Source organism: Poecilia mexicana, unplaced genomic scaffold, assembly GCF_051168715.1.
Source record: "Poecilia mexicana isolate PSO_F unplaced genomic scaffold, ASM5116871v1 scaffold_14, whole genome shotgun sequence".
NCBI lineage: Eukaryota > Metazoa > Chordata > Actinopteri > Cyprinodontiformes > Poeciliidae > Poecilia > Poecilia mexicana.
This window is the reverse complement of record NW_028263383.1, coordinates 4,664,800-4,736,888: the sequence shown is the minus strand read 5'-3', so window position 1 is coordinate 4,736,888 and position 72,089 is coordinate 4,664,800. Positions and strand designations below refer to the sequence as shown.

At 37.8% G+C, this 72,089-nt stretch overlaps 1 protein-coding gene across 1 annotated transcript; it reads right to left on the bottom strand.

Annotated features, from left to right (window-relative positions):
- Window positions 1–30,287: 30,287 nt before the first annotated feature.
- LOC106921480 (neurexin-2-like) lies at window positions 30,288–69,470 on the bottom strand. The gene is made up of 8 exons (XM_088012596.1): window positions 68,191–69,470; window positions 66,313–66,333; window positions 58,357–58,386; window positions 51,393–51,694; window positions 45,962–46,123; window positions 33,515–33,944; window positions 31,654–32,037; window positions 30,288–30,780 (listed from the first exon to the last, which is right to left on the bottom strand). The coding sequence occupies exons 1-8, from the start codon at window positions 68,897–68,899 to the stop codon at window positions 30,527–30,529; spliced, it is 2,292 nt and encodes a 763-aa protein (XP_087868722.1). The 5' UTR covers window positions 68,900–69,470; the 3' UTR covers window positions 30,288–30,526.
- Window positions 69,471–72,089: the final 2,619 nt, after the last annotated feature.

Genomic DNA, 72,089 nt, shown 5'->3' with positions numbered 1-72,089 from the left:
AGATGGCAATTATTTTTAAATGTCCTCTCTAATAAAGTGTCTGTTATTATAAAAAAGAAAACCTCCTCCCTAGCAGAGACGAATCCTTTGTGTGGAACTGAGTTCTTGCTACAGCTGCAATCTTTTACTCGGCTCTTATCATATTACAATAGGCTTCTAAACTGCCTGTGGCCGCTGGAATAAGTCATCACACAGAGGTTCTTTCTGGCTGATATACAGCCTTCCCGATAGCTATTTTCAGGGAATCTTTCAGTTTTATTGTCTGTTTACAATACTGCAATAGAGGCTTTCCACCCTGTAGGTCTACCTCTGGCAAATAAAGTCAGAGGAGGCTGTGTGTTTTCTTTTTTTCCCAAAACAGATTTTGAGAAGGGAAAAAATAGTTCTCCTGTTTGCATCAAATATGTGTGCATTGTTTCAGTTTTTTTTTTTTCTCCTTTCCGTAATATTATTATAGGTATATAAAATGGGTAGACAAAGTTGGAAGACATAGTTGGAGGTGCATGGTGCAATTGCTCTAAGAATGTAATAAGTACACTGAAGGCCGCAAATAGTAAATAAAGCATGCCTTCTGTACAGCTCCATGCAAAGGGATTCACACTTCAGCATTTCTGTATTGTCACTTTGCAACAACAGACTTCAGTGTTTTTATTGGGATTTTATGTGACATTTGAATACAACATAATGCATAAATAAATGCAAGATTGTAAAAATACATCGCTTTTTTTTTGTTTTATGAAAATCTATGAAATCTAGTAAACTTTTGGAGACTGAATTGAAATAGGATTTGGGTCTCAATCATATGAATAGGCTTTGATACAAAATGCTCAACTGCAAAACGATTTACAAGCATAAACAGGCCTCCAAAAGTAACAGCATGGAAGGGAGAGATATTTAAAATTAAAGCAATCACACAACCAACAAGATGATCGCTTCACTTAGTTTTTTCACCATTATAGCACAGTGTAGGGATACTAAAGACAGATATAATGTGCAGTGGTGACAAGGCAACTCCTGAGCACTACAGTATATGTTTTACAAACGCATAGGTGTGGATTAACGACGTATTTACTTTAGAAAAATAAAAAGCCCAAGGGAGCTAGGAAACTGCTTGTCTGGTTTGTGACAGAAATGCTCTGCTTTTTTTTTTGGCAGTTTTGCAGCTGCACTATGCATTTTCCGCTTTCAGAGGATGAAATCCGAAGACTTTTTTTTTAAAAGGTGTTCAAACCTTAAAACTCCTCCACAACAAATATGTTCTTTAAGTAATCATTTACGGAATAGACGACCTATATTTTACTAAAACAGTTTGGAAAACCATGTAAAATTATTTATAACTTTAATCCACTTTAAAAAATTACTAACTATTTTGTCTGGATCAAGGGTTATGAATACTTATGTAAGCCACCACAATGGTAAAATAAACTGATAATTTTCAATACTAAATGTTATTCTGACAAATCTAAGAAATTAATATTCTATAAATCTTAAAATTGACTTTTAAATTTGGCTGTCCTTTGTGTTGTACTTAAATTGCAATAACTGCATTTGAAGTTTAAGACATAATTAAGTGCAGAGTTTCATAAATGGCATTGTAGCTTCCAGCAAAAAGAAGGCAGCCATCACAAAGTCAGTTTATAACTGTGAAATAACTCACTGTTTTGCTGTTTTCACTTTTGCAGCCAGAATGCAGCACTTCCTATGACCTATTCAAAGCTATTGTGTGCTTCTGGTTGGTGTTTGTACATGTTTTAATCCATTTAGAGCAAGGAGGGGATGCTTCCAGGCAATTTATAGCGCTCTCTATTACAGTAATTCCTCTCTGCTTGAAGGAACAGACGAGGATGTTGACAATGAGGTTCAACAACATAATAGACTCTGTTATGTTCAACAAAAACAGTTATTCAATAATAATGATACTTCAATTGGTAACACAAAATAAGCCGTGTGCGAATGCAAGTGACTAAATAGCTGCTGGTTTCTTGGCAGTGAAACATCAACCGGGTAGAACTATTCATTCAGTGCAGAACCTATTATATTGGGACAACGTTTGAAAACCTCCCTTGGAGTAAAGGTGACAATGCTGACACACTTAGTATTCACCAGACAGAATAACCACTGATTACGCCTGCTGCCTCGAGATGCTTTCTACCACACTGGCTGTCATGTTCGCACAACCACAGTGCAATGAGGGTTGCTTACTTTCAATTTGATGCTGCAGAGAAGAGGGTTGCTAGTCTGAGGTCACAGAAAGGTTCCCAACCACACCAGAGGTCTTCCTGCTGCCCGTTTGGCTCATTAGGGGATCCACAGTGGCTCCTAATACGTTTAGTCAACTCGTTATGGAGATCAGAATTGTTTTGAGCTAACAAAATCAAATTTTGTTTATTTTATAATGCTGCAAACTGTTTTTTTTTTTTGTCTTTGCATAACTACAGAACATTCCATTCAAAGTAGGTTTTAATTGATGCTCTTCTTTGTTCTAAAACTCAAACATATAAATAAAACATTAGAGTCTTACTCTGACACAAAATTTACAAAGTAGATTTTCATAAATGATCTGAAAAAGTTACTGGAAGTCTTTCAGATCTAAACACATTTTATATATTTTTTTTGAATGGAGGGCAAAACCAGCTTTTTGAATCATAGGACACGAATTTGCCCGGGAATTTATCATTAAATAAAAACATCTTTTATTCTCCCCTGGCGGGGAAATTCAGATGTAACAACAGCAAAATGATACGACTTTGAGGATTTTATGTTCCCACAAAGATAAAAGTATTAAAATAGATAGAAAAACTAATTAAGAGTAATATGCTGTATAATAAGAACACAAGAAACCTCTTGTGGTTTATTAGTGAATTTCTGTGCAGAACCTAGGCCACAGCCATAATTTTTTCTGGATCCTGTATTACAGGACCTTTTTGTCTTGTAAAATATTTTTGAGATCACGTTTGTTGTGAATTGGTGCTACATCAATAAAATGAACCAAACTACAACCACGGATAAAAATAAGATCTAAGTTTCAAGATTGAACATTTGTACGTTACACAGACATTTCCTAAAGGATTTCACACATAAATGCATTTTATCTGATAAAAGGGAAGAAATGAGAACTCACTTGGTAAACCAGAGTGACCTCCCTGTTATGGATTTCAAACAAAAGCTGCGGAGGGAAGCTCAATTTCCTCCTGTAAGTTTTGAACCCCTCTGCGGACACAGAGAGTAAAATATGTATTATAGCGGTCTGGATATTTCTCCTAACTCCGTTAGTCAGTGTGACATTGGCAAAAGACTGAACTCCCTCTCTCCTGCATTCGGTGTTTGGAGGGTGAGTCATAAGAGACCATGACTAATCATGAAATAACCTGTCACATATCTGAGTGAGCTGCCAGTGTGGCTCGCATTTTCAAATCTGTTGAACATAGCTCAGCACAGCCTGCGTCTGCTTGCATTCTAATGAGCCATCAGCTCGCATTAAATTATCCCAATCCGTGACACTTCACCCAAAAGCACACAAGAGGTCAGGGGAAGCAATGTCTAGTCACTGTAAATAATGAACAGGTTTATTTGTGGAAAAGAAATGTAGATTGCTGATGATATAAGTTCTTGAGGCTAATGAGGACATGAAGACACAGAGGGCCAGCACTGCAGTCGGCAGTCACACAGGCAAGGTTGGTACTTTAGACCTTAAATCAGGACGGTGTAAACAACATCGGACCAAAGTAAACATTGACTTTACTGGAAAACAATCTTGCTAAGCTATATTATACTGAAGCATCACGGCTAAAAGTATAGATTAAATCAGATGTTTACATACAATTTAAGGCAAACTTTTTGCCTGCACTGTCTGACATTCTGTTCGACTAAACATTTTGTTTTAGGTCACTTCATTTTCCCACGAATAATTACATTTAATAAATGTCACATTATACAGAGATCTACGTTTAAGGAATCTTTCTTCAAATGCAAAACTTTACAAACATTTCACCTGTAACAATGTGACTTGGGCCGAACATTTTGAGGTATCATTCCTCAAGTTTCTCACAATAGTTTGCTGTAATTCTGGCACCCTCCTCCAGACAGAACGAGTGAAACTGAGTCAGATTTGTAGGCTGATTTTGCTGAAACACTTCTTTTGTCCTCTGCCCACAAATTTGCTATGGGACTCAGATCAAAAGTTTTGTAACAAACACTCCAAAACATTGACTCTGCTGTCTTTAAGTCACATTTTGATAAAAAAAAAAAAAAAAATGTGTACAGTTTTTAGCACTCCGGCTGATATCTGGCAGTTTTGCTTCAATATTGAAGTACATCACTTACATAACATTTTCAGTTTTACTTCACCAGTAAGTGACATTGACTGGGGACTTTGTTGTAACAGCAGATATCAACATATACAGTTGATTGTTTCATTGTAATAAAGATAAACACAAAAAAACACAACCTTGGCCAGTCCCCCTGTAGAAGTGGTTCTGGTCTCTGTTATGGCCTGTTATTACTTAAGAGATAACAGTAAATCAAAGTTGTGGGTTGCAGTGGTCAGCAAAAAAAAACAACAAAAAAACAAAAAAACATTGGCCCTAACCTGAGCCAATGCACCTATGGCCAATCACTCTTAGTCCTGTCGCTCGTGCAACAAAACCTTTTGACTGTTCCAGAAAGTTTGTGGTAGCCTGTTTTAGCTGGAGATTTTCCAAAAATAGATGCAGAGAATCAGCAGTCAATCCTTTATGCATCATTTATTTGTGTATCTTACTAAGCAATTGAAATCCAAAGCAGATACAAAATGGTGTTACATAGACTTCAGAAAAATAACCAGCTGTTATGTGCCACTGTTACTTGTGCTCCAAGTTAAACAGTGCATCAGTCCATGTTGGATATCATAAAAAATGTATAAAGGGAGAAGCACAATCTAAAAAAAAAAAAGGACAAACTGTGCACTAGATTTTTCCATGTAAACGTTAAAGCAGTTTTAGTTTTTTTTTTACTATTGATCTCAAACTTGTGTTTAGAAGGTTTTTTTGTATTCAACGTCCATTTATTTAATCACTTCAATCAACAAATCCTTCAAGCATATTGCAGAAACTCAGTGCATTTAGGCCTTTACGCATGTGAAATTAGCATGCTGAAGTTCAAACTGAGTATCAGAGCAGAGAAGACAGTGACTTTGTGAGATGTAGCATGGTTGTTGGTGCCAGACAGGCTGGAATGGGTATTTCAGAAACGGACAATTTACTTGGATTTTAACACAAAACCATGTCTCGGGTTTGCAGAGAATGGGAAGGGAGAAGGGAAACTGTCCAAAGAGCAGCAGTGTGGAAGAAAATGTTTTGTTTGCCTCTGCCGAAGGTCAGAGGAAAATGGGCAGACTGGCTCGAGATGAAAGAAAGGCAACAGTATCCAAAATAACCACAACCAAGATATGAGGAATATAATCTCTGAATGTACAGCACATCAAAACTTGAAGCAGATGAGCCACAGATGCTGAAGATCACAGTGGATGTCATTCCTATCAGGTAAGAAATGTAAACTGAGGCTAAAATGTATGTGGGCAATCCAAAATAACTGACAATAAGAGGTAGGAAAAAATGCCCGGCCCAGTAAGTCTCGATTTCAGCCGCCGCATTCGGACGGTGGGTTAGAATTTGATGTAAACACAAGAGCATAGGTCCAATCTTCCTCCCATCAATAATTCATGCTGCTGGTAGTGTAATGAAACAGGGGACATTTTCTTAGTACGTTTAGAGTCTGTTTACCACCAATTTAGCCGTGTTTACTCGCCGCCTTGATATTGCTCCTGACCACATCCATCTCTTTCTGGCTGCTTTCAGCAGCATAAAAATAAAACTATGTCACAAAGCTCAAATCTCATAAAACTGACCGTTAAGGCAGTTCTGAAGACAAAATCAGGACTGACCCGGTACTAACAAGGTGTGTTCAATAAAATGGCAGGTCAGTCTAAAGTTAAGGTAAATATATAGACTCTGGGTCTTAAAGATTGATTTTAAGATCCAGACTTTGCTTTCAGTATTATGTTTTTTACCTGATGTTGGATGTTTCTTGTACTCACTCACCAAAATGAAAGCTAATACATTTAAGACAAATTAACAATCTCTTAACAGATGCTTTGTGAAAAAGAAAATACATTTTGCACCTCTTCACTGTTTTTGATTTCATCATTGTGAAGTTGCTTCACATTTCTCATAATGTCACACGTTGACATTTGAATTGAACCGACAGGGAAAATTCTCGATTGGCCTTTGAGCAGCAAACTATCAATAGAGAACAGCATTAAGTCTGAGTCAGTTTATCCAATAAAAAGCAACATTGATGTTTTCTATTTGTTTATCTTTCAAACACTTTTATCTAAAATTATTCTGTTAAACAGCACTTTTCTTTTATTATCTTCCCAGCTCAAAATCCATAAATGCAGTTTATGGACGAGCATCATCAGTATCTCTTTAGACAAACTGCTTTATGTCTTTGCCAGTTTATTAAGCTGCATGACTCATTTTGTCAGTGTCACTACATGAAACCCAGCATAGTTTCACTTCAAATATTGCCGAACAGGATAAGATATTAATCTGGTCTGATTACTGATGGCACTTCTAATGCACAATTAACATAAAAAACAGATTAGTATTTAATTATGTTTACTAGAGTTTTTAGTGCCTGAGCAGTGATGCTGCTCTTCTGAGAAAAAAGAAAAACATTAAAGTGTGCCACACAAGACATGATGTGAGAGACTACAAGGACAGAAACAAAAATAAAGGACATTTTTCCCTGAGGTGCTCGACTTCTTCTCACATCTATGTAATTGTCCTAAGTGTTTCTTGCACAAGGCTGAAGGGCTGAATGCTGCAAACGTGTAGTGTTGATTCAATCTGACGTGATGAATTTTATTAAATAATCAATTTGAATGTTTTCCTCATAAAAATAGAATTAGATTAGAGGCTAACCTTTAAGGACCTTAAATACGCTCAGCTACTCTGTTCAGCTTTTATCCAGTCTCTGTTAAAAAATATTGAGAGAAAGTTGGATGGTTGGATATCGAAGGAGAAGCAGTCTGTCCATAGAACAGTGGACCACATCTGCACCATTGTGAAAACTGTTAGGAGGGTCACCGGCGTGCACTTGTCAAGTCAACCTTTGCTTTTGTGGATCTGGAAAAGGCTAAACATAAAAGCTTTGTCTGCAGTCCCAGCTGAACATTAAACTTTTTCAAATGCAGGCTGGACTCCGTCAGGGTTGTCCCTTGTCCCTGACCCTGTTTGTGTTTTATTTAAACAGAATCTGAAGAAGGGAACCTCAAGATTTCATCTTTGTTTTTTGCAGATGACGTGGCTTTTGGTGTGCAGTGTAGTTGTCTGCAGTCGACCTTGAAGAAGCAGGGACAAAAATACGCTTTTCTTAGACAATGGTTCTCAACCAGGAGGAGGTACACCTCTCCATACAAGTCAAGACTCATCCTCTGCCTTTTTCTCAATTGATCGTATGATGGAGCGGGAGCAGCACAGGCTGACTGGGGTGTTGTCTGCAGTAATATGGGTGCTATTTCTGTCCACTGTGGAGAAGAATGAGCCGAGTCAAAAAGCCTCCATTTATCTGTCTGTCTACGTTTCAACCCTCACCTGTGGTCATTAGACATGGATTGTGACAGAAAGGTTGATAACCCACATATAAGAGGCTGAAAAGAGCTTCTTTTGGGTGGCTGTTCTTGGCTGTATAGATAGGCAGAGGAGAACCATCATTCGAAGGGAGCTCTGAATAAAGGTAGTCTGCCTTGAAAAGAGTCTCTTGAGGTGGTTCAGGAATCCTGTTGGGATGCCTGCTGGGCGCTCCTCTTTCAGTGTTTTCAGGGCACATCCAACTGGGAGGAGACTCGGGTGAAAACCCAAAATTTGATGGCCATTTTGTCACAGTTGACCTGGGAAAACGATGAGATCCCAAATAATAAACTAGGGAATGGGATGTCTGCAAGTTTCCACAAAGGGAAATATTTAATTAGCAGATGGACATCTTCAAGTCTTTTATGCCATTATAATCCTTTAATCTCTGGATATATATATTTTTTTTGTTTTGTGAATCCTTAATTGGGTTGTAATAGCAACATCGTTATGCAATTAGCCCACAATTTCCTGACTATTCTCTGTCTTTTCCATCATTATGATGTTCTGACCATTTTCTGCAACATTCAGCACCTCATTCAGAGAACTATGGCAACAAAATTAAAAGTCTGGCCAAAAATGCTCCTGGAAAACTTGAATACATGCCACATTGCCAAATAATCCACTGCAGTTCTCCTTTGCATACATTCATGGAGCAATGGAAATGTGCAATATTCTTATATTTTGCATCTTTAGTTCATATTCTAGAAGAAAGGTTAGTTCATGTAGGAAAAACAAAAACTAAAATTGCAACAATGGTTGGATTTTATTCCGCATTTATCTTCCAAAACAACTATTATTCTTAACTTTGGTTTTAATTCCATTTGAGCACATTTAAATAGTGTTTTGTGGCAGGTAGGATCTCATTATTTTTATTATATGCAGAAATCAGAGCCTAAGCGTGTCCTCTGAAACTAATTACGGCAAACCAACAGAAGACATTTCATCAATTGTGCATCAAAGCAGAACTTTTTAATCTCCACAGACCTAACTTTCTGAAACATGTACTAAAACCTTACAGTGATCTGCTTATATCATTTTCCGCAGACCGCCATGCTCATTTTCAAAAACTTAATTAAGACAATTTTGACAAGCTGCACTGAATTTGATGTGAGATTAGTTGAAACTGTTAAATGAACGCTGCCGTGAGTCACTCATTTATATCTCCAATTCAACATGCGCTTTCTGCATTAGCCTGTTTAATTGTAATTACTGCTAATCAGAAATACTTAAATAGACCTGGAATATAAACATCCATTGCAAGCTCGTAAAATTTCTGTCATATGAAAAGTCTTTTTAAGCAGATAAGCTTCATGTATGGAAATAAAAAATAAAAAAAAACAACGTATTGGACATTTTGTGTTAATTCCTCTGTTGGATCCCAAGCAAACTAAAATGGTAACTTTACAGACTCCAGGAAGAGTCACATATCTGAACTCTATTCCTGTTAGGTCATCATGTTATGAAGAGCAATATATTTTCTTGAGCCTCTGTCCCAAGGCTCAAGATTAAGTCAAAACCTCTATCCTGGATTATCCCGTCTGGGACGTACGAGTAATTGTGAATGAATCCACCTGAAATGAAGGTCAAAAGAAAAACAGCATTTTATCGAGCATTGCATCATGCTACATCTTCCCTCCTTTGTTCCCCCACCGATTTCAGGTGAAACATCACATTTCTCCTAAAACCACAAAGCAGGAAGATTTAATCTTTCTAAAAACATGTAACTAAACACATTTCGAAATATCTTAAATCTCTACACACGTGTTGGCAACCCGCTGTAATGGCTGTCACTGTCATGTTTTTCGCTGGTAGTGATCTCAGTCACTGGCAGGAGGCGAGCAGAATGACAAACCAATGGAAGAACACAAGTAGAACCAAGATTTAAGTGGTACGGATAGAATTTCGAAGATATTTTCTGTTTCAATAAAAACTGGAAGAGCAATTAGAAGGAACATTATTCACAGCTAATGAAATTCCTTTTCATAAATTTGGGAGTGGAGGATACCAGAATCATAATAGTTGCTGTTGTCAGGGAGGACAACAGCAACTAACCTGATGATCTGACAAAGGCATAACAGAAGAGGGAGGCAAAAGTGATGAGGAGGTGATTAATATGTGGCTGGCTAACCAGGGAACAAGAGAGGAATGACAGTGGGAAAAACAGCATCAGAGTAATACTTCCTGATTTACAAAGATAAACATATTATGTAAATGGCATGTACTTTTGTCTTTCCTATTTTGAAGAGTGGTTATGGCAAATTGCCTCTGTGTCATTTTATACTTATTTATCCATAGGAAAAGCAAGGATTACCATAACTAAATAAACTAGAATATACTAAAAGCTTTACTCAACTCGAACTGAGAATAAACAAGTAAATCAATGTTCAATTTATCTTAAAGGAAATGTTACATTTTCTAAAATTAAAGTTGAATGAAAAAATAAGATGTTATGGAAGAAACAGGAGTATATCTATAATCCTTATAGTTTCTATTTTTTTACTGTGACAAACGGGCCAATGTGTGAACACAAGCAGGTAATAAATATGCCAAATCAATTATCTGTAACTGCAAAGGTTAACCAATAATTACACACACACCATATGCTTAGAGGAGGAAGTGCTGAAAATTGAGCACCGAACATCATTCTTGTTAATTCTGGTAATGAAGCCACGACCTAGAAATAATAAGCACAGATGTTTATTGCAAACTCACTTAGACAATGTCTGTATATGAATATCAATGCACTGAGTCACAAACCAAGTAGAAATGATTTCAGCTTTTCCTATTGTGGGTTAAATGGTTAAACAGAACGGCTTCTTTCTAATCCTTGGTCACGGAAAAATTCTTCAGATTGTCGGTGTTGATAAAATTAACTAAAATTTACTTTCCAGTGTGAAAAGAGGCGAGCTTTGACATCTCATGCTGAATAAAATTACAAAAATTCCAAGTATCAGTCATTGTTTTTACACGGATCTATTGACCCTAACCAGCCAGCCCATCACAGGTCAACATACAAACAACAAAACATGCACAGAGTCGTACCGAAGGCTACGACCAATTGACCTAACATTCATGTTGTTGCAGTGTGGAAGGAAGCTAGAGTATCCATGCAGAAAGAACCCCAGAGGGGATCTGAACCCAAGAACATTTTGCTGCAAGGCAAAAAAAATAACCATTGCTACACTGTTCATTGTTTATACACTACAGCAACATTTTGTTTTGCGTCCAAGGACTCAGTGATGGTTCAATGTGAAGCACAAGACTTGTTATTTACGCCAAACAGATCTGATCTATTGGGTTGACCTTTGATATTGGGCTGCCATGCCATTTAGCGTGGGCTTGATTGAGAGGCCTCCCAAAAACGGTGAGATGAAAATCACAAAACCTTCCATGAAATTGGGCTTTAGTTGAATATGTTGTTTAGCTGTAATATTAAAAGTCTTTTTTTTTTTTTTTTTTCGTTTTTGCATAATTTGAAAAACATTTTCTCTAGGAACTTGTAAAAAGAATTCAGCTGAAAGACTGGAATCAAGGCCATAGTTCAAAACATCCTAATTGCAATAACATGATGCTGGAATCTGAAATACTTTCAAAGATGACTTAACCAAAATAGCTAAACCGTGTGATTATGTCTCAGAATTACAAAAGTAAAATCAGATATCTGCAGAAAGAAAAGTCGGTACAGATTGGTGGGAGGATTTGTGTGGTTTATCCAGTAAGCTTGTAATTAAAACTGAAAACACGCATACCAACATTATGGAACTTATTTGACATCTTATTCAAGAATAATAAGGATCAGCTGCATGTTATTGCTGTTTGTGAGAAAAGAAAATAAATGCAGGAAGTCTGTTTGTTTCAAAGAAAACAACTTACAACATAAGTAGATTTGCATGGGGAAACACAAATACACTCCCAAGAGATTGAAAGTGAAAAGAGAAATGAGTCAATTTCAAGACAGTAATGTGAAGTGAAAATCAACAAATCAGGGCACACTTTGAAAAGCATACATAAAAGGTTCTTTGAATACAAGGAAAAACTAAACTAAGAATGTCCATGGTTCACTTCATCCTTTTAAACATTGCTTTTCTTGTGTAACTGTGTGAAAGATAAGATCTGCTTTAACTAATGCTTTTCAAGCTGAGCTATAAAGTTATACCTTTGATGCCTCATCCGGTGTCACTTTTGAACACCAGAGACATAACTCAGTCTTCTTTTCATAGTGAAATGTACTTTTTTTTTTTGCTCTGATCTCTTTTTTTTTCTTTTTTTCTTTTTTTTTGAAAGTAAGCTTGAAAATGGATCTGGTCTTACCTCTATTTGTATATAAAGTCCATGGACCATATCCATATCCATCTCTACATATCACTGTCTCCTTCTTGTTTGCTTTCATTTGTAAAACTCTGACTGTTTTAAGGAGGCTGATCGCCAAGGAGGAGAGTCATTCTTAAATTGTTCTATTCTGACTATTTTTTTGTGTGTCTTTAAGATTGTTTTCAGCAGATGGTGCTCAGCGCTGCCCCCTTTCAGTGCGGCATGGTACTTTCCCCCTCACCTTGCGAGTTTCACTCCATGTTTATTCAGAAAGACTAAATATGTCACACATATCCAATAGACAGGCTATGGAACATCAACATGTGTAGAACAAGTGTCAAACTTGTATATGTCACTTTCTTATTCATTTACTGAATGTAAAAAGTTCCAGTTTTGAGTTTCCAATGGGTTGATCAGCTTTTAGGACAAACAAGGCTAAACACAGTCCTATTCTGGTCACCAGCAGATCTTTGAGTGCATTTCTAGTTACAACTTTTATTGTCTTTACACATTAATGGATGCTTTAAAAACTACAGAAAAGTGTATTTAACTAAAAAAAAACAAAAAAAAAAAACACATACACACACACACACATCAAGGAAACCCTCAGATGAGGAAACCGCTTTTGTTGACTTCTACAACATCAAGTGCACAACGGTTTGCTGAATTTTCTCTCCAAAGTTAAAATGTGAGTGAACAAACATGCTTCTAACCATCAATGACGAAGTATTATCTTTTTATCCTTACATGTGTTTCGTACTGCTCACTTAATTCTTCACTCAGATACAAAACTGCAGTCTTTGTGAGCGAACAAATGAGCTCCTATCTTTGAAGTGTCTTTTTTTTTATCTTTATATATTACCTTTCTAACCAGCACACCACTTATCAAGAAATTATCCTCTGCTAGAGTGCCTGCTGAGCTTATAGTGTAACGTACTTTTCCCTCTTAAAAAGTAAAACATAAAACCACATTTTAAAAACAATTACCACAAAGACACATTTCTTGCAGTTATTCTAAATGATTCTGCAGCAAATGAAGCTTAACTTGCCATGGCTGGCCTATTAAACCCAATATTTTGCTATAATTAATATGAGGAGCCCTTGGTAACAGTTGGCTGTATTATTCATGACCTTGCTACATAAGAAATATGTTTTGTTGTTGTAATATGGTGAAACAGTGAGTCATGCGTGACTATGTTTAAAAAGACAATGCACAGAGGAGAGGACATAATTATTGCTTGGATTTTGTTGGAATGGTTAACACATTAATCTCATATCGTTGTGTAAAACTTACCTTCAGTCCTTAGAATGTGAATCCTCTAAGACAAAAACTCATTAAAATTCTATTAAGACCTAAATGGAAGCAGTTTCAATGCGTGGCAGGCGGGACACCGCCTAAAGGTTTCATCCCTTTAGAGGTAAAAAAAAAGCTGACTGTTCTTTCTAAAGTGTATTTCATGCGTTACTGAATTCTGTATTGATGGTGGAATTTGATCTGCATCGTGTCAGTGATAAGCCTGTCAAGAAGACATTTTCCAGCGTCGTAGCCAGTCGGGCGTGATACACCTTTACTCACGGTCACTGCAGAAAGGTCCCCCGTAGGTGGTCATGGTGCAGTCGCAGGAGAAGCCCTCCCACAGCTGCAGACACACACCTTGGTGGTGGCAGGAGTCCTCTGTACAGGTTGTGCTGGGCCCTGAAGGGTGTTCACAGCAGATTAAGCAAGGGCTTTTCACTTCACTTTATGCACCTTTGCTTTTACTCAAGAGGAGTGAACGAAACAAAAGTAAGTAAAACACTTATGGCTACCTTTACATACCCAACAATCCATGTAGTTTAGGAATGTTGTACAAACAAAATCTTGAGAGAGTGGCCCGCATTTGCGTTCAACCCTCTTCAGATAATGGTTTGTATGTTGCACCAGATTTAATTTGGGGTTAACAGAGTAAATGGGGTGTAATATAAATGCATGTCAGATTTTCCAGATTTGACTTGGAAAAACGATTTTCACAGCCGCCCATTGTTTTCCTTCCACTTCACAATTCTGCAGTGTGGGATGGATGAATGAATAAATAGTTCTCATGCTTTCCTACAAAAATAATCAAATAGGCTTTTACTGATAACATATACTGAATACATTGGATAAAGAGACAAAAAACTAAAACATAAATCAGTAATAAATGCATTTTATAAGTAAGCTTTGTTAAGTCATGCCACTTTGATTTCTTATGACAGAATCTCAAAGCCAAGAACTAAAAAGACCTTTATAACCTTAGGACTAAGACTTTGGACATTTAAATATGTGCAGTCACATTAAAATAAAAGCACATAATCTGGTAATTCTAGAGTTTTGGTTAATGAATAATCAGGGGATTGGAAGTATATATCTCTGCGTCTGCAGGGATTCAATCACATTTTGTTTAGATTCAAGTCGTCTTTTATGTGGGCAATAGAGGCAGCTGTCATCATTCAGATGGGCAGGCACATGCAGAGGGAGGGGTGGGGGTGCTTGAGCACCTGCCCCTTTTGCTCCTTGCCCCCAAGTGGCCTTTTGGTCAATCTCTTTTTTTTGTATTATTTTCTAAGCTCTCTTCTGACACATAATAACATGTACTAAAATTATTTGTTTTTTGTTGTTTTTGTTTTTTTGTACAACATAATAAGCCCTCTCGTCACCTTGTTACCTTTGACTTTTTTCCCGTGACGCATGACGCAAATGCCTCTTGCGCACTGAGATAAGGCGGCTAACTGGAGCTCAACGTAGCGAATGTTCCAGATTATAGATCAGTTTTTGGTGAATTAAAAAAAAACAAACAACGTTTTTGGTGAATAAAGTGGAGTAGACTTGCTACTTGTCAGATGACGGAAAACGTTGAATGTTGTATCGTTTCTGCTTCAGCACGGAGTAGCGGTTTAAGCAGAGAGGTAATGAAATACAACAGACACTGACAGGCCTCTGCGTCTGCCTTTCTCTGAAGAACTACTGAGCGGGAGGAGACAGCCAGGTGAGGAAAAACTGTTCTTATCTATCGAGTCAGTATTTTTATCATACAGACATTAGCCAGTTGCTGTTGTGCTACTACTTGCTAGCTGCTAGCTAACGACTTTGCTAGCAAAGCTAGATAACTAAAAAGCTTCTTCCTTGTATCGTTAATGATATCAGTATCGCTTGTGCAATACTGGGCACATTGCCCGTCCAAAACCGATCATCTCCATATTGGATAAATGTCTTCTTATTTCCTTTGCTGCATAATGTACTTTGCATTTATTCTGGTGTTAGGTAAATGTATCTTGAAGGAGAATAGCACTTAAATAAAAGTCCAACAAAGATATTCATTTAGAATTAAAAATAACTCACCCTGAATTACCATGATAGATGTAATGTATGTAATAAAAGTGTGTCATTAATGAAGGGGAAAAACACTCAATCCAGACTTTAAGTAAGTTTAGGGTCTGGTTTGCAGAATGAAGTTAATTTTGTTTCACAATTATTTAATGAAAAAAAATTAAAAAAACTAACCTCAGTCAAGTAAAATAAAATTGTAATTAAATCTTTTGGAAATGTAATGATTTCTTCTTTTTTTAAAAAAACAAAACAAAACAAAAACAAAACAAAAGGTTTTCTTTAAATATATATATATTTTAATTAAATAACTCATTTTTGTCTTGTGAACTTAAAAAGTTATTTGCCAAACATAAACTTTTATTTGCACACATCAGAAATCTTATGTTGTGATTTTAGGCCCTGGCCACGACGTCATGTGAGAATCACAAGCAAAACTTTGAGTCACAAACAAAAACTTAGAATAGCAAGAAAATATTTCTAACATGCACAAATAAGTTTGTTTTGCAAATAATTTTTTCACTTCATGAGACAAAAATGTGTGATTTTAATTTTAAAAAATGTTTTTTAAGCTAAACTCAGTAGGCTTTTCTCATGGTGACATGCATTAACAATTCAATATTTGCTTTTCTTTTTTCTTTTTTTCTTTTTTCTGCAGCTCCACATTAAAGTTTGATGGAGCTCTGCTTTCCTGAATGGACCATCTTCATCTCCACTGCTAGTGTAGCAAACCAAGCAGCTCTTTTTTTTTATAGATTACAGTCCACTAAGAGGTTGCATTGTGCCCTTGTTTATATTTTTAATAGTGTAATTCTGTAAAGACAAAATATGTCTGGTGGTCTAGCTCTGATTTACATATCTTGCTAAATTGCGGGTTTGAATATTGCAATACTTTCCTATAGCAAAATAGACCTGCAGAAAGAAATTACTAATAAAATATCTTACATATGCATAGTTGTATGCTCTATCTAGAGATTTTCCTTAGCTTTGATTGTATATCTCACAATTTTGTAATTTATAATTGTTTATTAAACTCTGAAAACTGTGTGGCTTTAATATTCTGTCCTAGAATGCGGTTAGATGTGGCCTTTTTTTTCTTGAGCACCTGACCCTTTAGAGGTCTCTGCACAGCCCTGCGGCTGGGTGCATAAGCACAAGATATGAAAGACAACTTATCAAACTGATTTTACATGAGGGAATAGCTAACTCTATTTAGATAGATCTAGAGCTTATTGACATCTATTTATGTTATTCTCACAGGGAGGAACTTCATAGATGCTGACTTGAAGATGTTCCTAATGGTTTTGGAATTACTTGTGTTTGTATTTGGATTATCTTGTCGAAAACTGTTAGTTTAAAAGTTGTTTCTTAAGTTCTGTTCGCGGTGTATTTTGGTTTAGACATATTTGTTTTGTACTAATACTTCTCCTGTTGTTTAGTAGATTATTCTGTGTTTTGATTCGTCTCCTCTTGTGCTCACTGGGTTTTTATTAATCAACTTCCCTTAGTTTTTCCTTATGGTTTCTTCCCCAACTGCACCACATTCCCCTGATTACGACTCCCAGTTCTCATTACCACACTCATCAGGTCTCTCAGCATTTTATTAGGCAGTTTTTATAGATTAGATTTTTGGACTGTAAAAAAATTACAAAAAAAAAAAAAAAAAGTCAAAATCCCCTCATGAATAAATACTGCAACATTTAAAATAAAAAAATAGATTTACTGAATTTCTTTTCTTCCCAATCAATTTGGAATATTTGAGACACCTGTTCAATTCCAAAACCAATCGGGAACAATTAGCGTGCAGTGAGAGGCCTCCTGTCCCTCTGGTTTAATCCCTAATACGCCAAGCTGAACAACAAGAAAACCATTTACAGAAATGATCTGGGATTTTTTTTTGCCCTCACCTCCGCAGCCTCGTTCCACCTCTCCCACCTTGTGAAGGGCATCCGCTAGCAGCTCAGGGAGCCTTCCATTTAAGTCCACAGAAGCCAGACAGCCCTTGTATCCTTCCCGAGAAGCTATTAACCTGGGAAGGCTGCTGTACATGCTCTTTCCAACACCACCAATGTACAGCTCCCCTAGAAAACACAAAGTTAAGGAACAGAAATGCTTTTTAGCAAGCTTAAATCTCAAATTAAACATGAAAATAGTCGGATTTTGTTGTAAACAGCATGTATTTTACCTTTTAGGTCCAGGTTTCGGGCTCCGTTGGTGTGTTGCGTAACGGTACGGGAATCGATCTTGAGTACGTGTACATTGTTGCTGTCACGGGAGATCACCACGTTGTGCCATTGGTTATCATTGAGAGGCTTGTCAGAGTTACCCTTCATTAGCGACGGTCCATTTCCCAAGTCAAACACATAATGAATGTACCTATAAGACGAAACACTTGTTCAAGATCTGTGTTTTCAAATTCCTTTCATAACAAATGTCACACATAAATTACCACTAATTCTACTCGGCAACAATTAATTTTCTTTTGCTGCCATTCAAATAAAATAATGTGATTTAATTGCAAACTAGTGTGTTTTACTTCAAGCATAGTCATCAGACAGACTTCATTCAAACTTAATTATGTTAATAATCAAAGTTAAAAACCATCCATGAATGAGCCGCCACACTTCACACAAAACACTGAACAGCCGGAAAATCCTGACAGAAGTGTTGGGAGCCTTTTTTTTTTTTTTTTTGTCTGTGTTGTCTTTTGGAGCTTCTGCTGCTGGTTCCAGATCTGAACAAGACCTCCTGCTGACTAATTGCTCACTGACAGAGAGTTTGTGCTTGGCATTTCAGTGGGATGATACAATTGCGGCTTTGCTGGCTCTGTTTCCACAGCCACTTTCTGATGTTCTTGCCATGAAAAAATATCTTTAATGAAAAAAACAAAAAGATCCTTTGAAACATAGCGGTGTTGTTGATGCTTGTTCAGGGGAGCTATCAACATGTTTTAACTTGAGACACCTGGACACTAATTGCCTCACAAATAATTTTAAATGAACCCCTGTATCATGCATTTACAGTTCAAGAATTTACACGTAGTATCATATAATTGTGGGGCTTTTAACTTTCAATTTGAAACATTCTTTCCCCAGAGTGGATTGGTTATAGGACAAATAACTTGCATGATGTCGGGCTTTGTCAGTGTTTAAAGGCATAACAAGCTCAGTATGTGTAAACTTTGGATTTTGTAGAATATAAAGATTCCCTCGAAAATAATTTAATTTAGCAAATAAAATGTTTTACTTATCCTGACTGACTTAAACAGCAATTATTAAATCTGATATAGTATAGAAGTGAGAAAAATAAAACACACGAATGGTCTTTTTCCCCACAGTGTATATCAATATATGGTTTTTGGAAAATCCACTAAAACTAACATCTTGTTTAGCCGATTCTTGTTTTAAAATTTTCTGATAAAGATGCATTTTGTATTATTTCGACTAGGAAAAAACTTCCATGAGATTAATTAATAAAAAAAAAACCTTTCAATCAACATGACATTCATACATACTGTATGTAAAAGTCAGACTTTAAAGAGGAGTGTTACGTAAAATCGGCTTTGTGTTTTATATCATGTATTATGTTATTCCCTCATCAAAAACAAACCTGAAGTGTTGCTTTGAATTTCTCAGGCATGCTTGAAGAATCCTTGACTCTCTTGTGGCAGCTATTCTGGCATTCATACAAAGTGCTGCCTATATAAGATTGGGAGCTTCATAAAGAGACAGAGGCCAATTTCAAAGTATTAAATTGCTAAGCCAAGTTTCTTACATCGTACAGTAAAATTTTGTTTGATATATAGCATTTTTGCGATACAGTTTGCTATAAAAATGGCATTATATCCCTGGAAGACACATAACATGATGTATAAAATATCCCATCGCTCACCCTTTGACAAGCTCCACCACGATGAAGTCACTGCCGTCTCCGGAGTTATACAGTATCAGGCCATCCGCACTGCTGGTTTTAAACTGGAAAAAGAGGTGCATGGAAGCGTAGGCCTGCAAGGTCGAAAAGGCCAAATAGCTGGCTTGAGTTAGGAAAGTTACGGGGTTGGCCACAATGTGTCTCATGCCAAACCGAGCATTAAGCTCGCAGAAGGAAATGTCTCCATTCTTGCACTGGTCCAGATAGAGCATCCCATTGAAGGAGAGCGCTTGCAAGTGGCCGATGAAATTGGAGGGCATCACTGAGATGAAGCGGCGCTCTGTCATGATTCCTGTCTCGATGTTGTTGAACTCCAGGCGGGTGTGGGCACCAGTCATGTGGCCTAGAGAACAAACCCATTTATCATGAGCTGCTAAAACACTTTTGATAGGCCACATTTCTTTTTCTCATCTCTCTACCTTCCATTGTCACATTGTCTACTGATAGCTGCAAGTTCTTCCCACGTCGCGCCACCTTCACTGTGTGCCACTCGTTGTCATTCAGCTTCTCGCCTACAAGAAGAGTCTCTGGTCCCTTGCCTAAGAGGAGGAAAGCGTCAAGTGACAATCATATCACAGGGGCGCAGTATCTTTTCACACGAGCACTCAAACTTGAGAAGCACTTACAGGGTGAATACATCCATTTACTTATCACTCACACATACAGCAGAAACATTCAGGAGAAAGCAATAATTTAAATTCACCTCCTTTTCAAAGTAAAACTAAGAACAAAACACCTACAGCACAGTCATTTCCAGGCTAAATATTTAACGTGTGTTGAGCCATTTGTGTGATCTCTGCTGAAAAGCTGTGTTGGCTTACAGTGAAGGCCCTGGCTCACTCATATAAATTCAAGTTTCAGATTTTCTTCACTATCCTCTGCATTTTTCACTGGTTTAAAAATAGGTCACAGTGCAGAGGCTTGCCACTGCAGTACCGTCAACCCGAATCAGCGCCTATGCAACAGGCCGACACGGCAGTTCAAAGGAGTTCTGACATCGCTTGGGAAACTAATTGGCCATGCCTAAGCTGACTTTGCCTTGAGGGGTTTGTCTGTCTAATTGTGCTCAGGGCGCAGGAGAATTACAAGGGACGCATAGAGGGCAATAAATGAAAAACATCAGCTGGTTTCCGAACAATACACTGTTTCATCCTCTGGGAAATAAAACCCGTGCCTGGAGACCTTGTCCGGCTGCAAATTAAGTGTCTCCACGTAGCACATCGCATGACACGGACTGAATATTGGCTACGCACTCGGAGTGGATCAATAACATCAAATCCTGCATCCTTTGCATTCAATGGACTTACTTAGATGTGGAAAAACAAACCACTGTGCGGAGTCAAGTAGAGCTGAAAAGGCAGAAATGTTTACCTTGTGGATCACTATCATGAAATCAGACATACGGGCAGGATTTGCTGTAATGAAATAGGAGTTTGCAGGACGAAGGGTAGAGGAGGCTGTTCATCTAATCTGTGCTGCTCAGAAGGGGAGCTTTGCTGCTATCTAAACATCTAAGGCCAAATACACGAATACCAACACAGAAAAAAATGTTACTTCTAGAAAGTTTGGGCCAGAGAAGTAATGATTTATACAGTAGGAAAAATAAACATTGAACAAACAAATGTTTTCCTCAGAAAATATACACGAGTGATCTCCATAAATGTAGAAATGTAGACAACTCGTTCCATTAAATTATGTGTAATAAAGCGGAATGGAACACGATCACGGACATTTTTTTCAATGCTTTTCAGAGTAATTACAACTTCAACTCATCTTGTGTAAAAAAAAAAAAAAAAGTCATTTGCATTTCTTAGTTTTGAGTTTGAAATATTCTTCCACATTACTGTCTTCCAACCTTTAAAGCTTCTGGGGGCCTCTTCTATGACATCTAATCTTCAAGGAGCTTTATTTTTTGTCTCAGAAATCATTTGAGAGTTTCCTTGGCTGTGTGCTCAGGATCATTCTCTTGCTGAAAAATTCACCGTCGTTTCTTCTTCAGTTTCTTATTAAGAAGGTCCCGGTACATTTCTCCATTGATCCTTCATTCGATATGAAGCTTGCCTGTAGCCTGCTAAAAACTACTCCCCATCGTCGTAGTCTCAGATTCAAACCTCACTGTTGATGTTTTTTACTGTGGTGTGCAGTGCCATCTATTCTCTAAATATTGTGTGTGCACTGACATTTAAAGAGATACTTTTTAATCTAATCTATTCTTTACTTTACTTTTGATGTATGTTACATTTTCAAAATTTCCTTTGGGAAACTTTGAATGAGTTTCAGCAATCTGTTTCTTCAACAGTGGAGTTTTGTGCAATGAGCATACACTAAGGTCACCACAGTTCAGTACAATTACTTATTGCTTACATATAAACCATAGTTGCCTTGCAGCAGAAAACTTTAGGATTTCAATTTCAGTCAAGAATGGAGTATTATTGACTCCAACAGGCACTTCCTCCCTCAGGCCATTTTTAACAGATCATTTTTGAGGAATTTTGACAATTTACACGTCGAACTTTGACAAACTCCACCTCGGCATTAAAATTTCCTCACACTAATCAAATTTAAACTCTATCAGAGAGCAGCTAAGGCGGATTTAGTGACTTATATGAGCAAACATTATTATGCTGATGACATTAATTTATCCACTGAAGATTTCTGTGGTGAATGATCTAAAAATGAGCTGCACGGGGATGCTTTCAGCTTTAATTATTTCATTTATATCTTTAAAACTGTTGAAATAGTTGTTTTGATTCCTTCCTATGTTAGGATTATCCGGGCTACTACCAACATCTATTTTTCCTTGCATTTTACAAGAGTACAGCATGTCCAAAATTTTTAAAAGCATTCTTAATAATTAGCAGTAATCAGCAAAAACAAAATGGCATTGCAGCAATCAGAAACTCTTCTTATGGTTTCTGACCAGCTTTTTGAAAATTTCCACTGGTATTTTTAACCCTCCTCTTGTCCTCGGATCAAAATGACCCGAGGACAACAGGAGGGTTAAAGAGTATTTAAGGTTGGAAGGCCTCCTTGCCATCACTCTAATGTTTTGCTCCATCTGTTGATTCTCCGTCAGAGACAAGTTTGGGCTGCTCCAGGAACCAGGAAATCATTACTGTTTAAACTTGACCTTTAATAACATAAAGTTACCTAATTTTTAAAGTCCAATCAGTAATACTTTTATAACAAATTTATATCAGTAATGATTTCTTGGTTAATGTCAAGTTGTCATAACAAAGACATTTTGAATAATGTCAACTTTGTATTAAAAGTGTCATAATTTACCGAATGACGCTTTATGCCAACAGTCATAAATATTCATGAAGGCTAATTCATGTTCATGACAGGTGTTATGTCATGTTTATGACGGTGTCATGTCAATCTTATTCACCCCCCTTCAAATAAAGTGTTACTAAAGTTCCTTTATTCAGAAGAAACATGTTCATTAAATTATTTTTAACCCGAATCTGTCAAAGGAATGAATACTTTTGGTGTTAACTATTTTCTGATTGAAACATAAAATACACTTATACTTTATTTCATTACTATATTGTATACATAGTGTTGGATCCTTAAAAAACAAACAAAAAAAACAAACATATGCTCAAATTGCAGTGTTTCCAGATGTGAGAAAATGTATTATCTAAATAAAAAAGCAGAAATACAATGGAAATTAACAAAAAAAGCCATAGTTTGATTCTAATTATTTTACATTAATGCAGTGATTGTCTTGCTATTTTATCTGTGATTAAGAATTTAGTGAAGAACTCAGATGAAAAATGTTTGATGAATGAAACTCTATTAATTAAACATTGTCCTCTATATATTTCTTTCACATCTTAGTGCATCAATTGATTTTAAACTTTAAAAGCATCTGTATCTACTGTATATTATCAAAGGCCATCCTGATCCGTCTGTGTATTTGGGCTGAAACCCCATTGTGTGGTTTATCACATACACAAAAATTATGTTGCGACTGAAAATCAGTTTATTCGTCCTCAGTTACTGATCCATACCTGAAATTTGTGTTTCGATGATAAATTTGATGCTGCAGCAAATTCACCTGATTGCTTTTTTTGTCCTTCATCAGTTTAAAACAAATTCTAAAGAGATATTCTTTAAAGAAAAAAAAAAATGAATTAATAGTTGCAAGTTAAACATCCTATGAACTTTGTGTATGAGTAATTATAAATGAGCTGCATATAATAAATATAATAAAAGTACATTTTTATAAAAGATCCATCTCTGATTCAGCAGGAGGTATTGAGATGGTGGACTGTGATCTATATTCTTCCAGGCATCTGACCGTAAACTCTTAGAAATCTGGCTTCCTTTCAAAGCTCCTTCACTTCACAAGCTCTTCTTCCAGAAGCTCAGGCCCCAGCCGCCCATGCAAGGAGTCTGTTTTGTCCAGTTTGATCCTCACTTAAAATTGAATTTGATTAATACTCTCAAACAAAGACGACTTCAAAGGTGCCGCCGCAGCTAAACAGGTCATCCCTGCGAGCACGCCGAGACCCAGCCGTGCGTGACGTGCATGCTAATCGTAGCGTGTTATAGTCATTTTGTAATTTGGTGCATCTTACTTCAGGAGCATCTAGTGGCCCGTTATTCTGTGGTTATACAAGAATTAATCAAGGGCACTTTAACAAGATTTGTTAAACCAACTTTTACCCTCCCTGTGTGCATCCAGTGATGGATGGTTTCCAGGAACTCTCTGCAGAGAAGCTCCTTCTCTGGTTCTGTCACAATTATACATCAAATATCTCAATTATCAACCTCGGAATTTTTTTTTTTTTTTTTTTTTTTATGTCCTCCATGAAATTAAGAGTAGATATATTTTTAATTCGCTCAGAGGTTTGGTGCATGCTTGGTTCAGCATCTATGAAAGCCTCTTTTGTCACATCTGTCGATTAGGCTTTTGCATACACCATCATTTTTTAAAAAATATCTGGAAGCCATTTAATTACACACATACGAGACATATGTTCTATGATCAATACGTGAAAGTGCATTGCCATCTGCTGGCACACATTGGGACTTTTTTTAAAACCCAGACAGTAAAAGGAAAGAGGGATAACTGCTCACTTTATCCAATTTAACATTTTTTGTTATATTACAATTTTCTATGAGATGCAGGAAATCTTAAAAAAAAAATACCTTTAAGATAACTATTCACACACATACATAAACATTCCCTCCACTTACCTTGATCAGATAAAGAAAGTGCAATCAATTGAACAGAGGGGGCAGCAGATTAGTCTTACAGATGTGCAATAAATCTGTTGCAAATGTGCCCTTATCTGCCTTTCAAAGACGCTAAAGCTTCATCTCCAACTAATAAATTAACAGGATTACAGGCTGAGGCCAGGTCTCAATGAACAGTAAATGTTGCATTTGCGAGTCTAATAAAAACTGCTGTGATTAGGGTTTTCATTTCATGTAATAAGAAATGCATAATAACACACACTAATCCTGTAAATCACTGAGAAATGGAACATTTAGACATTTTATTCAAAAAAATAATCCGAAATTATTCAAACACAGAGGTTGCAAACAACCTGCATTACAGAAGTAACTCTTCCCAGCGTCTACATAAAGCATGTTCGCAGCTTTCCTGGTGATACATTTTATCTGCTTCTAACACTGCTGCTATCTCAGGCAGAGCCTAAATTGCCTGCCTCTTGCTATCTGTTGAGCACCACAATCTTCATCATGTATTTGACCGTGCTGAGATATAGAATACCGCTCCATTTCATTGGACTGAATTCCAGAAAATCGATTGTGTTGATCTAACAGAAGGTCTTCTTTTGATGCCTCGCTGCTTTTGAAAGACTTAAACGGTGCATTCTTTTATTGATTTTTATTCTAATTCATTTATTTAGAAAAAAACTTATGTCCAGAATTAATCTAAGCGTCATTATCAGGAAAATAAAATGCTTGTTGAAATATGCCATTAAAATTCCTCATGAATGTTAGATGGAAATATTTAACTCTAATCATGGAATCATTAAGACGTCATTAAGAACATTTTTGTTGTTGCTCTGATTCTCATTTTGCTATCACTTACTGCTGGGTAACATTTAGGATATATTGTATATTAATAGAGTCCCAATAATTAGCTGGACTTACAATCGAGACACTTTTAAATAAGATTCTGGCAAATCTCAGGACCTGTGGCTGGTGCATCGCATTTGATCAGTTATTCTTTAAATATCAGTGTTAAGCTAGTTTATCCAAGCTAATCTTATGTTGATGCACCATATAAAGGCAGTTCTGATGTTGCAATTCTAATGTAGAATCATCCAAACCTGCACTTTACAGGTTTGCATGATGTCACACCAATTCCTGATTGAAACATCCTTAAAGTATGATTGTCTCTACTCTTAAAATGCTATCTTCACTTCTGCTTTTTTAAGTCCTAGATCTAAAAAAAAACCTGCAAATTATTCTTAGGCTAATACCCATTTGTCTGGCATGAGAGCCAATTAGCAAAATGCAAACAAATAACCGACTCAGTGGCAGCGGACTAGTGTATGTCAAATTTAGCTACATTTGATTACCGCATTATGGAGCTAAAATAATTAGAAAACATGTAACTATATTGTTAGGTTTTCTGAGCAAAGCACAAAGGGATCTAATTACATTTAGCTGTGCAGCTGTTCAGTGAATAAAGGTCTCATTTTTGCTGTTATCTGTAATGGTACTTCAGAGAAACAGCAGCAACAGTAAACAAGACGAATGTTCTGTTTCATGAAGGGGGAAAAAAAGGGAAAGAAGCACATAAATATATCACAGTGCATGTTCTCTAAATCATGGAACAAAAGATAATCATAGGAGACACTTACTGAGATTACAGTCTATCCTGATACAATCTGGTGAGAGAGAGAGTGAGATGGTGAGATTAAAGGAAAAAAAGAACAGCACAAAAGAGGAGAATATTTCACATCCTTCAAGGTATATTCTGCAGACAGTTCAGTGCTTTTCAGAGCCCACCATCCGGGGACAGCCTCGAGAGTCTAAACCGCCACTTCCCTCCCTGTAGTTTTCACAACAAACCAGTGAGAGAAAGGACAAAGCTCACTGTGTGTCTGGCTCTGCTGGAGGCATAACAGAGCACATCAAAGTTAGGATCAATAAGAGCTTTATTGACCATAAAAGTAAAGGTGCACCAGCTTTACTTTGTTTTTCGCATGAGCACCGGCTCTGGCGAGGCTGCTTATGCTTAGCTTTTGGCAGAGTTTGATTGTTTCAGAAGCCGTGACTGATAGTTTTACTGACATGTGCTCTAGGGTAAATCAGCAAACATGCACCGCTGTGAGGAAAGTCGTCTGAAGAAGATAACAAAAATAGAAAATGGAACATGTGCTAAATTTGAGCATGTCGCGCAGCTGATATGAAACAAGTTCAAACATATCAGCAAAGCAAATACATTTACAATAAAGATTTATTCATTTATGTATCTATTTAGATAATAGCAGAATGGCTTTTTAATACTTGTAACAACTATGCAGTAAACAGCTTATGTTGTAAAACTGTATGATCATACTTAAAAACAAAGCTTTTAACATTTTTTTTGTTCTTTCTGCTGCTTTATCGTGAAGAATCAAACTTAAACAGTTTCATTAAACTTCAGGTCAGTTCACCAACTGAACAATGTGCACCTTATTTGTAACCCAAAAATTACTATTTCATCTCTTCCCACTTCCATTTGCCTGCAAATAAACCTTTGTATACTGATGTACTTAAATTGGCTAGTTTAAATTGTACAAGCTAAAGCTTGTGATCAATGCAGTTACGTCTTTATGCTCTGATTCACTCTGGATTTACACTGCATGCGTCTCTGCTCAGATGCGTACTTCACCAGCAGAGTCAAGCCATTCCTGACAACTCTGATTTAAAACACACACACTGCCAGCAGACTTTCTCACTTTCCGCATATTATTGAAAAGCTGTTGACTGAACACAACATGTTACTGGGTCATATCATTAAGATGGTCAAGGTCCCCCACATGATTGATGATTTCTAAATAAATGTGGCTTATGTTTTTCTCATCTTCATGACGTATTTTCTGACTGATGCGACTTGGACTCAAGAGCGCCTTACAGGCTGAAAAAATAAACTTTTCATTATGAGTTTTCATGACAGCTTATTTATATTATATTATATTATATTATATTATATTATATTATATTATATTATATTATATTATATTATATTATATTATATTATATTATTCTCCTCCAGGACAGCTTTCAGAACTTTAGTTGTTGTTTGCATGCATGACAGTTGACATTTTGAAAGGCAATTCTAGATTCGTTTACAAAATGAATATTAAAAGAACTAAGTGATTTACTTTGCACAATTAAAACCCCTCCTTTCCATCTCTAGTCTGTATTGAGACAATGTAATCAGTACATGAAGGGAAGAATAAGAACAAAGTAAACACTTGACCCCCAAGAACTGTTTGGTTATTAAGTAAGATAAACTGACTGATGCGATTTTGATGAATGCATTGTTGGTTTGATAGTTAACTCTCTAAATGTTTAGGCTGATGCACCTTTATTCAAAGAATATATGGTATTTCAGCTGAAGTTGCCATTAAGCCTCGTTCTGCAGATTTAATGGCAATTTATTTACCATGTTAAACAGGGAGGAAAAGTGGTGATTTGCACAACCTGCGGCCACAGTCAAACTTACACCTTAGGAAATTATTAAAGCACAAATCTAATGCATTATTGACATCCAAAACTGATTATATCTTTCAAGTTAACAAGGAATAAAATGTTTAAACTCAAAATTAGATTAATCCATATAAAACACACTAAAGTTTGAAAAATTTAGACAATCTGAAGAAATGTACAAGAATACACTGGTGTAAGTCAGGTGGCGACGGAGTGCTCTCAAGCTGTCAACCATCACAGAGCAGTGGAAACAGACAGCCAGAGACCAGGGAGTTTTCTGATGCTGGTGTGTGTGCGTGTGCGTGTGTTCCTTTGAGTCTCTGTGTCTGTGTGTGTCCATCACTGGCGCTCCCTGCTCAGTGAAGTGACTCTAAACTGGACAAGCCAGCAAATGTGAGGGGAAGGAACGACAATGGGACCATCTACAGTGTGAGGAGTTTAAGTGGTGATATTTCAGCGTAATGATGGATCAGGTCTCTGACTGCCCTCTCCTTGAACTGCAGACAAGCCATTGAAGGGCTGATAGAGCCGAGACAGTCGGGTGGGACCCGACCCCAGGATGAACTGAGAGGAGAGAGACAGGGAGACAGGTACAGGTAGAGAGAAATAAAGAGGCAGACGAAACACGCACACATACAGTTGTTTAAAAAGGCGCAGCACCCCTTGTTCTGTTGTTTTTTTTTTAAGTTTAAATAACCTCATTGAAAAGGGTTTTGTTTGACTAAGATGGTGGAAGCATTACATTTTGCACTTTAATTAAAGCCAATATTTAAATCCTTTAATTTAATACTTAAATTAAATTTTTACCAATGGGATAGTCATTTTCCCTCAGTCTGCCTGTTTGGTTTGCATCAACAGCTCATCAGAAATGTCCCCTTTTTTTGCTCAACAAGTCCCTGTGTCATTCTCCATCCTTCCCTCAGCATAAGCTCACTGGTTTTCATTATTATTTGCCTTGTTCCCTGCATTACGCTGCCCACGCTCCATATTCTGTTTCCCTTGTGCATTATATGCAGGTTTCTTGTTACCTTTATAAATAAAGCCTTTTACTCTGCTTATTCCTGGTACTTGTCTGCAGAGTGCCTCTACTTTAAACTCATTAAACATGACACATTTTCTGTTATATAATATTGCCTACCACATGACTGAAGCTTAAATGGTTCCAGATGGCAATCTCTCCGATTGTCTTTCTGTGCCAAAACCTTTTCAATAAAGGTTAAAATGTCCACAGTATTTCCATAAACACACACGAGGGTAATTGATTTGCTTTTCCACCTCCGAGAAAATCTGAATAACTGATCTGCACTGCTTAATTTGACCAGGCTGCCATGGAAACACTGATTTTTAGCAAATGTCAAAGCCACTCCCTGTACTTTCTTTTTATATATATATATATAACAATGACTCTCGTAATGAAATTAGGACAATACACAGAGGGTCAGGGTGATTTTAAATGAAGTGAATTGACTACAAGAATGTGCATACTAACTCTGGCCCCAACATCCTGTCATATTGTTACTGTGCTCATTTTGTGCTCAAAATCAGCAAGGACAATTATATATTTTGTGGGGTTGCAGAATAAATTTTTTCAAAATTATATGCAAATGTTAAACCATAAATTGACTATACTTAAACCATTCTCAATAAGTTTTCACACCCATCCCTGATTACTGTTTGAACTGTCGAATCAAGGAATCGAATCAACATCAAGGAGACAAAGTAGATCGTAAAAAGTAACACATCACGCTCCAATCTAAAGACATTCAAGTCTAAGACTTTGGGACTACGGCAAAACACAATGAGTCATTATCCGAAATGGAGAAATCATAAGACAATTGCAGACTGGCCTACCAAAATCACTCCAAGACTGTATAAATACCAACAATAGCTCTGTCTGTCTGTGTGTCTGTCTGTCTGTCTCACTCTCATCCACTGTGATAGTGTACTGTAAAAAGCTCTATTTTCAAATAAGAGGCTGATGTCTATGGCAGGATACTTAATCATGATTACCTGTTGGATATCACAGAGGAAGGTACTGTTTGTACACCACTAATGCCTGCTGAAGCATATTCTACACAAAGTTATATTAGAAGCACCATCTAGGGGTGCAGATTATACCCAGTTATGCACGATTTTGTTAATCTGCATACCTACATTTATTATTTGCATTAAATATATTCAAATGACCAACTCTACTGAATATCCCTTTTCCAGCAAAAAAACCCTTTTTTTTTATTATTATTTAAATAAATTCATGCAGTAAAAAAACAATACTTACTCCGTATGGCTGTGCCTTTTTATGGGTTAAGATATTTAGTGACTTAACCCATAAGTCACTAAAAACGACTTATGGGTCAAGAGTTTCAAACTAAGACTTTTATTGTTAGGTGTGAATGATCATAGCAAGAGTTTTCTGCTTCAGTGGTTTAGATTTCTGGTCAAATTCAACATTAAAACGATTTCAAGCTCCAACAGACACACAGGGGATGTGTTTATCCTTTTAGACAACTGTGGTTATTGTGCATGAAGATGTGAATGGAAGAAAGTCTAACTAAACAAATTTCATTTGTCTAGGTGACACGTCCTAATAGGTCAGGTGGAATGATCTGCTTAAATTTGCTGCAGCAGCTTTACCCAGGTTGACAGTGAGTTTGACTCTGCCTCCGTCCAGCTCCACGCGTAGGGTGTCCGCTGACTGCTGAGATGTGGTGGCCATCAGCAAACCAAAGGCCCTCTGGGACATGAACCGCAGGGACACGTCCTCGGCCTCTGTGTGCAGCGTCCTCGGCAGCACCACCTTCAGATACATGCTGCCATCATAGCTCACTGCTGTGGCCTCTGCGCAAAATGGGAACAAGGGCATCTTAATGGACACTGAAATCAATAAATATATAAAAAAATAAAAAATAAAGAGCATTTATGAAAGAAAACCTGAACCCCCTGTTGAGACAATCTTGGGGACAGAATGATATAGTTTTAGATTGCAGTTTTCTTCAGCCGCACCAGATGGCAGAAAAAGCCTGGAGCAGATGAAGGCAGGGGGTGAGAAATGCAGCGGCAATTAAATTTCCGAAGGATTTATTTCCATCCCAGTGCAATACAGGAGGGATTTTCATACATCCGTCATATTATTAGCTGCCAATGGATCTGCGTAATTTGGCCTCTCCGTGAGAAAACCATCTGCATGGATAATGCAAAGTGATTCAGGGCGAATGACTCTGCCCAAGCACCAGTGCATCCCTAATGAAACGCACAACACACACACACACACACACACACACACACGGACCCGCACAACACGGACAATTCATTAATGAACTACTCGACTGTGGGGAAATACTGCTATTTACTTCAGAAGGCCTTAAATAAAACATATTGTTTTTCCATTGTGCTGTAATTTTCACCAAACTGCTTTCGAGACATAAAGCAATATTTGGAGGTGAGATCATGGAACTCATTTAAATACATATGAGAATCTAAAGAATGATCCCACTTGCAACCACAAATTAAATTTCTGTGGAGGCCTGGGATATTAGGTCAGATGATAAATTTTCTCTGTATCTACATTATTCCTGTCTGTGCAGTCACTTTTTACACCTCGCCTAATAAATAAAATACAACCCAAAGTGTGCTAAAAGCATCCCTGCAGCATTTTAAAATCACTTGTCCCCTCCACGGACCGCCACCATCATCCCTTCCAGAGACTCTTACCCTTCTCACAGCTGGGGCCCACGTAGCCCGTGCCGCCGCAGTCGCAAACATGCCGGTTCCAGCCCTCTCTGCAGTGTCCGCCATTGGCGCACGTGTCTCTGGAGCACCTCAGATGAGTCTCCCTGGTGCAGAAACTGCTGACACCCGCGGCGCTCTGCACCTCGGCCAGCCTCCACAGGTTGCGGCTCTGGCCATCGATGAACAGGTCCCTCACGCAGCCCACGAAGCCGAGGCCGAGGGAGGCCGTCCACACCTCAGGGGGCAGAATGAGGGCTTGTCGATCTTCAGGTAAACCTCCCAGGTACATGTCTCCATCCAGGTCAAGGATCTCGCTGCCCTCATTGGCGGTGAAGGGGATGCTCTGGCTGTTCACCGAGATGAAGCCTGTGGGGTGGACATTAACACTGAATCAATTTGAACTCGTAGAAGGGTTTTGTTGCTTTGGAAAAGAAAAAGGGAAACAGCAGCTGTGTGTGGGTTGTGCTGAGTGATATGCATAAACAAAGTATAAGGCTGCGGTAATGGGAACCAACTCGCTAATTTTGAAGGATCCACATGAAGACATTGCTCTACCAGAGTTTAAGAGCTTAAAATTTGAATAAAAGTTCAAATTAGATATCCACATTTTGCTCATAAACGTATTCATTGCTCTTGAGCTTTGTCTTATTTTAAAAATGTATGTAATTAAATTGTTTCCATGTAATTGATCAACACTAAGGTCCAGATAGTTGTGAAGTGAAAAGAAAAGGACATGGTTTTATTTATTTAATTTTTACAAATTACTTTGTTTTTCCTCAGTGAAATTCAGCATTGGCAGAATGTTAGAAGTCACCAAATTATTAAATTATTAAACTCTGTTTATGATTTTAACTCAGTAACAATAAAAAGCAGCAGCCAAGAAGCTTATGGTAACACTGGAGGAGCTGCAGAGATCCATAGCTCATTTGGGGCAATCTGTTAATAAAAGAAAAAAAATGTTAGACTGAAAAAGAGTTGAGATTAAAATTGAATTTTCTAGCAGAAAACTTCCCAAAACCTACAGCCACAGCTACAACAGGCTGTTCATATTCATGCAGTAGAATAACCAAGCCAAGTCAAATCAAGACCTCAACCCATTTGTGAATTTGTGGCAGAACTTGCTCTCCATGCAGTCTGAATGAGCCTTAGTGATTCTGCACAGAATTTGCACGCGCCAAGCTGAAAGAATCAATTCCCAAAAGATCAGAAGATGTAACTTCAGTGAAAGACGGTTCTACAAAATATTGACTTAGAGGAAATGAAGACAAATGCATGCCATGATCCTTTGCTTTCAATAGTTTTCAAAAGGAAAGAACATCTTTTGAAAACCATGTGGTAATTTGTGTTGGTCTAAAATATAAGAACCTCGACAAAACTATAATGAAAACTGTGTTTGTTTTTTTTTTAAATCTTCAACCATTATGGGAAATTCTCACTTATGCATAGCAGGAATAAAAATGAAAAGATCAGTGCGTCTCATTTGGATTCTGCTAATAAGACATTTTCATTACTCAAATACAGCAGCCATTTAACTGTTTCATTTGAACTAGGTAACTGTAATTGGCCACTTGTGAAATAGGTTAACACAAATTTCAAAATGTCACTTCGAGATTACACCATCCCAAAAATATCATCATAATTAAAACCTAATATGTGCGCCTGTTTCACTGCAGTGAATAAAAAGCAGCAGGAACGTGCGGATGTCACCGTATCCATGCTGGCATATGGCAATTTCACAGCTTGGAGGCCTTTATGCTCAACAGCTAAAATTGGAGACACAGAAGCAGACAGAAGGCTCCCCAACTCCACCCCTCGCCTTCACAAATGCATGACATTGTCTCACCATTGCGCCCCTTTCTCTGGAAGTCCACATGCCACCACTCGCCGTCGTCCAGCCTCTTGTTGCTGGCTTTAATCTTGATGCTGCCGGAGCCCATGTCCATGGCCAGGTAGAGAAATCCCTCCAGCAGCTCTATGGCGAAGAAGTCTGCGCGGGGCTTCCTGTCGGGCAGCTCTCCCTGCTGGCTGCCGTGGCTGAACAGCAGCAGGCCGCTGGGCTCTGTGGTGCGGAAGTCGAAAGATATGGCGCCGGTCTTCTTTGTGTTCCACCTGGGCAATGTCAGGTAGGCAGACGGCGTGTCGAAGGTGACCGGCTCCAGAGCTTCCACGTTTTCACAGCTGAATATCAGGTCGCCATGGATACTGATCTTGGGGTCCCGCTGCTCGGCCAGCCGTGACAGTTCCAGTCTGAACTCATTATTCCTGTAGACCACCTAATAAATGAGAGAGATGTCGTAGTGAGATGACAGCCAGGAGAGGGGGGGGTGAGATTTGGCATCGAGCTTGAATACTGCTCATCAATAAATCCAGGAATCAATATGGCACAGCAGCATTTACGAGGGTACACAGCAGACAGCGTGTTGAGTGATCCCTGAGCTCAAATAAACAGGCAAATTTTCATTAGATGGAATTATGACCACTTAGTGCAGTAATCTAAAAAAAAAAAATAAATCACACATTTACCCTCGCTGAGATGGTTTGTGTGTCAGTGCATTGACAGAGGAGCACAGAGGAGCACTGAACAGATTGTACGATTTATTAAACTCATCAGCTGAAAGCTTTAAAAATTATTTGTGAAACCAGACATTATTTTTTCTTCCCAATGAGACCTTGCATCATGTATTAATTTGCCTGTTTTTATCACCTAGAAAGTGCTGCACCACACACTGCTATCAAACAGGATCAAAGCAGAGCTGCAAGGACTCTGAAACTGGAAAAATTGATTTACACTGGGATGTTGATGAAATGTGTACATTTTGAAGAAATATGGTTGAGTTGGTTTATGCCAGAGCAGATAAAAAAAAAACAAACAAACAATCAGGCTGTCACAGTCACAAAAAAAAAAAAAAAAAAAAAAAATCAATATCCGGAGTGACCGAAAATATGTGTTTTAAGTGTCTAACTGAAAAACATCAGTTCAGACAAAATTGATGTCACAGATGCAGAAGAAGAAAATTAGAAAAACAAGATTTCAAAACGGCAAAAACAAAATGTTATGCATTCAACCAAATCCACAGACAACATGTTAAACATAGACACAGCAGACAGCTATTTTCCAACCATCTTCTCTCACATTGGGTTGTTGCGATACTGTTTTGTGAAATCAGACATTACAAGTGAGGGCCGGCTCTGATACACCAGATGATTTATTACATAGAGCTACAGCACTTAGATAGACCTCTGAGGAAAGCATGAGCTGTTAAAATCATACTCTGTGTCAAAGGTCACATCCAAATGACCTAAAATCTGAATAATTGTTTTGTTGCATGGTCTTGAAACAAAATGCATAATTTCTGCAATGTTAACTTTCATACTACTGACAGTAAATTGTAACAAAAGTAAGTACAGAAATTTTCTTACTGGACTATTTTATTTTAAATAAATTTAAATATCTCATTTTCTACACTGAGAGAAGAATTAAACTTTTTCACTTCACAGAAAAAATTACACAGCTTCCAACGCTAGTTAATTTTCAGCTTGCAAAATGTTACATCATTCTTTGCAACACGAGATACACTTTATATACAGCTCTGGAAAAAAATTAAGAGGCCATTTAAAATGATCTCTGATTTTACGTTTTATAGGTATATGTTTGAGTAAAATGAACATTTTTCTTTTATTCTGTGAACTAGTAACAACATGTTGCTGAAAATCCAAGAAAAGATTTTGTATTTATTACAAGAAAATGAGAAATGGTCAAAATAACAAAAGAGATGCAGAGCTTTCAGACCTCAAATAATGAAATCAAGTTCATATTCATTTAGAAACAACAATACTAAAGTTTTAACTCGGGAAGAGTTAAAAAATCAGTATTTGGTGGAATAACCAGGAGGTTTTGAGTGAGGTTCAGTGCAGTGGACTCTTCATTTTTTCCAGAGCTGTATCTGAGTATTATTTTTTTATCTGCCTTTGATTCTTAATCCAGGTGTTACTAAGATGTCAGCCCATCAACACATCTAGGAAGGTTCTCCCAAGGTTTATCAAGCTGTTTAGTTTCTGGTCACTCAGAAACTAAAGGGGTCAAACACTGGTGTTGGACAAGACGACCTGGCTCACAGTCTACACTCTACTTCTACCAGGAGGTCTGAAGTACTTCTACACCAAATGTTATGCTTTCCTTGAAACAGGAATGGGGGATTAAATGGACCCCAAATGGTCTAGAGCATAATATTACCAAAAATATATTGGTATTTGGAATAATTAAGAGTTCTTTTCTCTAGATCCAAAGTCTCAACTCCTTAAAAATAGCCCACCCCATTATCCTGTCTGCATTAAACGTTACATTTGACAATGAAGTCAGGCAAGTGTTCTCCTGGCAATGCTTAACCCAGATTGGTCAACTGAGTTACCAAACATTTTGTCACTTCAGAGAAAACTTCTTCACTGTTGCCATGTGCTTTACGCCTCTGCACTAAATGTTTTGAATTGTACTTGGTGATGTAAGGCTTAAATGCAGCCAAACTTCTTTCATTTCTATTGGAGGTCTGCAGCTATTGCAGAAACTTGGTGACCTCTATGCACTGTGCACCTCAGCGCCTGCTCACCCCACTCAATGATTTAATGTGGCCAACCACTTTGTGGCTGAGTTGCTGTTGATCCCTATAACTTCCACTTTAGTGAAGCAGTCGACTGTTGAATAAAAACTACTTATAAATGTTCACAACTGGACTACTTGCACAGGTGGGTCACTTCTCTAGGGTGACCCATCTTTTCACAACTATTTCCTTCTGTCTGCATGGCAAGGTACAAGATTTTATGTACCTGTGGCCATTGAGGTAACTGGAAGTCCTGAATGTAATGATCTGATTGAATGAGCTGGCAAATTTGGCAATATGGTGTATATACATTTTCTGGCCAAATAAGAGACATTTAGCAATAAAAAGAATGCTTACATGTTCCCTTTTTAAATACATAAATGGTCTTGAAGTCTGAGTCCAGGGACTCCTGCTTTAAACTATTGTTCTGTTAAACCCCGTCACACTATTGCACATAGGCTTTGTGTTTCCATGGGTTGAAGAGACATGCTGCTTTAAGTAAATAACATTCAGCATCACCTTCCTACACATTTGATACTGTTGTACATGAAACATGATCTCCAGCTAAGCCAGGCAGCCACTGATATTTTTTCAAAATGTGGAAAAATTTAGTCGCATTATGCATGTGTATTCTGGGCCCTTTAATATAGTCTGTCAGTATTGCGATGAAAGGTTTAAAGTGTACATGATGTTACAGCAAAAGGACTATATTACTTTTCCTTTTCTATTATCGTCTCCTTTTACTTTTCGTCTCGTTTCCAAACATATAACGCTGTCTATGCAACGGGACATAGTGATTTTTAAAAAAATTTTTTTGTATCTGTGGACATTATGTAAAACCCATTTTCAGATACGGCAACATACATGGCAAGATAAGAAGCTGTCTTTTGATGAGTATTTTCTGAAAGGGCACATCGTACAAATTTAAAGGAGATAATTAAGCAAACGAATTTGTCGGCAAAAGAAATTTGCTGATTTTCACAATGATTTAACACCTTTCAGTGAGAGTCCTTAGGTGTTTGTTAATTGGCCTCAGCTACTCAAAGACATAGGAATCAAATCTAAAAAGAAAAAACAGAAAAAACAGTCTATAAAATGTAAATAATTCAGGCGCACAAGCACAAACTATCTCAAATCAGATGAAGGTCGGAGAATAGATTCCTCTATGTATTCACACCTTCTTGGTCCTTCTTGGTTTAAGCTTGTGGGAAGCTGGAACCTATACTGGCTGTCTGTGGGCAACACTTGAGACAGGACGCCAATACAACACAGGGCCAACAATGAGATACACAAAACCGCGATGCACACTCATTCTGGCTCATTATGTCAATTTTTTTTGAATCAGTCAACCTAATGTGATTTTGTACTGTGGGAGAAGCCTGGAGTACCAACAGAAAAGCCATGTAGGTGTAGAGAGGACAAATATCACAGACAAATACCTGCAAAGCACAGATTCGAACCTGCAACCTGCCAGTAGAAAAATAACAGAACTAATACAAAGCTAATGTTAAATATGACATAAAACTACTGAAATAAAGAGTAAACAGCAGCTTAAAGGAGTATATCAAATTTATTTTTCAAAATACAAAGCTGCAGGATAGTTTTGGAGTGGAGAGATTCAGATCAAGAATCAAAATGGCCCAATCAAAGTCCAGATCCAAAGGAGGAACTGTGGCAAGGATGGAAATTTGTTTCAAGTTTTTATTTGTTAAAAAAAATAACAATGTACTCTTGTCCTTCCCCTTCACAATAATGCGGTTTGTTGCATAAAATCCCACGAAATTTTATGTTTGCAACGAGACTAAATGTAAAAAGGGGCACTCTGGGGAGCGAATATTTTTTTACAAGGTCATTTTTGACTGACTATAATACAAAACAATCTAAATCAATCAACCTTGATCCGATACCAGAAGTCGAAGCGTACATTGAAAGAATGCCTGTGGGTTTCTTTATGTTACTGTGTTATTTTTGGCTTTCGCTCTGGCTTCATCAATATTCACAAGACACAGCAACCCTTGTCTCATTTTGTATCAGTTGTAAGTCGCCCCACTGTTATCTGCCACCTCACTCTACCACCAGCCGCCGCCTGAGGTGACACACCACACTGCACACAGGACTAACAGCAGAGCCTGGAGCCTGTGTAAGCCAATATCACACTTTACACTGCCTCGGTGTGACTAATTAGACGGTGAAATCAGATGCTGAAACTGACCGTTGAGAAATGAATGAAACGGGCAAACTCTAAAAGGGGAATCCAGTCAAGACGGCCATTTTTACAAAGAGGAAACAGCGTGTTAGAAGGCACAGATGGCCACGAAAAAGAGGCGCTATGACCTCTGCAGAACTATTATATAAGCCAAAGGACAATACAGTGAGTGGAATCCTATTTCACAGATTCAGATGCTTACTGTGTGTTAGTTGGATTATAGAGTATCCCAAAACACAAGAATAAAGCTCCTTTAGAGTCATCCGACAAAGCCGTTGTGTCATTACTGCTCAAGCTGTGAAGAGTAACATCACTTTGAAAATGACCCTCTCTGCTGCTAACAACTGTCTTCATGACTAAATTGGGTCCCATCTTTGAAGTGGTAAAATACAGGAACCTAATGAAGTAGTGTGGAATATCCCTCGGGTGCGCGCAGCAAACTCTCAACTTCAAAGATAAACCTGCCTTTCCTTGTTTGTCGCTGTAGTTGTGACCTTCATGTGAAAGTCGCCATTATTTTCCTCACACCTGATGATCCCGATGGCCTGCCGAGCTCCATTCACATCTGTTATTGTGCAACGTCTGGAGAGATTAGTCATGGCGCATACTCTCTAGAGTCAGTGAAATAAGACTCCTTAAATAGATGTGGTGCTTACACAATAAATATTTTCCTCGCTGCAGGTTTTTCTCTCTCCTCGTGGATTAAGATTAATATCTTGTCTGAACTACGTCCACTCTGCTCCTCTCGTTTATCACCGACCTCGGGACCTTTGGCCCGGACAGACATGTCTCTGCGCCAGGCGGCGGGACTGTCTGGAGAGCTGATCCCATTTCATCACCTCCGCTTCTCCCACAACTCCCACAATTTAGGATTTCTGAGATATGTCAGCCCATCTTCATGACTATCTCTCTCCTGCCTGCCATATTGCTCCCGCTGCATGCCTACAGTACATCTGTGTGATTATCCACAGCAGTAGTAGGTCTAAACACCACCAACAGCCACACCGCCCACAGAGCGGAGGTTGGAGCATTGGCAGTGATGCTGGAACAATAACCTGTCCATAAATAACATCTCGTTTTCATTTCGCTGCATGCAGATGGCAAAGTAATTATGTAAACACTGAACTGAAAGCCTTTCTACAGATGTGCTTTAAAAATGTCCATCTTACATACTTTAATAAGAAATTATACCAATTATACAATCCATTTGGATTTAGTTGGCTGTAAATATACATGTATGTGAATAAAGTCAGCTAGAAAATGGAAAATAGCATCCTAACATGAAAAAAATGCTGCATTTATGTGCTGTTTGTTATTACTGCCTTGTTTTTAGCTTTGTGACTGAGGCCCTGCTTCTGCTCTCCATTTAAAGTACTCCTAATTCAATGTTTCTATGTTCAACATTGTGTTCTTTTAGATTTTGCTATTATTAGCTCTATTGCTGCCATTAAATGTTTGTGTTCCCAATGCCTCTCTCTACCATAGAAAGTACTCCAGACTCGATGCTTCAATGTTTCACTGCGTAATTTTCCTGGATTAAGCCACTGACAGAGCTATCATGACTAGAAAGTTTGAGTGTCCCATAGAAAGTACCCCTGTCTCAGTACTTCTTTGTTTAGCTATTGTTTTTTCCTACTCTTCTTCCCAGTATTTCAGTTACGGGTATTTTCATATAGTTTGTTTATTGTAGTCCAAATTAGCTGATGAGTTTGTTAACTTTAACTTTTCCCAGTTGGTTGGTTTCTTTTCAAAACTCCAAGCAAACCAAAATCCGTCACTACAAATCACGCAAACATGTTCTGACTGCTTATTGTGTCAAAGGCCAAAGTAGAAAATGTAAATACAGGAATCAGATGTTAGCAATAAACACTGAGATTTGAAATGTATTACATTCTGGTTGCTATTTCAGGAAAAGACTATCTGAGAAGTAAAACAAAGGATTTAGAGAAGACAGGTTGCAAGATGGTTAGACCTTTATGCTTTTTGAAAAGAATATAGGTTATTACTTAGTTTACTCTAATGCGTCCCACAATGCAGTGTAAATCTGGGTATGGGAAGGTGTTTGGAACAAGAATCCAGCATACAGCTTTACTATATTGTGTTTGGATCATATACAGATTATCTGCTTCAAAGTTTGTTTAGAACTGTACCAAGACCACTTTTTTCCATTTTGGTCTCTTGTTTTGGTCTGCACAAAAGAGTGATTTCTACGTTCACATCTGCTCATAATTGACTGTACCAAGAAGGGAAACAAACCTGAATTCATTTTAAACAGATTAAACACCTCAGGTGAAAGGTTTCCTCTGTTGTCACCTAAAGACTGTTTCTTATCTTCTTCTCAGTTTGGAAGTAACAAGTCTGTTCACAAAAGCCATTAAATGTTCAGGTTTGCTCTGAGGTTAGTTGTGTGTTTGACACACTAACTTGACTAACAAATCACTGAAACAAGCTTTGAAACAGTGCAAATCACTACATACTACATACTACAAATCACTACCATACATTACTAGTGGATACTTTAGGCCACAATTCCTCTCTTTCAATTTAAAATGCTGTAGATTCAAGATGTCACCTTTTTATAAGTCTTTCCTTTTCCTCTGTCCAAAATGTGGACTTTAATGTTCTCAAAGGAGCAATTCTTATCCGAGTTTTGCAGGTTTATACCTGAGGAGCATTTCTGTATTGTACCATGATGTGTAGATGTAGACTCTTTGCATCAATGATTTAAATCCACATATTCGCTTTATATTTACTTGAATGTCATCTCTTTGATTTGCTTCAAAGAGATGATCTCATCTGTTGTCTCAGACTGTTTTTGTTTCTGAAAGCCGTCAGAATTTTGTTCTTAAAGGTAAAAACATTTATAAGACGCCAGACATAAGCAGAGCAGCATTGCCATCTGTTTAAAAGCAGTGTGTTACACGAGTTTCAGATGACTTACATGATGACCAAGAGGGTTAATAACTTTCTTTCAAGATGCTAATGATCTCATGAGGGTCTAAATACTAAAAAAAAAAAAAAAAAATAGAATTGCCTTGCAAATTAGACCAAAAATCTTCTGTGATAGACACATTAAGCTCGGGTCATACGGCATGAAGTTTTTGCCCAAATTTACCCCCAATTCCCAGTCAGGCAAATTGGCGCCAGGCTGCACAAGTTGTGGACAGTTGGCAGGGTGAGTCAGAATGAAAATCTTAGTGTGAGATGGGGTGAAAACTGGAGCCTGCACATGTCTGAGGAGAACCCGCCGACCTCAGTCGAAGTCAAACAAACACGTTTTAGTTTGTTCATACCGTTCCGGATGCAACAATACGATCATAACCACAAATCAGCACTGAGGATAATACAAACTTCAAACTGCTCCTTCAATTCTTAGTCCTTGCTGTGAATTTTATGGGCTCAGCTGACTTTAGTTGGCTTCGTAAATCCTGAAGTCTGTGAACCCTGACCAGGTCCAGTCGATAAGTATGTGATCCTCAATCTATCAGTCTTAAAATAAAAAAAACAGTGTGTTGGCGTGAACACCTATTTTTTTCAAAATTTTGTGAAGACAGTGAAACTCGTATGGCGTGTCCCGAACTTCGGTCAGGAGCAGCATGTTCAGCAGCCGAGAATAGATCTGAGAAAAGGAATCTATACAAAAGGTGTTGATCCTTCTCAGGAAGCAAACATGTTTGTTCAGCGTTAAAAGCAGCAATACTTAGGTCAAGTACAAACATGCTCAAGATGATAAACAGTGACCTAATTAAAATGTCTAAGTTGGAATTTTACAACAAAAAAGGGCTGATTATCTGTCCTTCCTTAAAAGCAAACACATTTCTGCTTTCACATTTGGCTTCAATCTGCAGCCTTCCACTATTTATTTAAAGTTCTTTCATCGGTGCTTTTCAGGTCAATGAACAGCACCCAAGAGTGAGGTGATTATCTAGTCATTAAAGTCTAATGTGTTGTGGAACCGTGAATGTGAAGAACATTTGTAAACTAACCTAATTGAAATGATCAAACTCTAGTTTCTGTCTTTGCATTTTATTAACCAGATCATATTGCAGATTAAAGCGTGTACATGCAAACTGTTGAGGCTGAAAATAACTTTATGAGTCCTGGCCACTACTGCAATTATCAATTATGATGAGAAAATGGTTGATGCTGTGGTTACAGAAGCAACTCCACAAGTTATGATGCTCACAATCTATTTAGAAGATGCAAAAGACCCCATCAGGACAATCTTTGAATATTTAATTGGGCAAACAGAACAAAAGGTTATTGGCGTGTGGGTATTACTAGTCTGGAAATGTTTGTTTGAATAAAATGGTTGTGTTTTGTTGTGTGGGCTGCAAGTGTTGGCTTCATCATATCAGAAAAACTTGAACTTCAATGATGATATTGATTACATTTAACTCACATCTTCCTGACTCTTTGCCATCATCACAAATCCCTCCCACTTTAGTATCTCAGTCCTTATATACACCATTATGTTATAACAAAAGCAGTTAAAGTTTCTCCAACTGTTCAAATATAAGAATGACTTGTAGAGTTTCCAGGAACGTTTAATTTGAAGAATGACGCACTTTTTATTGACTTATTCATTTCTTTGCAGAACTGCTAAGTGGCCGGAATAAGAACCAGTGACTTTGTCTGAAGAACGTCCTTTAACAAAGTTTTGTTGAACAGAAACATTAAAGACAGTTTTGTCTTCTGTGTGAGCTATGATTAGTTCCCCCCACACCCCCAAAAGTATTACAAGCCTGGTGGGCCGCCTGGCTTTTCAATAATTGTGAATGATCCTGTATATGACACCTTTAGAAATTTAACTTGTGCTAACACTGTTATTTACCACTTATTTACTTAAATGGAACCCTTTTTATTACAGTTTCTAAGAAGTTCAAATCTGTGTAAATACATTGAAAAGGTTAGCATAATTTCATGGGTTTTTCTTACTTTTTTGAGTCCTTGTTTAGAGAATGCATTTTCTCTATCTGGCCTCCTGAAAGTGCAGTCGTTAGCTATTAAAATACTCAGTTACTGTACCATCCAACTAAAACAGATATCATATTCACGTGCCAAAAGATTTCATACACACCTTTTTTTTTATTTCAACGTTTCCACTACCCCATTACAGACATGTCTTCTTATATGATACAAGATTTCATGATTGCACAATTTGGCAGGCTACATAAACCCTAAGAAGTTACAGAAAAATAACTGCCAAGCGTTTGCTTTCATGCATAATGAAGCAGCAGCTGGTTAAACTTCCTTCCAACCTGCCACTGCTGTTACTGCATGTAGCCTAATCAGGTTATTTCCACTCTATTTGCCTTGTGCATTTTATGTATCCTATGTCTGAATGATGTGTCTGTTCTATTCCTGGTGCACTCTCTGATGCATCCCCTGCAGCAGGATTTAATAGGGATTGGGAGCAGAGTTTAACAGCAATTTATATAATGAAATAATTCATTTATCTATGACGTTGAAGGCTGAGAGAAGTCAGCTTATTTGTAGTTGGGCATTGACCCTAATAAAACGATGGTCACAGCTCGTCATTGTTTCCTAAAGAATAAGGCAGTCTGTTAAGTTTCTTTTAGGAAACCAACATTTGCTGCTTTTTCTAGGTTACACGAAAAACACCAGGTTTTATCTTTTAGGTGCTTTCCTTTCAGATGCCCTTGTTAGACAATATACCTGCCAATACATGTCACAGTCCTTTAAATATCAATAGTTATAAACCTGTCTTTTATTTTAGTAGAATTAAAAGACAATAAGGTTAGAACCTTATTTGTAACATCTGCTTCGGATATTGCATCTACAAGGATACTTTGATAACAATCTTGCTGTCTGTTTTAGTCTAAATAATGTGGACTATTTAAATCACTTTTCTACTATTGATTATTTAAACTAATGTATCTCTTGCGTTACCCAAAAGCGCCCAACATGGTCGGACTGAAGTCCAGCTGTTGATGTGATTTCGGGATGTTCATTTTCATACACACACCTTCCAAGATCCACGTTTCAAATTTTAAGCACATTTTAAGATCAGACAAAGATACCCATTTCTTCAAAGAGTTACAAGGCATTTTTTAAGTCTTTGGTATTTCACTGAACTACAGTGAGAATTATTAAATGAAAATATAGAACACTGGGGAACCTTCTGAGGAGTGGCCTCAAAATTATTTATTATCATTATATTATTTTGACACCAAAATGTCCACATTACAAAACAGGAGTGTAAGTATTCCACATGCAGGAGGCCACAAAAGAGACGCAGAACAACTTTAGCCTGCATGCCTCACTTTCCTCAGTTAAGATCAGGGTTCCTGGTTTAACAACACAAAAGAAACTGAGCAAACTGGCATCCAGGTAGAGTCCCAAGGTGAAAATAACACAAAGGCTAGGGTAACATTTGCCCAAAAACCAACTTGATGATTCCTAAGACTTTTAATATATTATTCAGTGGAATAATGAGAGAAACAAGGAACTTTTCATGAGTAGTGAGTCTGTTTACATCCTGCATAAATCCTTCCTCAATCATTTCAGATAAAGAACATCACAAGCACAGTCACGGTGGTGGTTGTCTTGGGCTGCTTTGCAGGACCTGCATGATTTACCATAATTGATGGGTCCTTGAATTATGCCATCTACCAGGAAATTGTGCAGGAGAAGATCCAGCAATCAGTTTCTGAGCTTAAAATTAAGTACATTTTGGGTCTTGCAATATGGCAATGATACAAAGCCTGCCAACAAGTATACATGTAAAAGACTCAAAACTTTAATAAAATAATGAAATAAAAAATTACATCCAATTAAAATGACTTCAAATACGCTGCTTATGGCATCCTCCTATGGTGATGAGTGAAAACCTTTCTGCAAAGAGGAATGAGCTAAAATTCATTCACAGACATGTCCCTGCTAGTTAACTCTTGATGGCAGCCTTTAATGGGCAAACACTTTTTCACATATGACCAGGTTAGTTTGGACAAAAATAATTAAATTGAAAAATGCAGCTTGTACTTACTCAGATTATATTTGTCTAATATTACATTCAGTTTGATGATGTGCCAAAGGGAGTGAAAACAAAAGAAATGTGTAGGAGGGCAGCAGCACTGTATGCTACTTCTCATGCAAAGTGCACGGCTTGATCTTCTAGATAATCAATGTGACAAGTGCAGGCTGGAGTGAAAATGCTTCAGAAAAAAAACTGTGGAAGTAGTGATGAGCAGTGAGTTTGGTCCTGTGTGTCGGGACCGAACATGAGATAGCATTGTTTCTCATGTACATCAGTTCAACATTCTCAAAGGGTTTCCCAGAGGAATCCATAAGCGCACAGTGCTGCCTCTCAGCCGAAAGCTTCTCCTTCACACACCCTACAGCAGCGGCATCAGTACAAACACAAGAGCAGCTTTTTCAATACACTCTGCTCCAGGGTGGGGCGTTGCTATCAGGGGGGGTTCAGATAATATTTGCAGGCCACAGCGAGGGGTCAAGTAGTACTCACATCCTTCAGACAGCCCATGAAGTTGTTGCTGACCGGGGAGCCAGGCAGGTCGGCTGTGTTCAGGCTCCCCCCGATGTAGAAGAGATCATCAGAGCCCAGCATGGTGTAGTCCTCCTGGGTGTAGCCGGTGGTGGTGAGGATCCCGTCCACTAAGATCGTCACCTACAAAAATGAGCCGAAACAGAAAGAACCGGCCTAATTATTTCACGCCTCATTTCTTGATTCTGGTTGAGCTCGCCTTAATGTTGGCTCTTGGAGGCAATTACAAGAACAGCTTTAAAGAGTTCACTAATCTCAGCTGATCCCCGTTTCTGATATGTGAGCCGGATGGCGGCGGAGTCAATGCACCATAAATTTTCCTTCAGCTCCAAAGTGATCAGAATGCCACAGTTTGCTCAATTAATTTGAGATGAAAGATACCAGGAAGCCGCGGTACCTGCGCTTCGTCATAAACAAGACAAGATAATTTCCATATCAGTTTCATCACTACCTAGAGAAGGAAACGAAACGGCTGAACGGGGCTGTGGAGGTAAAAGCGATGTGCTTGTTGCCATGACAATAAGCCTACACTTAAGACAGAATCTTGCACTGATGTAAAAGCTCCCACTTAAGAGTAATATGTCAAAACAATTTCTATTTCTTTGTCTGAATTTTTAACCAAACGTAATTTTCTTTTGTAAAATTTGCGCCAGGTGAAAAATAGAAATGTCCACTGTAACAATCTTGTGAAATCTCTCTTTTTTTTTTTTTTTTTTTTTTTTTGCTTTTTGCTAATGGTTGAGGTTATTCAACATAATTTCATGAATTTTGAGTGGGAAAATGTCACGCAGGAAATGTGTGGTAAAATCAGACCAGTGAATTGTGCCAAAGAGGTAAAGGTGCGAATAAACTGGATTAGTTGTACATAATTTACTGAGATTTCGATGCCCTAAAGACTGATTTATTTCCCTTTTCTCTAAATATTTCATATACACACTACAAGAATGTTATTTACAACAGCACCTGTTAAAACAGGAATTATTGTTATATTTCATATATTTTTTGCACTGGTGATATTTATTTTAATACTGTTCCACATGGTAGGCATTTTCAGTCCTACCATCTCAGATGTAAACATGGAGTTTGCAATAAGATTAGACTTTTTTGACAACAAGCACTTCTAGTAGATTTGATGTGAGACAAAAGACGAACTTGTGCAAACCACACAGGAGGTGAGATCCATGATATTGTTGGCCTGTTTCTGGGGACCTTGTTAGAGAGCATCAACTCTTTGAAATACCAGGAGATTTAAAAAACAATCTGTTGGCCTCTGCTAGTGAAGCGAAAATGTGTCATTGGTGGGTCTTTCAGATGGATAATGATCCACAACATATGGTCAAATCCACACAGACATGGCACCCCATTCTCACTCTTTAAGAACTAAATGCTGCAGAAAACCTGCTGGATGATCTGAAGACGACATGAGAGGGAAAACCGAGCTTTAGTTACTGTAGTTAAATTGTGCATAGAGGAATGGTAAAAAAAAATAAAACAAAGTTTAAGTGCTCTCATATTGAATTGTCTGAAAAACTTGTTTATCAAATTAAGTGTACTCAAATTATAGGTTGGATTTTTTTTTGTTAATTTTCAGCATAAGATCATGCTCCTGCAAAAAAAAAAGACTCAATTCTTTAGCAAATCTTTATTAGTAGTGCCAACATTTGTAAATAGTAAATGTAGAAATGGTTCTGAATAAACTGTAAAAATAACACCTGATCACTAGGGGGTTAACATTTTACCTAAATTTATTCAGTGCTTGTGTCTGTCATGTGAAAACAAGACAATAGACAAAAGGACGACCTGGGACGGGATGCTCAGCTTTAACCTCTATCGGACAAAAGTCATTCTTCATTCAAGATCCAATATTGATTTGTGTCCATCTAAGTCTTCGGAAAGTCATTGGCTTGGACAGCAGACAATGAAAAGGCTTCAGATTGATGACACGTAACATTAGGAACCTGTAGAAAAACAAGCTTTCATGGCTACAAACTGATTGATGCTGCTCTCCTTTTCTCTTGATAATGATAACCCGGCATGACCACTGTGTGGCATGAAATTACACCATGTGTAGCACACAGATAGTACCTGAACTGGCCTGAATATCTGGGATGTGGGATCAATGCATTCAGAGAGACATGTAGAACTGGGTCATGATTAATTTAAGACACACAGCCATGGCTACGCTTCAGCATTTGGGTGGCAACAACTTGAAACTGACCTCTCATGGAGAATTTCATTGGGTATGCTCTGTGGAGTGAGCAGAGTTGCACCCAAACAGAAAAAAAATAAGGTTAAGGATGAACCAAGCCCTGCTCGCCCATGACTGAAACACACTGCCAATCAGGAAAAAAACGGTAAAGAAAGTAATAGGAGAAATTCTAGCCTCAAAAGCACCACCAGATCTAATAAAATGCTTCCACCCACAATCTCTCGGGAGTAACAGTTCCCCCTATCTACATGTCAGTGAGGTAACTTATCTGAAGGGAAAGCAATTTACACAGGGATCAAATGCATGCCTGAAAGCATAAGTGACGTGGCTAACATTGGATTGCCGCTCCTCTGGAAGCCAGGGTAAGGAAATGGATGTGGAGGAGGATGCAACACACACAGGTTTTGTATGACGGGTTCAGAGCAAAGTGGTGATGATGAGACGGTTAGATACAAAATAGATTTGGCTGTGTTAAAAACAACTGGCATTCACAAAGATTGCTATGAGTGTATTGAATATATTATGTTTAGCTGAGTTAATCTTATATAATTTATGCACACAAACCACCAGGAGAGTAGATGCTCTGTTGTTGTTTTCAGAAATGCATCATGTTAGACTACGTGGAGATTTTTTTTTTTTTTTTTTTTTTGCATCTCATAGACAGTACTTCACATATGGATTTCATCCATAAGTGCCATAAATTCAGTCACTGCAGCAAGCAGAAATTTGACTTTTTTTAAAAACAAAACCATGTTTAAAATACTGTATTTCATCACCAGCTATGTTGGGTATGGATTATTCAAATGTGTTGGGCTTATTTTTATTTTTTTATTGCAGTCTCCAGCAATGTTATCAACTGTAACAGAATTGCCCCGCGCTGCAAGGGCCCAATTAACACCATTGCCAAAGAAGATAGCATGCTCAAAAAATTTAAGGGCATTAATGTAGCTTGGACTTTTTCTGGCAGAAAATGTGGCCTTTACTTTCTTTGGGTGGTGTGAGGAGTTACGCAGTAAGATCTGCTGCAGGTCTTAAGCAAATTCATTATAGTAAATATTAAGTGAAGAGAGAATGTCAGTGAGTGACACAATTTACAGTTAGAGTTTAAGATAAATTAAATAAATAAAAAAAAAGGACCGAATTGATTTAGCCTTCTGCTCTTGACTAACAAAGAAGGGCTTTTTTTTCTAACACATTTTTAAATGGATACACTGCAATGAATTTTGAGTCCTTTAAGTCAGAAATGAAAAGGTCAAGCGCCGCCTGAAAACTATGAGTAAAGTTGACTGTCAGACATGAGCTAAATCAATGTAGACAAGTATACAGACAGTTAGTACAATTTACAACAATACTGGAAATTATATGAAATTATGTTCTATGTAAAAAAAAAAAAAAAATCCCAAGTGGACTCTAATAGATAAAATATGTGGATTTAACTGTATGTGATTTTTATGTGAAAAAAAAAATGTTTGTATGAATAAAAAATAGCCACTTAGCTTACATTGCCTTTTTTCAAAACATAAACCCATAAACCAAATAAAACTTTCTGATTTTATGTAGAGCGTTTGAAATCTCTTAGCTGTTACTGATGCTAACTGTGAGGCTGAGGACAGTTTAAAATGTCTGATAATGTTTTGTCTGATAAAATTAATTGGTAGAAAAACCTGAATATAAACAGAGCCCAAACTCAGATGGATGAATCTGTAGGTTTAGCCATTAGTCCCTGTTTTAGGTTGTAGATAATCCAAGTTATAGAAAACATGAATATAAAACAGATAATTATGATAAAAATTATTAATATATTATTGCTGCTGTTATTAGATAAAATGTCTGGAAAAAAGTATTGACACTGTATTTAAATATTTGTTCCTTTATTGCCATTTACTGTTTTGCATAGACATGTATCATGATGAAAAAAAGGCTAGTTATTTGCACAGTTCTCACTGCAAGCAAGTAGTGTGCATTACATTATAATAATTTAAATTTGGTGGGTTTGAAAAACAATTGCACTAAAGGGAACAGAAAAAGTATTAAATACATTTGGGAGATAAGCACATTGTCCAGATTATTTCCGATATAGAAGATTTCAGGCTGAGTAATACTTGGCTGCAGAACAATGCAGGAAAACAATGCCGGACACACATAGTCGCTATATTCATTAAATAAGCCCATCCTACTTTTGTCTAACTTACTTATCCTGCTGCAGTGTTGCATCAGAGCCTGCAGATACCAAAACAAGTTCATAGCGCTTTGTGAAACTGAAGCACACAAAAATATGGCAATCTGAGAGACGATAGACGTAGCAAAATGAGCAGACTCCTGGAAAACCATTACTACTGCAGTATAATAAACATTATTATCACTATAGGTCAGTCATTTGCGTAAGCCCCTAGAATGGAGAGATGCTGTTTTCTTTTTATTATGCTTGTTTGTATTGACTTTGAGGTAAAAAAAAATATTGAAAGTGTAGTATGAAAAGACAATATATTTCATTATAAATTATAAAATAATGATCAAAATACACCTCACCTACTAGTCACAAAGTAAAATGGGGAGCAAAATTAATGTGTATCATCAAGTTAAGTTTCAGAGGTCAAAATACACCTAACTCTTTTGTTTTAAGTCCAATTAAAGTCTCAGATGTTTTTTTTTTCTTTTTTCCAAGTCACAGTCTCAAATTGCTTCCGAATCAAAGTTAAATATCAGCTTTTCAAGTTATAAACCCTCCATTTTAAGCTCATGTCAAGTCTTAAGTCCTATGTCTCAAGTCAAAGTATCAAACCCTTAAGGGAAAAGTCCAACCAAATCCTCAACAATTTCATCTCAGAAGACATCCGGCAAAGGTTCAAGAGCCGGGACTCGAACCTGTGATGGTCTCGTCAAGGACTGAGGACTTGGGTTCAGCGCTCTATGCCCTGCACCGCCACCATGCCCGATAAATCAGAACTTTCCCTTTCACAGGAGAATATGCACATCTCTGTCTAACTCTGGAGCTTACTTTGCCAATTTACATTACAGCTTGCAGGTGTTGAATAATTTTTTTAGTAAACTCCAGAATCTTTAGAGCATTAGCCAAAGTAAAGTCTTGGGCTAACGCTCAAGACTTGAATTTGAGGCTTCTGTGCCTCAAATTCAAGTCCTGATTCCAAGCTCTGAATGCTGAGGTAACAGTTGCATACACACCTGGCGGAGGTTGCGTGTCACTCGCACATCATGCCAGACATTGTCATTGAACTTTCCACTGGCAGGCTCCACCAGCGCTTCAAAGGCCCCAGAGCCCAGGTTGATGACCAGCCACACAGCTCCGTTCCTCAGTGACAGGTTAACATAATCGGCTGACTTCCCGGTGTGGAGCAGCAGGCCATTCCTTTGCAGGGTCCGGAAGGACAGCGTGATCTCGTCCAAACTGCTCTGAATGGGAGTCGTGGACAGGTTGTAGCTGAAGAACTCGTTGCCTTTAAAGGTGGCCACCGACTCTTGCTGCCCTGGGAGGGGAAAAGAAACATCTTGGAAAAATGTCCGTATAATTAGATAAAAGTGTGACTCTGCAAAATGAATGCATTCACTTCTGTAGCATGGCTGAGTAAAATATGTTTGGTGGGTAAAAGTAAGGACTAAAATGAGTAGAAAAGACAATATTGCGTGACAAAGCTATTTAGACACGCCGTCGGCATGCATTTAAACTAAATAGAAACAAGTAACTTTACTGTAAAGAGTATAACACAATATAGATCGAGCTATATAAGCATGACCTGTTTTTTCACCCTTTTGAAAAATACATTCAGCATTCAACAGCATTGCTATTTCTTCAACATTAACATTTATTGTGCCTTGCAAGAGTATGCACATCCCCAAAAAGGGTTCACATTTTGTCATGTTATAAACACAAACAGATGTTTATTTCAATTGGATTTTATGTGACAGACAAAAACAAGGAAGGGCATAATTGTGAAGCGAAAGAAAAGTGTTATATTATTTTCAACATATTTTACAAATACAAATCCGAAAGGAAGGACAAGGACGCTTGTCAGAGTTAGTGAGAAGATGGATGGAGCTAAATACAGAGTACTCCTGAAAAACAACCTGTTTGAGGATATTCCTCCTTTCTTTCTACTTCGCATTACGCTCTACTTGATGTTGGTCTATAAAAACAATACAATATGGTAAAGTTTAAACTTGTGATACACTTTAGGATAAATCCAAGGGATGTGAATACTTTTGCGAGACAACGTGAAAGAATAACTAACTAACTTGTGGCTGACTTGGTCAGATATTTATTTCCAAGACTTGTTACTGGGTGATATAGATGCACTGTGAAATGTTGGAAGGTTTTCCCCAACACTACAGAGGGCATCATATGGAGGATGATTAAAGACGTTTTTGCTGGTTTGACTGTTGTTCTAGGAGTTTGACTTTCTATTCGAAACCTGCTCAAAGATATGTGGTAGATAACACTAAAACACATGATAAATATATAATAAAAAAGTTAGACAGCTAGATAAACAGATAGACGAATGCTAGATTGACAGACGGCCACATAAATACGGCATGCTGAGACAACCACTCTTGACTGTGACAAACTTCTTCAGTACAATACCAACGCTATAATTTCTGCCATTAACCTGTTGTTTGACATTGACATGGAAAAAGAGTTGATAACCAATAAATACCCCCATTTAAAATGTGTAGGCTGTTTCAAGCTTCGTCCTTAGATAGTAGCAGTGTTTGCTACTGAGGAAGCTATTTCAAGCAGGGCGGATAAGCCGTCCCTAAAGCCTGTGTTTGTTTGTACTGTAAATGTCAGCGCCGATGCTCCAGGGCCAATTTAAGGCTGTGGCTTGACTGGGCCCCATTACTTTCTATTGTTCAGGCTACGTAGGTGCTCAAACACTGTGCACACAACAAATTGATAAATTATCAGTGAGGCTCCCTACTGATAATGCATTCTTGCCAAAAACAAAACAAACCAGAAGTACATACTATATAATTTAAGCTAAAATAAAATAAATGAAAATTGTTAAGAAATGAAACCAAAACTAGTGCAATCTTTTTTTTTTTATTACAACTTCTTGCCATGTAAATGTCCTCGGTAGATGACCATGACACCATCTTGAAGGTCTTCTATAAGGGATTATGAGTAATTACATAGGCAGCCTATCTAGAAAGTGGACTAATATCTGCAGAAACAACAAAACTTTCCCAGCATGAGAAGAATTTAATATAGTGTTTTTCTTTTTGTCTCAACACCACACAGACTTTGGCGCTAACTCTGTCGAAACGCTTCCTAAGACGATGGCTGTGGTAGTTATTGCAAAAGATGCTTTCCAAGCAGTTTTTTTTTTTGTACGTTGCTGCTGACTGGAGGCAATAAGATGGGGGGAGGCTTTGCTTTCAAACTCTCTTGGAATTAAGCATGAGACCATTGTGCTGAACCAAGATGCAAATTGAAGAACCCTTCGATAGAAAACGAAAGCTCAGCAGAATGTAATGGAAACACCAACAGTCTCCAGGAATCTCTCCTACTTCTCAACTGGATGTCATGTCTTACTCGTTTTTGTGTCAGCAATTTGCCTTCTCGGTGATCTTCAACCACATCTGCACTCTATGAAAGCCATTGTTGCCAGTGTGTGTGTGTGTGTGTGTGTGTGTGTGCCCAAAAATTATGATTTATTGAGCTACTTCCAAAAAGAGAGGCCTCAAACATTATTGGTTTCACATTTTGTTTAACACAATAAAAGCAATTAGAGGGATCATATCCCACTGAAAAATGGGAAAAATATGCAACAATGTGTTACAATAAATATATTTCACTTATTTGGAATCATCATAAAGAGGACTGCTATGATATTTGTCTTTGTCTAGCATGTAACTATCCTAATTTCCCAAAGGAAACAACATTGTAGCATTGTCTAGAATATAAAACTGCCTGTGAACTGATAATTGTATCAATTCATTAACATTTCCGCTTCATTCAAGGCCATTTTACATCTAAAGATGTAAGATTTCTTTTTCTAATAAATAAGTAAACGGGTAAAAAGACGGCATATGCTTTACTTTTAGCTGCCTTTGTTGAAATATTACAAAAAAAACAAACATTTGATTTTGTGAGCCAAGTACAGCTAACTCACTTTTTCTGCAACTTAAAGGAATTAGAACATTCTAAATAATTTACAAATGTTTTATAGTTTTAACACAACATATATCCTGTCCCGTCCTTAAATTAACTGAAGTAGCTTTTGGTTCAGTTTTAACATTCATTGCTCTTGGGTTCACGCCTCACATCAACTAAAGTAAATTTGATTAAGCAAAAATAAAGATCAGCTGTCCTAAATGGATTTTCATGACCTTTACTTCTTTTAGCTAAGGTTGGAGTTTGCGTACGGAGTCAAAAGTTTAAAATGGTCTTATTGTTTAAAGGTGTGTGAGAAGAAGACAAGGACCATTTTATAACATTTTATACACCACGGTGCAGCAAAGAGTAAAAAAAAAAAAAATACAGCAAAAAGACAATAAAAACTGGATGTTTTTCAAAAATAAGGAAAAGACGAGATGTAAGCATGTCAGGGAAGTTTAAGAGGCCAATAACATAATGGAAGAAGCTGTAAAACTTGTACTGTTTGTATTTTACATATGACCACAGTCCCTGTTATATTTGATATGTCTGGAATAAGATGTACATTTGAAAAATAGAATCACTTCCTTTAAAACAAAACTCTCAGGCCTTAAACCCCTGGACCACAACTCCATAAGAAGAAACATCATACCCAATGTGAAATATGACGTTTTTGTAAAAGTGTTTGAAATTGTGAATCATTTCAATTATCAATTTAGACGCCAAAAACCTTTCAGGTGTCTGCAGGAAAAATGTAAACATTTTTAAATGAGAGGCGTTTTGTATTTTCCAGGCCTAGTGCCATTTTATTCCACAATCAAGTAACAGTCTTGCCTTCAGTTGTTATAAAAATGCTTTATGCATCAAAAACATCTTCAAATAATTGACTTAGAATACACCTGAATACACAAACAGAATGCTTCGAAATGTTCACAGCTAAATCTGACAGGAAAATTGTGGGGTCTCCTCAGGAGGGTTGTGGACAGGAGATGCTGTCAAGATCTGGAGGATTTGTTGAAATTTCACATTAGAGAGCGATCAGATATTAATCACTCTACCGGCGAAGATCTGTGACGTTTATAAATTCTTACGAAAGAAAAGAGCATGCTGAAACTGAAACAGCAAGTCCTTCAACAAAGAATTAGCTCAGGGAGTTTGTAATTGAGTAACTGTGACTTTATTTTTCCTACCCTCATTTCCTCTGCATGTTTGACCGCAATAATGAACACATATGTTCATTAATATTAACCTTAAAGCAAAGTTTCTGTCAATGGAGCAGCCCATAATCTAATTCGTAAGGGTAAGCGCATGAAGAAAAGCAGTGTTCACATATAGTTGGACAATCATCTTAACAATGGGCGACTGCAGATAAGGAGAGATTTAAAAAAATGTAGCTTACCAGCACAGTCCATGGGTGTCTGAATGATTTTACAATTTGCATTACATCAAGGATTTCTGTGCACACCAGCCAATATTCACCCTCCCGAGGTCTGCATGAATCTATCACATCATATCAGAAGTCCATCTCGAACAGCCCCTAAGGCTAAAGCTGGGTAATTGCTAATAACTAATGTTCCTTCAAACATTTAACATCTGAATAAAAATTTGACGTCTCATGTACATGCTATGATATCATTTTAATAACTGTGGGCTGCGTTATGGTTATCACTCGCCGATACAATTCTGTAAATCTTCCTTCTAAAATGAATTTCTCTTTTACATTAATGCATGAAATTAAGCAATTACATATCCCATTCTTCAGTTCATGATAACTCATATTGTGTGTGGCTCTGGGACACACTTACTGTACAATGTCCTGAATCAGCTATAGAGCAGTTATTCTGAGAAAGCAGAGGATGTGGAAGCATTCAGCGTGTTCAGTCACAGTGTTCGGGCAGCTTAACTGCCCTTAAATATGCAAAAATGGGCTCCACAATTAGAAAACAATAAAAGCAGACTTCAATCTAACATATCAGACCCGTGCTTGGCCTCTAGCTGCGTAATTTGTAGGTGCAGATAAACCGGTCTAATTTGATTAAGTAATTTAATCAGAATAGCCTTGATATCATAATCAGCTCAACACAAAACATGTACATGAGAACATTGAGTGCCGCCACGCCCTCTTTTTTCAGAGGATGTGAAAATAACACAAGATGACAGACAAAGCAATTTCAGTTCACAGCTGCAGATTATTCCGTTTTATGTCTCTGGGGAAATTGAGTTAAAAAAAAAAAAGCAAAGAACACAGGAAGTGTAACCATAACCCAACAGCAGTGTTTTTTTTTTTTCTTTTCTGCTTAGGTAACTCATTTTCTCGAGGACTTGGACAGAATGGGTCATCAAAGCCGTGTCTCAAGTAGGTTTCAAGGCAGTACAGACAGCCATGGAGACACGAGGAAAACCTGAAGGTACAGCACATGCTTCAAAACTAAATGCCTATATGTGTTTGAATTTATATGTACAGACAGTGCTTTATAAAAGGATTGTCTCCTTACAGATTTCTTCTGTTTTGAGATTTTTTTGGCACAGTTAAATATTTCAGACCATCAAGCTAAATTTAACATTAAACAAAGATAACCTCCATAGAAACTGCAGTTCTCAAAGGACGATTTCATTTATTTGGGGTGTTAGCTATCCAAACCAACTTGTTTCTATGTGAAACAGTATTTGTCCCTTAAACATACTGACTGTTTGAGAATTGCCATCAAGTGTTTCCTACAATTGGTGATGATTCTTTTGCATTGCTGTGGAGGAATTTTGGTAAGAAAATCTAAAACAATAATAATAAATTTTCAAATTATGATTTTAATTAAAAAAAAGGAGATGAAGTGAACTAAACCTTCACATGCCCTCTTGTGGAAATAGTGACTGGTGTGATGTTCTTTATGCCTAACAGGTCACACACTTCCCAAAAAGTTTCTGTTTTTGTCTCATCATTCCACTCAATATTTTCCAAAAAAAATCTTGGGAAACAAAGATAATTTCTTTGGTAAGTCTAAAACAAGACATTGTGTTTTCTTTTTTTTCGCCCAGCAGTGGTTTTCATCTCAGAACTCTCCCCTGGATGCCATTTTGAAAAGTCTCTTTCATATTGTTGAATCATCAATACTGACCTTACATAATTGATGTAAGTGAGGCCTGCGGTGCATTCAATGCTATGGGTCTCTTTTGCTACTTGAGTGAGTTCTCGAGTGAGGTTATCTTTGATATACAAAAAATGTTCATGATCTGAAACATTTGAAATCGACAAAAACGCAAAAGCAGAAGAAAACTGTAAGGGAGCAAATACTTTTTCTTAGCATGGTAAACACATCTCAGAATTAATTTAGGTCATATTTTTTCCCAGTTTAGCAGCAGATGCATGTTTGCCTTCCAATGTTTTACTCTCACTGCTATGGCTTTATTTTAATTTAAGCGTTCTACAGAGTGTGAAAAATGATAAATAACAGCATTGCCAAGTGTGTATTACTGGGCTGCTAGCTCTTTATTAGCGAAACTCCCCAAGGTAAAGATTTCTCTTCCATTTGTGCTTTGAAATCCCCTGCTGATCAATGATCATAAGCAACTCACTGAGAAATCTGGGTAGTTTTGAAATGAAACCCTGAGAATGAAAAGTAGCAAAAACCTAATGCAAGAATCTATTCCTACCAGAATACAATTATCTGTCCTGATTGTTTTGAAAGTGCTAAAGCTACTTTTGGGATGTGAAACCTTTGCGCATCATCACTGAATCGTCTGAAAACACCATTAAACCAAACCAAATAAATTCTATTAGCATTAGAAGCATTACCTTGGCGTAAAACTGCAGAGATGAAGATGTTCCAGTAGATCAGTCAGTGGTCAGGACAAGGGTTTGACGGACAAATATTGAGTGAGTAGTGAGAATAACATGAGAGGAAGCATAAAATGAACAGGCAAGTATATGTAAAAAATAAACAAAAAGAGGAGAGGAAATATTAGTGCAGCACAGTAAACTGAATGATCTCTGGGTGTTCAGGTGGCTGGGAGGGAAAAGCAAAACAATAGACCCCATACCTTGGCGGTTTAACATCAGGTGCGCCAGACCTTGAGGGAAAGAACAGAAAAAAGGATACGAAAACAGGAAGTTCATAAAGAGGTTCGGGAGAACAAAAGCATTGTCACAATGTTGGACTGCAGTTTGTGACAGACATCCTTGGGGGTAGGTACGGATGTCAAAGTTCAAACTAAAATATAAGGGGAAAATTAAACTCAAACAGACAAACATCTCAAGGGAGGAGAGGGGAGGCAAGGAGAGAAAAAAACATCTTGACCGGCGCAACCCGCACAGGTAGTTGCTCACACAGATGCTTTTTTCTAATGGAACACATATTGTATGTTTACTAGATGCAGACGTTTGGGATGTGTTACTATACATAGAGGCTGCCGTGTATTGAAAACCCCTCGTATAAATAAACCGCACTCTGGTAAAGTTCATTCACCGATTTTTATTATGCTTTGCAGATGCATAGTTTATTTTTTGAAGTTCTTTGCAAATATATTCCTAGCCCTTCAACTTTTTAACCTTCCGGCATATTTAAAAAAAAAATGAATAGAAAAAATATATTTGTGTCATTTTATGAAGATTTTAGATGACATTTCAACACAGAGCAAAACCTAATGGTGCATTTAAAAACCTAGAAGGTGTGGTGTGTAGTTGTATTGATTTAACCATGTTCACTGAGGTTCATGTAAACGTTGGTGAACATCACTTTTCAAGTCTTGCCACAGAGTCCCAGTTGGACTTAGGACTGAATTTCGATTAGACTCCATCAACCAACTTTGCTTAAACCTGAGTCTTCCCAATGTAGCCCTCGTTATATGCTCAGGCACAATGAAATCTTGAAAACATTATTTTATCTTGTATTTAATTCTACCCGACTTTTCATCAGCTCAGACCAGCTTTCCTGTCATTCCTATAATAAAGTATTCCCGCAGCATAATGTTGCCACCACTATGTCCAACCCTGTGTTCTAGTAGTTCTAACCAGAGCTCCTTTGATCACCTTGTAAAGTAGTTTCATAACCTAACTTTGCTTTAAACTTTCTCTTTAATTTCATCCCTGATCTGTTGTGTTTTCTACTTCATGATGAAGTTTGCTCACTGTTGTCCACTTAAAAACCTCTGAGGCCTTCACTGAACAGCTGGGCTTAAAAGGCATGCCACACTTTAAGCATTTTCATTTGTTCCAAAAATTTAAACCATCTTCAAAATTACACAATCTTGTGTGTTGAGCTGTCAAATAAAATCTCAATGAAATGCATTACAGTTGGTTGTTGTAAACTGATAAAAATGCGCAAAAGGATGTGAATATTTTCTACAAGGCTCTGTATATTTAGACTTTGATTTAGCACAGCTCTATAAAAGGGAAGGAGTGACACAATTCATCCCAATGGGAAAGTAAATGCAAAGTAACGAGGCACCTTACTGCAGGCGACAATGAATAAAATCCTTAGAGGATTGCCATATGCAGACTACGTAGAGCAAAACGGTGAGAATTACATTCCTGTACGCCTCTGTTCTGTATCCCTACCTCTTCTGTAATGCACATACACATGTGAGACACAGCAACATCTCAGTAGGTCAGCTGAAAATTGCACGGCATACGTCACCTGCAACCGTGAGGCCACTGTGCCAATAAACACAAACGGCTCTCATCAGTGTGTTAGTGCTGCACAGTAAGTCATTTATATTACTCATTAATACTTACATTACCACTATTGTCCCATTTTAGTCATTAGTTAAAACTTTCAGAAGGGCCAGGTTGCAGAAATCTACTCACATGTACAGCTGAACAAGGCTATTAATGCTGCAGCTCTGAGTGTGGAATGAACATAATTACCCCTGGGAGGGTCCTTGCTTGCCAACACGTAGGCTTTTGATAGAGTGTGCCATCGCAAAGCCAGTGACTGAGCCTCTGCTCACTCACAGGATTCAGCCAAAGCCCAGTCTGCATAGCAGACAAAGAGCTGCTGTGTGCACCCACACTGCGGCTGTGCAATCTACATGACAGGCCAATCTATGCATCAACCGAGTCACCAGAAAGGGAGAGAGAGAGAGAGAGAAAAAAGTTGGCTTTTAGTCAGCTGCAAATCTCTGATATGTACAATCATCTTCCAGAAAACAAGCAATATCTGAATACATGACAGAATAAAGAAGGTGTGACAGAAGGGTTTTAGACTCTGGTGTTCAACGGTGGAATCACACCGAGTCAAACTAAATTGTACTGCAATGTGCTTTGTTGCTGCTTGGATGGCCTGCAGGTTGTTGTTTTTTTTTCTTTACTTTGCCTTCATTCTTATGCATATTGTACTTGCTTTTCACAAACCTACGAGTGATTCACGTTTTCTTTAGATGGCTGGGTTGTGTATGTACAGTACAAAGCTCTCTCTTTCACTCTCTCTCTAACTGCGACTGGATTAAGATCCAGTTGGTCTCCTCCTCCTCCAGCTTTTCTGCTACAAAGCTGAAGAAAGGTCTTTTGACCAAAACATTTAGCCTCCTCGCACCACCAGTTTCAGTAGTGCACCGGGCAACGAAAATCCGCATCTTTCTGAAACGCTGGCAGAGAAAACAGGTCAAGGTGGTTGCCTCGCGAACACACCAGTCGGTGAATTAAGTCTATGACGATATTTCGAAACACTCGTGTGGATTAGGAGAGGTGTCGTTCCTGCCCTTTCATAGAGGCGGCCAACTATTGAACGTGTGCTGCCTACTTTGCTGCGCCTTCCACCCAAATCTCAGTGAGTGGAAATGCAGAGATAACTGGCTCAGACCTGTAGAGTCCCAGTAGAGGAGAAAGACTGTGGAAATAAGCTGCCCGTCCCACCCATAATCTACCAGCTTTCTATTTTTAAATAAGAAGCAAACTAAACCGCTGAACAAAACTACTTTGCATCGCTACTTAGAATCCTTCTGACTTGGCCTTATAAAGGTCATTTGTTTTTATTGTCAGACAATGGAAAATAACCATTGTCAATTTCTAATTGAACTAGGAAGATGTAAATTGGCTGATTTTTTTTGTTCTGGGGAAGCTTCAGGAAATAATTGGTTTGGTTTGTTCATGTTCACATTCTGTGAATAAACATTAGAGATGCACCGAGAAATCGGATGGGAACTGGAACAGAATGATCGCCAACACGACCAACTGCTTTAAAATAAACAAAAAAAAAAAAAAGAAAAGTTTTTTCATGAATAAACAAATGCAGTAAATCTGCTACAAGGTTGCAAACAGCACAAAACTTTTCAGTGTGGAAGCTGTATCAGATGGAAGATTTTTTTCATTTTAGGGATGAGTGAGCAGCAAAAAGAAGCAACATAAAAGGAAACTATTATTTCTAGATCAAGTGATAAACTGCAGGAATTCTATCGCTGATTTAGAGTCCAATTAACAAATTTAGCAGTTTTTTTTTAATCGCTCTTTATATGCTGAGGGGTCAGTAGTTTCATATTCAACTATTTTAATGATCTATTGCAGGTTGAGAATGCACTCAACATGGGAAAGGATGACAATCTTTATACTATCAAATAAAAAAAAAAAAACCCCACATATTTCCAAAAGCACAACAAACAGGTTAGTGCTATCTCTCAATAAACATGTAAAGTATTTTTATATTCTAATATAACATAAAGGCAGAAAAAAGCTGATTTTCAATAACCAAATGAAACCCACTAATAGTATGAACTGCAAAAGGCCTTTACTCACTCATTTATTATTTCTTCCTGGTGTTTTTTCCAGTTCCATAGCCCTTCACTTTACTTGTCAGAGTTATTTATTACAATGATCAGTATTTTGATTATGCTAGACCCAGGGAGCTGGAACTTTTCTTTCAGGAATTATCTGTTAAATGTCACAAAAAAAATAAATACATTTCACATAAATGGCTAGAAATGCCTGGTAGATTTTTTAATTCTCAAAATTAAGGTATTAGTTCAACTTTATTTGAGTACTCAATGCAAAGGTTTGTTGCTTACAGTGTTTAGTTTACAATTAAGACAATTTAAAATGCCAATTCCAATCGGAAATAATCCACAAACTCTCCTCGGTGCATCTCTAATTCACATCCGTGTGCTTTGTAGGCATAATGTACATGAATAAAAAAAATAATCCTACCCAAAAACTTCTCTCTGCTTTGCTACAATATTCAAGTCCCAATTATAGCCAAAGCAGCCAATTCCATTACTAAACAGGACTTGGTGAACCAGTACTTTCTCAGTACTGGTTCTTTTTTACACAGCCAGAGGCACCAACCTTGTCACGGTAAAAGCCATCTTGGCACAAAATCTTTACTAGGTGAAAGAAAGGAATTGTTTTCGTCAGGAGCTAAAGGTAAAGCTCATGAAAACTAATAATCAATCAAAACATTAAGAGCATCATTGATTGTGGTTAGCAATGAAATAAGCTTATTTTGATTGGGGAATATGTCAAAGAGTTATTGCTTTTTGTAGCTGTGAAAATCATTTCCAAATCAAACAGTTTCTGCATTTTAAAATTATGGTTATTTTAATGAACCCTGCCTAATTACAGTTTCTAAACCTGTAAATAGAGAGCAGCTGGTTATGACTATGTAAAGTATTCACAAACAGACTGTTGTTTTCACATTAATAAATTAAGTTGATGATATTAACATAAATGTTTGGAATAATGTGAAAGATATAAACGGTCTCGATGCAATATGATCTGCGCAGAAATTTAGAATATAACAGAGGGAGGATCAAACATTTACTGGAAGAGAGATTTCAATTAAAGTAATGCCGTAGCACCAAGCTGGCTCTCTGGCTGTGAAAAATGGAACCAGTTAAGAACTGGCTCTACTTCTACTTCAACTGGTTTGGTGGAAAAAAAAAAAACAAACAAAAAAAAACCTGTTTCCACTGAGCAAGAAAGCTTTTCACCATTGTTCAATAATGTGAAATAACAGCGAAAAGCGAAGGGTATTCCTTGAGACATATTTTCTCCTGTTTTCCTTTTTTTTCTGTCTACTGCCAATCATGATTTTCTTTTCACCTTCATCCAACATTGTAGAAACGTGTATTTTTAATTATTTTTTTACTTTTAAAACTCTGTGCTTGAGGAGAAAATACTTTTTGGCATGACTACGTCAACTAAATACGATTTATTTCTACTTTTTATTGCAACATTACCCTTTTAAGATGTTCTATGTAGAGCATAAAAACAATTATCTCCAAACGTTTCGACAAAAAAATAAAGTGAAAACATTTGGGGATGTTGAAAGGCATCATTATTGTGGCTTTAATTAGCAGACATCTGAGAAGAAAGAGGCAGCACAGACGGATTAGGATTTAGCATTTTTTTTTTTTTTCCCCCCCCACAAAAAGTACAGCATTTAGGGGCTAATAGTAATGACGGATTAGACCAAAGTCACTGCTGCTCCAAAATGCAAGCCTATGTGTCCTTTGTCCTTCACAAACTTTAACACTTGTTTTGTCCACCCTCCAACTAAAATTGCATTATTAGCATGTGTTTCATATAAATATATATGTGTATGCTTAAGATATATATCTATATATATATATATATATATATATATATATATATATATATATATATATATATATATATATATATATTTGGAGTGATTTCTCTTTCCATTTGCCTCTTGTGGTGGCTTCCCTTATCTCTCGTTCACAGATCTCGCAGCACGTCAGAGGCTGCTGCACTGTTTCGCCAGCTGAGCAGGCTCCGGCGCGGCCTTTGTGGGGACAGATCAATGCGAGCCCGCGTGCCGCATAATGCAGACGGACAACTCAGAGGACTCACCTGCTAATCCGAGAGGTTTTCACCATCTTAGAGCAGCTCCTCAGACAAATAAAGACTACTCCTGTGCCACTTAAAAACACACAGCAAAGGCCAAATATAGCATTTGGGTTACCATCTTTGTCATCTCTGTTGGGAGTAGGCGATTTAGGTAATGCATAGATCGGTCTATTTCAGCTGATGCAAGGGCAACAGAGAAGACTGGCTCCTTCTCACAGACTGGTGTGAAGGACAGAAAAGAGGCATCTGGTGAATGTGGTTTCCCCCCCCCCACTCTTGTCAGTGTTGTTTTCATGCGTTCTGCAATGGGGGATTGTTTCCGTGTCAAGCTTTAATCCAATAAACATTCTGATGTGCTTTTTTTTTTTTTTTTTGCGCATGTCATTTGATATTCCTTGCAATTTAGCTGTAAGCAGAGTCCTGACATCTTTGCTCACATTAGTAATGATTAATGCTTGTTTTTGCAATTTGTGCAGAGATGAAACCCATTAAATGTTGCTTAAAAATAAAAATCACATATCTCTGTGACTAAGTGTTCAAAACAGCAGAGAATCTACACTAAGGCAACCATCTCCACACATTCTGTTCTCATGCTTTTTGAGCTCCACGCACCTGCAGAGCTTTGCTGAAGTGTCCGGAGCACTTCAACATTTTCGCATTTTGTCACATTACAACCACCTGCTTCTGTGTATGTTGATGAAATTTGATAGGCCAACACAAAGCACTGCATAAATGTAAAATTGAAAGAAAAGCATGTATGCTTTTCTTAAATTTCCCATAAAAATCTAAAAAAACCAAAACAAAACAAAAAAAACAAGTAACTGTCTCAGTATCCCTGCATAAAGACCAGGGAACTTTAAGAGCTGCATTTGTGTTTGTGAGGTTATGATTGTATGCAGTGACATACAGTCAAAGCTGTAATTGCTTAATAGACTGCAGAGTATTTTAATGGCTTCTTTTAATAACAAATAACACAAAATACTGTAAACTATTTTTTACTTAATATTGCCCATTCCTAAGATCTCTGCTACTCTACACAAAGGTTGACTCAATGTACCAGATTCATTCTGAAGGCGCTTGGCTATGCTGGCTTTTACTTCGAGTAACCCTAAATAAAATCAAGTCCAGGCCACAGTTTTTTTGGTTTTAGTTTGTGAAACAATGTAGAAAAACCATTGCAGCGTTTTTTTTTTCTGTTTTAGAAAAAAATGTTTTACTTTGTATTTGTAATGTGACAAAATGGGAAAACATTCCAAAGGTATGAATTTTTTTGTCTATTTTGCTGTCATATGGCAAAACTGTGTGTGCCAGAGGTAGGACTTCAGAAAACAGGTGTGTGTATGGGTTTGGCATCTTGTGTAAGCTACAGTGATTTATAACGTGCACCAGAGCAGCACACCTCATACTGGTCTCCTGAGTCCGTTGGCTGCCCTTTCACCAGAACCATGAGTCCTTACTGGGGGGGAGATGGATGTATCTCTCCAATGTCGACTAAACAAATCTCACAACTCACGCTCGATCTTCATTTCAGCTCGGTATGGGCACCTCATTAGAAACCAAAATGTAGTCAGTAGAAGTAGCACAAGATTTGTTTTTCCTCCCCCTTCATGAAAAGAAAAACCATCTTTCTAAATCTTATTACACACAAGTTGATTGTTGAGGTTTCAGTGATCAGTCATGTTGAGTTAAGTAATTTTGAGTCTAATACTGCACACATACTGACCTCAGCACTTAATGGGACGCTATACAAAGCAAACCGTATAACAGTAATTAAGATGTGAAAAATATGCCCTGCAGAGGCAGAAAAAAGAAGGATTCATAAATAATTGAACTGCAACTCTGCACTGTCATTTGCTCCTTTATGGAGTTTGTGAATGTTGTCCATATTGTGTGACACCCACGCACTCTGCAGACCTTTAGTCACCTTGAGCGCGCTGATTATGTACACAATGAGCGTTCAGCACATTAGGCGCTTTTCCCTTTTCGTGACCCTGTGACCGGCAATAGTATGTCTCAGCTCAGCTTAATTTGTTGGATGTTGGAACTGCAGTCCAAACTGAAAATAACAACCTTATAATAACCAAACACACTCTCTCACACAGTCATGCTAAGGTGATATCCTTTGCAAATAAGAACATCACCATAAAACAGGCCACGTTCTCCGTTTGCGCTCATTATCGGATGCATTTCCTTACCTTCGACTTCTCTCTGGACAGCTGCAGGGGAACAAAGAGCAGAAAACTGACGTTTACAATGTTGACAACAGAATAATACATGAAATGTGCATACCAAACCATGGATACACTGTGCTATGTTATATATTTTCTTGTTGTTGCTCTGAATAAGAAAATGCATGCTGGCTAAAACAATTCAGCCTTGCGCAGTGGGGTGTGATTTTTTTTTTGCCCATTATATTCACAGCAATAAAATGAATGCCCTTTAATGGAGGCATTGTATCACATCTGTGGCACATAAATGAATTTCAGACAATCACTGTTAAATTAAAAGGACCGCAGTTTGGGGATCTTTAGTATTTTAGACTATAAAGAAACCCTGTGGTTGGACCGCATGGTTTCCACGTCAGTCATATTTTTGATGACTAGCATTCATAAAACAGCAAACCTTGAGTGCAGAGTGGAAAGTATATTCTGCGTTTACGCGTTCCGCTCCGAGCTGCAGGAGCTTAAGAGCTCACTTTATAATGCTAAATTCTTTGCTCAGCGTTTTCCAGAAGAAGGAAATGACATCCATTTTGGGAGGCCCGTTAGATGTCTGAGCATTTAAAAAAGAAGAAGAAGAAAAAAAAAAAAAGATGCAAACACCGATCACATTAGACGGCTTAAATCCTCTGTCTTGTGAAGATAACTGCTTCACCGAACAGCCTGTGAGCACTGCTGGAGCATACTTTGTCTTGGATTGCTGTTAAGTGGGCTTTATTGATTATCCCCAGGAGCTCAATGAGAGTTTGAACTATATGTTTAGAAGGGGATATTAATAACATATTGGTACCATTTATGGGCCAAACAAATGCAGCTGATGGTAGCATCTGCCGTTTAGTGCAAAAGAATTACAAACGACGGCTCCAGTCAGAAGTCTGCATGAGCCCAACAGGGGCGTGTTTGTCCTGTTAACATAACAAACCACTCTTTTTTTTTTTCCCCCAGAGTGGAGTGAATACTAAACATACATCTTCGATGATTTTTAATTGAGGAGTTTCTCTAATCCACATAATCAAAGTAATATATACATATGAGCTAAAATTTGGCTGGTGCCCTCTTTGGAGAAACAAGTTTAGAACATAATTTGGTTTCAATCTTGCCTCATCTCAGCAGTTGCCTGAGTTGGAGCAACTAACCCAAACATTTGTAAAAACTGGTTTGGTCGGGAAAAGTCTTCCCAAAACTCTAACCTCAAACCTGTTTGAAAAAATTCTGAAACATACTTCAGAGCTGACTCCATACCAGAGAGGAAACCAATTTCAGCAATCAGAACTATATTGCTGATTCATTCCGTTTTTAAATTTTCCTTAAAAAATGAACACTAAACAAACATTGTGCGTGCATGTAAACAGTTGAGCATTTTTGTAGAAAAATGTAAATAAACAAATATAATTTGTTAAAGTTGTTTGCATAATCACTCCACCCTTGGAAAAAAAGACCTCAAGCTAAAAGTCCAAACTATCATCATAAGGATAACGTAAACAATGAACCAGTCAGCAAAACTAAAGACAAAAACAAGAATAATTCTGGAACACAGCATGTCAATATGATTTATGAGTTGCCCAATATGAAATCAGTGTGTTTTGTCTTTAGGCTGTAACACATCAAGTGCATCTGTATAACAGAACTGAAGATTAAAATTTATTTTCCTGGAGCAGATGTACCGTTTGAACATTTGGTAATTTCCAGCAGCTGTTGGCAAACTTATGAGGGACTCAGATTAATAATTGCGTGAGCCTCAAATTAATAGATTTTCTATGAATTTTAAAACAGTGTCTGGTCTTGCTTACTGAATGAAACTCCATCGAGCCTGTAAATCTTTTCACACATCTTGCAGAAAGAAGAAAGAAGTTTACACACCTTCTTGGCAGTACCTTCCCCTATAGCTGGTATTGATACATTCACAGAGGACCTCTCCTTGGCTGACAGAGCACAGGCCTTGGTTGCTGCAGGGCGAGTATGCGTCACATATATACTCCAAATCATTGTGCACGGCTTGACCGTCCAGCAGCACAGGCAGAGCATCTCCCACTTTCAAATTGGTTATAAAGCCCTGGAACGGGGGCTCGTACTTGACGGTGCTCGACGTCAGAGCGGAGAGACGCACATCGGGTGAGATCCCACCGACGTACAAGTCGCTGGCCACAACCATCTCTTTCCTCTTGGACTTCACCTCGGCCACTTTCTCCTCGTTGTCTAGCATTAATCGGGTCTCCCTGTAGTTGCGGGTGAGGAGGACTCTGTGCCAACGCTGGTCACTGACGTACGTCTCCATGTGGAGGGAGGCCGGCTCTGCGCAGTGGATGGTGAATCGCATCTGCAGCCTCCCCTCTGCGATCAGGAGCTCCAAGAAGTCGCAGTTCCCGCCATCATCCAGGTAGAGGACCAGGGCTTTGGTGATGTTGGTCTTCAGAATAAAGCTCAGCTCGCCTGTCGACTTAGCGTCCCACTGAGCATAGCGAGTCCACTGACCAGGTACCCCTTCGTATTCCAAGGCTACTCCTGTTAACACTAAACATGCTAAAAACAAAAAGCAGGAAACCTTGCGTTTACAGCTGCCCATGATGGTTTCTCTCTGCTTCCTATTGTTGGCGTCTGTGTGTTCTCCAATTTAATCAGGGAATGTTATCTAATGTCTATAATATTTTTGAAGTCACCATAAAATAGGCGGAAGGAAAAAAAAAAACAAAAAAACACTTAAAATCCTATGTGCAGCACAGTTTGTTCAGCACTGACTGCCTATCCTGATCTGTTTTTGCCATCTCTTGACAATCGAGGCGCATCTACTTTTCATCTGAGGAAGAGAACAAACAATGCGAGCGATCCACAGTACTGTGTGCTTCCTCGTCTTCGCCATCCAGTGACTTGGCCTCCATCCAGCACTGCTCCTGTCAGTTCTCCATGGGTTAGCTAGGCATGCAGCCTAGGTACAGCCTCCACTCTGCTCAGCATCCCAATATCCTAAAACATGAAAGAAGAATGTGTAATGAATTGCTGGAAGCATTATGAGCCTCTGATTGCACAAAAAAGGTAAATAATCTGCATTCATTACCAATACCGTGGCAAATGAATTACAAAAATCTAACAAATTATTAAGGAGGGAGATATGGAGATCAGGGTAATGTATTCAGAAATCAGCATTTAGAAGCTTTTAAGGGCAACTTTTAAAAACAAAGATTTTGACTAGTGAAAAGATGTTTTCCACTAGTAATGGGTCCTCTAAAATCTGGCAACCTACCACATCCCCTCAAATCAAGCAAACGGAGAAAGCAGCTAAAGTCAACTAATTTCCAAAACGATAGTGGGATGTTTGAAAATTACCCACAAAAATATGTTGGCACAACATAAAGGCTGATTAACTTGAAAAATATCAAGCCCCTAACAGGTTCCTCCTGGCACTCAAAGAAAGAAGGTACAAATGAGCAAAACAAGTCGGTCCGTAAATAAACAAGAAAAGTAAAAAAAGAAGTTTATTTTCTGTCGATAAGAAAAGGATTGCCATACCGCTATCAAATATTGTACTTAGCAACAATCTTTTAGAATAACGTCCCACTGAAGTAACCCCTGACGCCACTTTAACACCAGACTAAATCATCAACCAATATTATCCCGTTTCACAGGTTTTCCTAATATTGTACAGTCCTATACGACAGTACACAAGTTTGATCCAGTTACCGTTTATCTTTGTCCTGGTGACACAGGGAGCTCACCTGCACCCGTGTGACTTGCCCAATGTGAAGCCTTGTGTGTGTGATGAAGGGGTACACCTTCATCACACACACAATGGCTAGGCAGTACTTCAATTAGCCTAATTTACTTTCCCACTTTTGGCACAAGAGATATTGGCTTCAACAAAAAGATCAGCAAAGTGCCAAAACAAGGTGAGATCGCACCATTGATCCATCTCATGCAAAAAGGGATACAGTATCAAAGAATCAAAATTTTAAAAATGTACCATGTGCTTTAGATTCGAATGTGCATCTAAAGTCGCTGGCAGGTTGAGTGAAACTGTAAGTTATTTAGTCTGTAGTTTTGTGTTGTAACGCTGACATGACGTAGTAGTTTTAGAATTGAAGGATGGGAATGATAAAATGGGAGCAGACCTGGTACAACAATGCTACAACTCATGAAATAAGTAAAACTTTAGATTCTACGTGAATGATTCCTTCTGTCTACTCGTCCCAGAATATTTACGTTTTAGCAAGAGAATAAACAAACAGTAAGTATGGAGAGTACAGAATACACAGCTCGGTAGAGCTCATTTCCCAAAGCTGCCTTAAATCTATTATAATAAGATAGAAGAGCAAACCCCTCGTATGATCCAATTAAGCGATTAAACACTAAATCGACAGCCACAATCGATTACGGCTTTCACAAAAGAATGGAACAGTTGTAGATATTCATGATTCCTCCAGAATACATTAGCTCACACACTCCCGTTCAAATCAGAGTATAATTTATTTAGGGCATTTAATTCCTTTTAAATGTTCAAGAATATCTGCAGCTACTGGAGCTTCTTATTATTAATAAGAGCAAACTGATGCCAAAATCGGCTTCCTATGGGGGAAAGAAAAATTTAAACGGATAACAGAAGTGCAACAGAGATTTCTTGACAAGATCAATCCAAATTTCTTACCAAAGTATCAGATTGCTGGAGGCTGAAAAAACTTACTGACAGACAGGTTTATCAAGGGAACAGCTGCATCGAGGAAGGTCATAAAAGCTGACACTTTCCTTGCAGAATGAGTTGCTATTTGTCAGGGTCACGCACGGTGTGGGAAATACTATTTCTGATACAGCCGGGGTTCGTATTGATTTTGAAAAACAACGCATTGGTCGTTTTGTACACGCTGAAATAAGGAGGGCTGTGGCACCTTTCAGGTTTAAAGCATCGTCGCATGTCGATCCTTCTCCAGCCTGTACTCGTTAAAATGAACAAGTGGTATAAAAATTCAAACATGAAGGGAGGACAAACACATTTTCTTTACAGCAAGAAGACTGTGCAACAGCTCCAGCCTGTTTATGAGTCCAAACGTCATGTTTTCTGTGGGGTTTTTACAGTAATAATCTTCTATCTTTTTTACAGCCACTTCCATCAACATGGAGACATAGCTAAGCTAATAGAGACAGCGTTTCCCCACAAGAGCTCTGAGAGGCAACTCGGTCAATGTCAATTGCCTACAAACGTAAAAATAAAAAAATTAAAAAAAATCTAATCCTTATCCAGCAAACCAGCTGAATCTAGCTCATATAGGAACTGTGGGCCTTGTCATCTTTAATCTGTGAAAGGAATTTTATAGTAAACTCTTCAGAAACCAAGGCTTTTTCTGAAACCACGCAGTAGCACTTCACATTATTTATTCAGTTTATGACGACTATTTAAAGATAGCTTTAGAAAATGTAATTAAATGTCCAATGCAAACAAAAAACAAGAAAATAAAAATCTACAGAAAGCTTCTAAAACATTATATAGATGCAGCAGAAGTGTCTAAAGTGTCTTTCTTTGTGTCTGTGGAGCCTGTTAGGTTACAAAACTGCGACAACTTAACAGCAACGCTTGTAAAATGGCCCTGAGCCTTCTGTACATCTAATGGCTTTTCTCACTGGATAACATCCACTTTTTTCATTAAAAGCAGCAGGCCAATTACAGATCATGAGCACTATGGGCTCTAGCATTTATCCGGGGTTGTAAATTAATGTCATTAAATTGGAGACCTGTGCCCAAAACAATAACACAGCCAAATGTGCATCTC

What these genes read in the sequence shown, in the direction of transcription:
- LOC106921480 (XM_088012596.1), bottom strand. Translation starts at nt 68,899, where the DNA reads ATGGGCAGCTGTAAACGCAAGGTTTCCTGCTTTTTGTTTTTAGCATGT. An exon ending in GTACTGCCAAGAAGGTGTGT is followed by an intron (nt 66,334 to 68,190) that starts AAACTTCTTTCT and finishes GTTCCCCTGCAG; the next exon opens with CTGTCCAGAGAGAAGTCGAA. An exon ending in TGTCCAGAGAGAAGTCGAAG is followed by an intron (nt 58,387 to 66,312) that starts GTAAGGAAATGC and finishes CTTTCCCTCAAG; the next exon opens with GTCTGGCGCACCTGATGTTA.